Source organism: Gadus macrocephalus, chromosome 4, assembly GCF_031168955.1.
Source record: "Gadus macrocephalus chromosome 4, ASM3116895v1".
NCBI classification, from domain to species: Eukaryota; Metazoa; Chordata; class Actinopteri; order Gadiformes; family Gadidae; genus Gadus; species Gadus macrocephalus.
In genome coordinates, this window is record NC_082385.1 from 12,352,861 (window position 1) to 12,424,033 (window position 71,173).

Below are 71,173 nucleotides of genomic sequence, written 5' to 3' on the forward strand. Positions count from 1 at the left end.
TGTATTACCTGGTCTCTGTGACGCGTTCACCTTGGGATCCCGGATCAGATCAGTGCCAGACCTCTTCTCTGGTGTGTCTCCTGCTCCTCTGTCTCAGCAGCGTTATTAGATCAAGCCTTGAGCAGAGGGCCGCTCACAAGCTACTAAACATCTTATTCTCACTAATAGAATCTTTGATCCATTAGGCAAGTGCTCCTCAAAGGTCAGCATACTCTGTGAAGAAATCTGACCTTTACATCTGGGATAATTGGGATGTCTCGAGGAGATCTTTCACAATGCTCTTTATCTAATAGCCTGAGTGCTGTGTAGAAATAGCACTGTTATTACAGAGATGGGGGTAATAAGCAGAATGATATGTGGGTCTATGTGTGTGTGTGTGTGTGTGTGTGTGTGTGCATGTGTGTGTGTGTGTGTATGCACGTCATTTTGTGTATGCACGTCATTTTGTGTGTGTGTGTATGTACGTGTGTGTGTGTTTATATGTGTGTGTAGGTGTATGTAGGTATATGTACATGTGTGTGTGTGTGTGTGTGTGTGTGTGTGTGTGTGTGTGTGTGTGTGTCTGTGTGTGTATGAACGTGTGTGTGTGTGTGTGTGTACGTGTATCTGTGTGTGTGTAGGTGGGGGGCCCCTGTAAACAGCAGACAGGGTTACATCTTAGAGTAATTACGCCGCATGCATCTCATGATACACCCCTCACTCGTCCAGGCTCTGCTTTTCCAGGCCAGCTTCGCTCTGACTGTGACTGGCTGGACGCCTTCCTCACTGGGAAGCTGTGAGATAACGGCAGATATGAGCTGAGTTACGGCCGCATCCAGCAAACCAAACACAACTCTCTGTGGAGAGGGATCAGCAAATTAGACAAGAGGCAGGATGAGGAGACATTAGAATTTGAGGACTTACAAAATACTTTCACACGAAAAACGGGAACGCTGAAAGGGGAGACGACCAAAGTAAGCAGACTGGCCCACAACGGGAACCTCTCTGATCTAATTGGATTAGATTGGACTTTATGGATCCACGTAGGGAATGTCCACCATGGAAGTGCCAGGATGTGAGCATATAATAAACATAAAGTGACCAGGTTAAAAATATTAAGTAAGAATGGAATACAAATCTGATAGATTGATCTGCAACCTAACTTAAAAATATGCAACATTCAATAAACAGTCAAATGCAGGTTTCCAACTTTCAATTCAGGCTTCCTTCTAAGATATACCTTTTGTAACAGCATTGAGTGTATACAATAAAAGTTTATGCAATAACATAAACATTATATGAGCAAGCCTAGGCCTATTCGCTGTGTGAACATATACTCGAAGACTTGACCACAGAGTTCTTCGGACATAAAGCCATTGGCCAGGTAATGGACTTTTTTCTCGCCAAAGTCATTAAATTGTGAGTATGTCAAACAACGTGCTTTATCCCTGGGCCCTGCAGCGGCACAGCGCTCTCAGCTTTCATCTGCAGCAGACCTCATTAAGAACACGTATCTAAACACATCCCTGTGGTCTGAGTGTCCTGCCAGGACTAAATGAAACATGGACCAGTGAAAAACTACAGCCACTGAGTTCGCCGATGACAGCATGACTGAAACCATGCAGCCAGATATCATGGCACAGATAAGTTCACAAACCCCGACTTTGCCTGGGAATTGCCAGCAGAAACAGAAAAAAAAGTTCCTTCAAGACTTATTCTTCAGGCCAAGGAAAACGAGAATTCCTTTATTTAAAAACTATAACTCTGTTGAATGATCGTCTGTTTCTGGCAAGAGGAAGCTCAAATGATGTATGTTGAGGATAGCAGACTAAACAAACGTATCCAGGCTGTGGCTGGAGCAACACCGCCCCTCAGTGGACGGGACAGGGATTGGCGGCCTGGACGTTGCCTCTTTTTGGCCACTGTTCAGCTAGTAGTCGACCAACCAATTCCCAGTGACACAAATTGTTGCATAAACATGAAATTCTTTATTCATTGTATAGTCAGGCCCCTTAAAAATAAGCCCTTTATGTGTGATGAATGGTTCTGGTCTGGGTGTATTCTAATAGCAAAGGAACACGTATGCATTGATCATAGAAACCCAGTGCCAGTGCATATGGAAGATCTGTGAGTTTAGCAAAGATCTGTCTGGCGAGCAACATGAGGATAGGAGGGTAGGAGGGTAGGGACAGAGAGAGCGATGGTGAGAGCGAGAGACCCCCGTAGGCAAACCAGCCGTCCAAGGTAAGGATAAAAGCATAAAACAAATATTTATAAAAAACTGCCGGAAATTGTTCAGTCTTGGAAATATTGTTTTAGTTGAAACGATTTGACACAGAGAGGCACAGGGTTTAGGAAGGCCTATAATATAATCCAGGTTCACTCATCTTAATGTCTGTCAAGAGCTAATTGGTTCTGTCCTATTTAATGAGAGCTATTATAAGCCCTACAGCAGGCCTATTCAACTAGCGGCCCGTGGGCCAAATGCAGCCCCTATAAAAAAAATTCTGGCCCGCAAGAGGTTGCATGCAAAAAATAAATAAAATAAAGGAGAAACATAGTTGCATGCAAATCAGGTTTCCGTGTGTAGCCAGTGATACTAGCCAGTATCAGTACCCCACAATCAGGAACTGGCATCACTTATTCTGACAATGTTTGGCTCAACCGATACGTGTGAGTCTAGCTTTTCTCATATGAATGCCATCAGAACAAGGGCACGTTGCTCCATGACCTATGAGAAGAGTGTCTCAGGATGAGCCAAACTAGGCAAACAAGGCAGTGCAATCGTTCTCACTGACTCAGTGGCTCAAAATGTCTCATATGTACAGTAGTTCTGTTTTGTGATGATTCAAACAACATTGTTGAATTCTAAATACGTGTCCAAAATATGTGAGAACAAAATCTTTTATAATGATATGATTAAAAGTGAAGAAGGAAGGAATGCGTCTGACAAGTTTATTCCATTTAGTAGTACTATATATATTAAGTTAACACTACTTTAAGTACGATTTATTTGTAGCGATTCATTCATGTAGTTTTACTCTGTGTGGCCCATGAACCCCCAGTGGTTTTTTTTCCTTTTCGGCCCACTTGTTAAGGAGGTTGAATAGCCCTGCCCTACAGTCTGCAGCAAGTTGCTCTAAAAAAAATAACACCGGAGAACAAACGCAGACATAAAATGACGATAGACATCCTTTTCTCTGAGTAATGCTGGTCGTGTAACACACAACGAATAACTGCATCCACAAGCAAGATGCATTTATTCAGATTCAGTCCATCATCTGCTTCAGAGACCTGTTCATTAAATTAACTAAGTGGTAATATCTATAGTGGCAAGACAGGAGTGAGAAAGCTTCATAGAATAGGCCTACCTCAACAGTTATAAATTGATACGCGGCAAACAGGCAGAATAAAAGATGCACGACAGGACCAAAGAAAATCAAACACTGCGGTTCAATTCAAAACGTTTCCCATCGTTATTTATTCAGACCGGTGAGAGCCAGAGAAACAAGGCGGAGAAATAGTGCAGACACAGGAAAAACAACTAACCCTCTTTCTCGAGAACAATGAAAGCCAACGACAACTAGCGAAGATCAGTCGAAATGTACCCAATGTAAATAAGTATGAATCTCGCCAAATACTGTCAGGCCAACACGAGAAAGAAAAGGAGAAGGCAAAAAGAACGGGTGCACGGTGATGTCAGTCAGAACTAACACTAAAGTGATAACTTATAATACCAAGAATAGTTGATGAGAGGGATAGGGCAAGGGAGGGGTGAGGCAGGGCAGGAAAGGCAACATTGTAGTGTGTTGCTCAACTTCTAGAAATGTCACAACAACAACAATCAATACAAGGGAAATATCTTCATTGTTCATTTGTTGAAAAACCATAACATCGAAAAAACACATGCTAAATACACCTCAACGTTTTGTGTTTTAATATATTTATATGTAAATGCTTGCTTATGCTCATACCAAAATATTCTGTAGAAACGCTGTACTCAACTCGTCGGTAGAAATGCAGCCAGAAAATACAACTCGGGTACAATGTTGATCGGTGACGTTACAATAATTTAGGTCGCATCAATTGAACATGACCACTTTGAACACTTTGACCGGTAACACTGTCGGATCAAACAGATGGCATTTCGGTTAGAGGCTTTGAACTCGACAAGCACAGTAACAAAAAAACATAAGACAAAAACAACGTTAGTGTAAAGTGAGACGATCCTTTATGTTTGCATTGGCTGTGCTGTCTCGTTTGACCGCCCGCTGTTGGCTAGACGTGGAGAGGACGTCTTGAGGAGCACTCATGCCTCAGTGAACCCCAACATGCCGGTCTCATGCCGTGCTGTGCTGGTGCAGTGTGTATCTGCGAGCTCCTGCAGTACTGATGTCGGTGCAAAGCCATGTTCATGTAACGTTTGAAGAGGATTTGTGTTGCCTTTGTTGTGGAGGGTCTGTCGGGACTTTACAATGTCAGGAGTGGCCTGAGCAACCCATGGAGACACCCTGTGGACCCTTGGGGTCGGCGTAATGGTGGGCGGACCTCGTTGCCAGGGCAATGTGCAGGGACCGACCAGGACGTGATTGGAGGACGATGGTCAAAGTGAAGAGGATGGGGTGATGGACGATAACGAGGATATGATTGAAGTCACGCTGTAGTTAGGGTGAGAACACGGAGGGGATGGGCTGGGGTGCTGGGTGGGTTCAGCAGGTCTCCCTGGCCGGGTTTGGCACCTTACACATCATCAGGATCTGCTTCAGGGCCTTCTGCACGTCCTCGTCCATCTGGCCCTGCACCGCCACCAACACACGTCAGTGTCAATCAAAACCCACATACACAGTGTATCCAGCACCTCAAACTGCACTCTTCACTTCACTTCAAACACTCTGAACAGACCAATTGATTTAAAAAGAAAAACATGTGTATGTGTGTGTGTGTGCATGCATGCGTGCGTGGGTGCGCGTATGTGGGTGTGTGCATGTGTGTGCACAATTGGGTTTTTGTGTGTGTGTGTGTGTGTGTTTGGCGTGTGTGTGCAGTGTGTGTGAGTGTACTTGTCTGTGTGTACGTGTGTACGTGTGTGCATGCGTGTGTATGTAAATGTGCAGTGTGTGTGTGTACCTGAACTGCATAAAGGAGATGCATCCTGTACACTGACACAATCTCGTTGTGCTGCTTCTTGGACTCCTAGGAAAAGCACAGGGAATAGTTTCATCACGGGTCGTTTATCTCAAACGTCAGAACCGCTGTCAGCAGATCAGCAAATCTTTCGAAAATCGTTGTCCTAATCCAAAAGCTTAAGGCATGAACCGAGTCGTTTGTCCTGACCAACAACTCTGCTCAGGAAGTTCTGCCTACCGCTAGCTGGTACTGGAGCTGTTTTATTTGCTGCTGCAACATCTCCATCTGTTGGTTTTGTTGGTTTTGCTGCAACCTCTTGGAGGCGGGACTAGCGGTGTAGGACAGCTGTGATAGGCTGTTCAAGGCGTCCTTCAACTTCCCTACTTCCCGTGACAGGTCATCAATCTGGAATAAAAAAATAACAATACTATTAGCTATCCATGCAAGCAGATGTGTTCAGTGCTGTATAGACAACACCACTTCAAGTAAAGAAGTTAAACAAACAAACACAACCCTCTGCATATTGAGTCACGCATGACCAAAAAAAACAAGAACAAGATGTGACACGACTGCTATTTATAACGTTATTCCCAGCAGGGCTGAAAGGAGATCTGTCCATCGACGCCACCTTCAGGTCTCACTGAACCAGGGGGTCCGCCGTTACCATGACAACAGTTCCACACAGCCAGGCACCAGAGCAGGGGGCCCGGGTGCGTCCTGCCGCCGGCGGTGCCCCCGCCCGCCCACCCACCCGTTTGTTCTTCTCCCTCTCGGAGCACTGGTGGTTCTCCACCAGCTGCTTCAGCTGGGCCACGCCGTCCTGGGCCTCCGCCAGCCTGGAGCCCAGCCCCTGGTTCTCCTTGTCCCGGGACGCCACCTCCTCCGTCAGCGCCTCCCGCTCTGCCCGGCTCTCCCGCACCTGGGGGGGGGGGGGGGGGGGGTTGGGGGAGTCAGAATCAGAACCTTATTCCATCTTCTTATTGATCAAGTACACTTAGGGTTGGTTTTTCCAAAGTCACATAGCGGCAACAATACAATATAAAGTAAATAAAGATTAAAATATGTACAAATAAGTAGCATCAATAGCTCACAAAAGGTGTAAAGCGTAAGTTTAAAGTGTAAGTGCAAAGTGTTCAAACAGGTTAGGGGAAAGTATGGGAGTGAATGAATGTGAAGTATAGTGCTTATGCTGCACTAGTTTTATATTGACACGACATTGGGATGACATGGAAGTAAGGTATTAAGCTTTATGGTATACGGTATCTGTTCCTTCCTCATGACCTCCGTCTGCCAGCCACGTCTCCTCTCCCCCAACTTCACATCCCAGTCGCTTTCTCTCCATTGAAAACATTCTGTCTCCATTTGGATGAAGATGAACATAATCACAACCCACAACGTGTTGAATAGACCCTCTCTGAGAAAGTCAGGCAGTGTCAGTTGTTAGGCAACAGTGTTTCAAAACATCGGCTGTCATCGGTGGTTTACTGAATAGGAGGATTCTATGAAAAGATCTGAGTCATCCTCCTCATCTCTACCTCTTGCTCTCCCACCACCTCCTCCGGCTTTACCGCTTTATCTTCCACCTCCACCTCCTCCAGCCCCCACCTCCTCCTCCTCCTCTTCCTCCCGCAACCCCTCTACCTGCTCCACCCCGTCTACCTCGTCCTACCTTCGCCTCTTCCTCCTCCACCGCATTATCCTCCTCCTCCTCCGCCTCTTCCTCCTTCACCACCTCCTCCTCCTCCTCCTCCTCCCCCTTACCTCCTGCCAGACGGCGGCAGCCTCCAAGGCCATCTCGTCCTGCTTCCTGAGGGCCCCCTGGAGGAGCTGCGTCAGGCGGCCCACCTCGCCCTCCAGGCCCTGCCTCGTGGCCTCGTGTTGCAGCCGGGGGACCGAGTCCTCGGGGGCGAGCTCCTTCTCTGCGGACAGCCTGGTGGTGGAGGAAGGACAAGGGAAGGATCGGCATGTGACGCGGGCCTATGACGGGTCAGCTGTGTGTCATGCTTCCAGTAAATCTTTAGTCTCTTTTAATCCATGTATGGGGGAGTGTGTGTGTGTGTGTGTGTGTGTGTGTGTGTGTGTGTGTGTGTGTGTGTGTGTGTGTGTGTGTGTGTGTGTGTGTGTGTGTGTGCGTGTGTCTGGTGGGGGAGTCTACTTGTTGCAGGCAAAACGTTTATAGTGTAGATTTACACATTACAAACAATACAACTAAAAATAATAATCACAGAATAACCAAAGCTGTGAGTCTGTCTAAGGAGACGAGCGTTGGCAGATCCTTGTTCTACTGGAACAGCACCAGCTTCTGCCTAAAGCACATTCAACATGATTACTGTGGCGACAGTATAAAGGAACATTCGCCCCATGGGAAAGTATGGTTTCCAACGACACATCCAGCCGTGTAGATGATTAATGTGCACGGATTACGAGGAGCCAAACCTATCGCTGTACGCTACGCACACACACACACACACATGTACATATTGGGCCTAATATCAAACATATTGGGCCAGACCACAGCGGGCCGCCCTGTCAGAACGTATCCACAGGCCGTAATCACGTCTGTGCTTCCACATGTGGACGAGCGCAGAGGGAGAGAGCGAAAGAGAGAGCCAGAGAGCCAGAGAGCCAGAGAGAGAGCGAGAGAGAGAGAAGGGGCCAACAGGGGGACTTGATGGTTGAGCTGTTAATGCACCAGCATCTCTTTCCCCCCGCTCGTACGAACACGTGATTGCCCGACGCGTTACGATTACATAAAGATGTTGGCTCCTGCTAGGAATACAAAAAAAAAGCTCCAATATGTAGCTATGCGGAACATCTTTTGTACATTAAGGCGCTTGTAAGGAAAAAATATCAGTTTTCTGTATGTTTTTTCCTGTACGATCGCTGCTGTGGTAGATAGCATAGCAGTGGTCATAGACAGATGAACAGAGGCCCCTTGTGATGTCTCACAAGGGGCCGAGTGCAGGGAACAGTTTCAGATACTGAAGTGAATAAAAGTGGTTCTCTCTCAACACACCTTTTCTGCAGGGCATCCACCTGCAACTTCTTCTGGGACAGCTCCTCTTTCAGGCCCTCCGATTGGCTCTCCAGCTCCTTGATGGCGCTGCCTAGCGACGAGACCACCCGGGAGTGGTCGTCCAGGGAGACGGACCTCTGGGCCTGGACCTCTGCCTCCTGCGTCAGTGCCGCCGACTCCTCCTGGGCCGCAGACAGCCTCTTCTCCGTCTCCTCCAACGCAGCCTGCAGCTCCTGTACTCTGCTGGTTAACACCTGCAGCTGCTGCTGCTGCTGCTCTAGCTGTAATTGTTGCTGTTGTAGTTGCTGTTGCTGTTGTTGTTGTTGTTGTTGTTGTTGCTGTTGTTGTTGCTGTTGCTGTTCAGATGAAGGGGAGGTCGTGGGGGAGGTGGTGCTCGCGGTGGTGGAGGAGTCCTCCAGCTGTTTCTGGGCGGTGCTGAGCTGGCTTTTGGTGTCGCTGTAGGCGTGCGACAGCTCCAGCAGGCGGCACTGCAGGCCGGCGATCACCTGGCTCATCTCCGCCTTCATCTGCTCAAAGTCCTTGGCGGCCTCCTCCACGGGCACCGTGCCCCGCAGCGCCTCCTGCAGGCAGCGGCCGGGATAGCGGGTTGGAAATGATACGGGGGAAAAAGGAATTTGATTGAAATGTGCACAATATAAAAGGTGTTCAGGTGAGATTTCAGAGCTATTATTTGAGTGCTGTGTAAGAAATGGACAATGGATTAGTGCGTGACATGCTCTGTGAGAATATTTGTTTTGAGTTGTCTGCGCTTGCCATGGTATGAGGGTATTTATACTTAAAAAAAGACCAGTCCTGGCCGGGGCCGTAGCCAGGGTATAAAAAATAGTGAGGTCAACAAGTCTCAACTGAATTTGGCAGTTCTCAACCGCTGATTTTGTGTACAAATTATTTTTTTATCTCTGATAAATAATTACAGAGGTCCGGACTCATAGCTTTCTACGGGCACGCTACTGGCTAACTTTTACGCAATTTTGCGGCGGGAACAGAGTTGATGTTGCTCATCTTACTGTTTTCACAAGAGGCGTATGGAGCAACGCTCCCTGATATTGGAAAATAGTGAAGCGTGACAAATCCCCTTTAGCAGTTTCCTGAAGTCGCTATGTTTGAAGTCATTTTTTCACTTTTCCTAACGGGCCAACATGCATTCTTCTTTTGTGTTTACCTGGAGCATTCTGATCTCCTCCCGCGCCTCCTTGTACAACTCCTCCATGTGCACGCGCCTCCTTTCCTGCTCTTCCCATTTCCCGCTGGCCTGCTCCTCCATGTTGGTCCTCAGCACCTCCTCCAGCTGTCTGACCCGCAGTCCCGCCCTCTCCCGCTCGCTCACCGACTGGGCGAGGTGGGACTTCAGCTGCTGCACTTCCTGTTCCAGTGACATTCTCCGCCTCTGGTCTTCCTGTCTGTCAATCATCATGTCACCTTCTCTCTCTCCTCCTCCTCCTCCTCCTTGCGTTCTCATCTCCTCCATCTCCTCCATGGCGCGGTGGAACCTCTCCTGGGACTCGGTGAGCTTGGCCTGCAGCTCGGCCAGGCTCTCCAGCAGGTCCTCCTCCCGGCTCCTCTCCCTCTCCCGGCTGCGCTCCGACCCCGCCGCCCCGCCCGGCTTCAGCTGGGCCTGCAGCGAGCGGTTCTCCCTGCGCGTCTCCAGCAGCTTGGTCTGAACGCCCTCCAGGGCCTGCCTCAGCAGTCCGATCTCCTCCTCCTGGCCCCCTCCCCCTCCTCCTCCTCCTCCTCCTCCTTCACCCTGTTCCATCGCTGCGACACCGTCCCCCGGTTCGGGGACCCCCGCGTCCCGGCCCTCCAGGACCGGGGGCCGGGCGTACGACGGGTCCGGGGCCTCCGTGTCCATGTCCTGGGGGGAGTGGAAGGGGGCGTTGGAGGTCATGCTCCCCGGGCGGCCGCTCTCGGTCAGGGCCTCCGCTGCTGGGAAGGACGGACGCTTCTAGAAAACCCACGGGAGAGAGAGAAGGGGGTTTGAGTGGGATGGGTCTCTTCAGGCATGCGTGTGCGACACACACACGCGTATGAATGCTCACGTTTGCACATGTACATGTACACGCGCACACACACACACACACACACACACACACACACACACACACACACACACACACACACACACACACACACACACAGGGACTGAAAGAGGTGATTGGGACCCCCTCTCTACCTGCTGAACAACAAAGCGAGTCGTGACAGGTCTAAGAGAAGGCTAAGCATCTGCCAAGAATGCAAATGGTGGCTGAGTTCAATGGCTGTCGAACACCCAGCCGTGTCTTGGGAGGTTTTCTACACAGCCCAGGTGGCTTTGAGCCGCCAAAGCTGAACACAAAGGGCAGGAGGAGAGCCGGTTTGTGTTCTGTCGTTTTTCCTTTTCCTGCAGATTTGATCAGACGCCAACAGAGGCCAGGACAGCCATCTATTTACAGTCTCCTATGTTTGTTTCACCATTAAGAGCAGAATCACATGAATGTATTTCGACTGAAACCTTGTTTTATTTACTGTGTGAGTCTCTCCAGTATCCCTGTGGTTTCTAGCGGTTAATGATTACATCACACACCACAGCTCTCACTGCCACTGATCCCAACCCGTTGTTCCTGCGGGGGTTCCCACCGTGGACCTTGGCCCTCTCTTCCTTTGGCCCGGGGCCAACGGTCATTGTAAAACACACCGTGTGTGACCACGGTGTGATGAACATACCGACACGACCGCCGTGTTTGTTTTGGCTCACCTGCTCGCCCCGCCCGGGGTCGGTCGCCACGGGAACGGCGTGCTCCACCACGTTCTTCAGGTCCTCGATGGTCTCCAGCAGCAGGCTCCTCTCCTCCTGCAGCTTCTCCACCTGCTCCTTCAGAGACGCGTCCTCTTCCTCCTCCTGAGAAGGAGACAGAGAGAGAGAGACAGAGAGACAGAGAACAGAGAGAGAGAGACAGAGAGAGAGCAGGGGTATGTTGGAGTAGGAGGGGAGAGAGGTAGGTGTGGGGAGGGGATATAAGGGGAGGAGAGGGTATGGGAGGGGAGGGGGGAGAGGGGAGGAGAGGGTATGGGAGGGGAGGGGGGAGAGGGGAGGGGATGAGAGTGCGGGACAGGGAGAGAGAGTTATGTGTGGGGGGGGTGAGAGGGGAGGGGAGGTTGTGGGCCGGGGAGGAGGCAAGGAGAGGAGAGGTGTGTTGATAAGGGCAGGAGAGGTGGGAGGGGAGTAGGAGGTGCAGTGTAGGAGATGAAGGGTGACAGGGGTAGCAATGGGAGGACGTGACAGGAGCACAGCAATTAGAGGAGGAGGAGAAAGAGGGATGGACCAGCCGACGGGGGAGAGAAGGGAGGAATGCAGAGGGGTTGAGGTCATCGGGGCCTTGCTGCAACATACACGTCGGACGTGAACCCTGGAACACATGTATGTGCGGGACACGCGGGGCGTATGTGATGCAGTACCCCCCCCCCCCCCCACTGTGGGAAGCCAACTCCCAACAGCGATCGAGAGGGGTTACCTTGTCGGGGCACTGCTGGCCGCCGTCTCCCTGGCTGGGCCCGGGAGATATGGTGAAGGCGGGAGACGAGGGGGCGGAAGTCTCAGAGTTCTTCAGAAATAGAATCAAAGTTACGGAGGGAAGTTCACTTTGGATAGTTAATTGTGTTTGATTACTTAATAAGAACCAAGAGTAAACAATTGGACCACAATACATCTCCAGGGTTAGTTTGAGAGTATCAAAGACAAGTATCGAAGGAAATGAAACATCACGGTAGAGAATGACAGACACACACAGACACACACACACACACACACACACACACACACACACACAGACCCCCTCCCCCCCGCAGACACACACAGACCACCCCCCCCCCACACACACACACACACAGACCTCCCAACCCCCCCAAACACACACATACACAGACCCCCCCCCCCCCCACACACACACACAGATGCACACCTGGCCCGCACACCACCCACACATGCACACAAACAGCTGGTGCAGACACACACCTAGGACAGACAGGGTGCCATGTGTGGTGGGTGAGCGTGTGAACGGGTGAAGCGTTAAGGTTTACCTGCCGTGAGCTAACGGGAGGCGGAGGGGCCTTTCGCTTTTTGGGCGTTGTGATCCGATCATCGCTTAGCTTAGCTACTTGATCATGCTGAGTGGAGGAAGAGGAGGAGGAGGGGACACCAGGGGAAGGGGACGGAGGTCAAGGTAAAGGAGAAGGCAGTGTATTTTAGTAGTGGTTAGTGAAGGAAGGGTATGCTTGAAGTTGGAAAATAATGTGGTTGTGTTTTCAGGCTGATCTGAAGAGATTTCCTGTAGACATTAAATGGTGTAGCCTACTACTATGTTTCCCTTTAATGACACATATTTAGTTGATTACACATGTTTATAAACATATATTGAACTACACATACATAGGATTTGAACGATTGAGTGAGTGTAACTACAACAGACACACTTTAATTTAAATGAAGAAGAGATATGAGAGTTTTGATTGCAGATTTGTGATCCTGCTTGCTAGAATCATCTGGAACATTAGTGGTCACGTTATCCTGAAGAAGAAGGCTTCTTACTTGGGGGCTTTTCGGAGATCTTGTTTCTGTGAATAAAAACAACAATAATAGTTTTGTATAATTCGAAAATGAAAATTTCAATAAGCAATTTCCAACAGTTTGGAAGAGGGTGGCTTTTTATGGCGACGTGATGTGACACATTCACATGCTTGAAAACAAAAATACAGCGAGAGCTTGCATACAGTACATGTCCTGAAGGTGGCAGTGTTGAACCCCTAATAGGTGTAATACCAGCTTGTACCACGAAATTAAGCCACTTCTATCATAGTTATATTACACTATACAGTAACTCAACCATTAACACAGCAAGACAGAAACGGTCAAATTTGATCCCTACTAGAGATACAGTAATACATGCATGCATGGATGCATGCATAGTGTGTGTGTATGTGTGTGTTTGTATATGTATGCATGTGTGTGTGTGTGTGTGTGTGTGTGTGTGTGTGTGTGTGTGTGTGTGTGTGTGTGTGTGTGTGTGTGTGTGTGTGTGTGTGTGTGTGTGTGTGTGTGTGTGTGTGTGTATATATGTATGTATGTGTGTATGTATGTGTGTATGTCTCACCTGGTCCCTGGTGTCTCTGCAGGGCGGCGGTGAGGCAGGCCCTGGTCTCAGGGCTGGGGGCCAGCTGGGCGTAGTGCTGGACGTCGTGGCCCTGGGAGTCCACGGCCCACGGGTCAGCCCCCCTGCTGAGCAGGAGGTCCACCAGCGCCCCCCCGTTGCTCTGGCTGGCTAGCATCAACACCGTCCTGCAGGAGAGACACACACACACACACACACACACATACACACACGCAATACACACGCACAAACATACGCACAATATACACACACACACACACACACGATACACACAATACACACACACAATACACAATACACACAATACATACACAGAAAACACACACAGACACACAAACACGATAATCAGAAAATAGCAAACACTACAGTAACACAAGGGTAGAGAACAAGTGAACTCGCCAACATGTTATTGTCCTTGCTGGTGATCTGCATTGTTCTCTGGCCAATAGCTGCTGCATTGACATTACTATAAAGTGTGTATGAGAAGGGAGAGGGGTAAAAGGATAACGCAGTGGTCGGGGTGTTTGACTCCCAGCCCAGAGGTACCAGGTTCGATCCCAGATGTCTGCAGCCGGGCCTTTGGCCTCCCTGAGCAGAATCTCTACCATTGTGTGCTCCATCATAGTATGGATGTAAAGGACTTGTGAGTGGCTTTGGGAACAGTGGTGCCTGCTAAGTGGCTGGGTAGTCACCGTGTGAATGCTTGTGTGGTGAGGGATCCGGGCCTATAGGTGGTGCCTGCCTGTGGGTGTGGGCGTGTTTGAATTGGCATGGATTGGCTTCATATCATACCTGCCGTTGTTATCCGATGCAGTGATGTCAGCGCTGCAGTCTAGCAGAGCGGCGCAGGCCTCGGTGTGGCCGTGTTGGGCTGATAACAGCAGCGGGCTGAAGCCGTCCTGTGGGGGGGGGGGGGGACGACGACACACTAACACGTCAGGACGTAGGACTGGGATCACACACATTCAGTGTGACAGGGAGTTGGGAAGTCTGTCTTTGGGGGGCGGTTTTTGTCCCACAATAAAACGGAATGAATGCTATGGAAAACAACAGGGTCATCTAATACCAACTGGGTCGGTACACACACACGCACACACACACTTTACCTCACTCATTCAGAATTCAGAAACTCTCCCCCTGACACCCCTCACTTCCTCTTCTCACTCACAAACCCATTTCCAACAACCCCCCCCCCTCACACTAACAAACACGCACACGCACACACACACACACACACACACACACACACACACACACACACACACACACACACACACACACACACACACACTTTGCCTCACTCATTCAGAAACTCACCCCCTGACACTCCTCACTTCCTCTTGTCACTCATAAACCCATTCTCCAACCCTCCCCCCCACACACACACACTAACACACACGCACACTCACACACACAGGAAACAACCCTCTCACACACAGGTCTTGCAGGTCAATGTGACGGACGGACCAATGATGGCTGCAGTAGCAGGGCAATGTCCCTGTGTGGTCATAGAACTCAGACTGCACACACATAAGGAAGCAGGCGTCCACGTCCACAGGACAGACGGGTGCCCAGAAAAACAGGATATGCGTGTCAGTCTCGAGTTGTGTCATTAAGCAACGAGTGGATAATAAACGCTGAGAGACGAATGAAAACAATTACAGCCGTTCGGCTAAATAAATCAAGTTAAGATGTCCCAGGAATGGACCCTACGTCACTTCTCCCAGTGTTTCCCGTGCACGGTTCGTCGTCCTGTACGCCGGCTACTTTTCAACCCAACACCACCGTCGTAAACGTTCAAAGTGGCCCGAGCGCCCCAGTAAAACATGTCAGCGCGGCTTAGGCTTTTATACGACATGGCTGGGCCGGCCGCAGGTCTGGCGGTACAGGGCCATGTTGTGGTCCGGGGGGACCGCTGGTGAAGACTTCAGCAGCCCCGGCCCGCAGAGGGCCGCTCGCTCTCTGCGAGAGGTCGGACCCTGAAAGAGTTTTCTCCTTTTGCTTTCTTCCTGGGTTGTTTGCATAACTAAACCTTGTTGGAACCGAATCCTCTCGCTGAACCTCTCCACAGGGGGAGAGGCTCTGAGAGGGTGATGGATCGCGGTGTGGACGGACGGTCGGACCACTGAAGGGTTTCAGCAGGATTATTGTAGTGGACTAGCATTCAGGATGGGTGTTGGTTGGATTCTGTTGCTTCATATGAATTGTTAAAATACGACCCAGCTGTGTATTCTCACTTAAATCATGGCACAAAAACAGACAATAAAGACACTAAGCTTTGATTAATTACTCTCAGTATCTTGAACAAACTCAACCATAATGACTAAAGGACAGCATGTCCCCACTCGATGGACTGTAGTCTGGGAATAATGCTTAGTTTAAGCGCCACTTTAAAAGGAAAACAACCTCATGAATGCTTTTGATATCCCATTATTGGCCAGATACCATCGAGACACAAATGCTCTCTTCTCTTTGGCTGTCTGTGTTTCCTTAAGTCAAGTACGCTTTACAGACGTGATCGCCTGGTGCTGAGAAGCTGGCCTTTCCTCCTCACCCTCCTGTCTGTAAATGATAGACAATAGATTGCAGACTTTAGACTATAGATAATAGACTATAGACTAAAGAATATAGATAATAGACTATAGACTACAGAATATAGATGATAGACTTTAGACTACAGAATATAGCTACTAGACTTTTGACTACAGAATATAGATACTAGACTTTAGACTACAAAATATAGATGATAGACTATAGACTAAAGACTACAGACCATATACTATAGACTTTAGACCATATACTTCATATTATAGACTATAGACTCCAGACAATTTACTATATACTGTAGACTAAAGACTATACACTATAGGCTATGGACTACAGACTACAGACCATTTACTATAGACGATAGAATACAGACCACAAACCATATACTATATACTATAGAGTCTATAGTATATAGTAAATGGTCTGTAGTCTATAGTATAGACTATAGACTACAGACGACAGCCCATATACTATAGACTACAGAATATAGATAATAGACTATAGTCTATAGACTATAGTGTTCAGACTGCAGACTACAGACTATACAGGCTGGATGTTGGGGAAATGCGTTCCAGATGTTTTCTGCGGTTTTCGATCGACATGTCAACTAACCGCCGGCACTGCAGCCAGCCGAACCCCTGCCCGGGTGTGTACCCAGATATCAGCTTGCACCGTGCTGCATATGAACCCACTCTCGCACCCGCACACACACACACACACACACATATGTATTCCCATTTTGTGTGGAAAAAATGTCATTCTATAGCACAGATGTTATATTCACACATACATGCGCTCACACACGCATGCACAGTCACACGTGCACAACAGATTGTGTGGAGAGAAGTGGTCATTCTATAGCACAGATGTCGCATTCACATGCACACACACACACACCCACAGAGACACACGCAGACACGCACACACACACACATACACACACACACACACACACAAACACAAACACACACGCAGAAGCAGATCTTGGTCAATGGTCAACCCGCAGTCATGGAGTTGAAACATGATTTAAAACATCCGATGTTCCTTCCATGGCTCCCCTAAAGCGTTTCAGTATCACAGCGTGTCTGTGAGTCTGGACTCTACAATCTGGAGCGCAGTGAGGCATTCCTCACCTCCCCTCCTCGTGTTGATAAAATGCAAATACGAGGACAACTGCATTTTCGTTTAATGGAGGAACACGCAACATTCTGCACAACCTCACTTTACACACTGAGGACACTGTGTGTGTGTGTGTGTGTGTGTGTGTGTGTGTGTGTGTGTGTGTGTGTGTGTGTGTGTGTGTGTGTGTGTGTGTGTGTGTGTGTGTGTGTGTGTGTGTGTGTGTGTGTGTGTGTGTGTGTGAGTGTGTGTGCGTGCGTGCGTGGCGGGCGTCTGCGTTTGTTCGTTGTGTGCGTCTGTATCACAATTCAAGTTCAAAATAAATAAATAAAAGAATTTGCTTTCTTTTTTTCAATTTGGTAGAATTTCATTTATTTCCCCCCTTTCCTTTTCTGCCTCACACCCGTTGGGCAGAAACCACAGGCATGGACGGCTCTCGACTGGAAACCACATGTCTGTGGCTGAGCACCGAGTTCCCACAGTACACTGACCCCACACACAAAAGCACACACACACACACTCACGCACATACATACACTCACACCGGCACACACACAAGAATACGCACGCACACATACAGACACATGAACAGACAAACACACACATACAATCACACACACACACACACAAACATACAATCACACACACACACACACACACACACACACACACACACACACACACACACACACACACACACACACACACACACACACACACACACACACACACACACACACACACACACACACGCACATATCTTCTTAAAATGAATAACAGTACATTTGAGTAAGAACATTTGTTCTTGTACTTCTGAGAAGAATATCCGTATCCCTGAATACCGCACCTATTTGGGGATACGGACATGATCGACTTCTCCATGTTTCAGTTTGCAGTCTTTCTGCCTCTGCTTGGGAAGACTCTCTTCACATGTTTAAGGAGGAGGAGACTCCAGGTATAAATCTGTTCGACATGACAGATCGATTGCCCTGGAAGGTCCAAAAGAGAATTCGTAGCAAACAAATAATCATGATAAATAATCAAGCGCCTGCATGTTTTGAAGCTGAACTGAACTTTTCCTTCTGCAGTGAGCTGCTTCAATTGGCCCTTTGGTCCCTACCATGTGAGGGTTCTACTCGGATCCGACCCTGCCTTGAATCTATTGTTTCCAAAATCAATTGCACACACTTTGCAGCGTCCGTGATTTTGACCGTTTCATTCGAAGCTGAATAATATCTCTTCAATGTAATATCTCTTCTGCCAACATCAACAAAAAACTAATGATTTCGACTCATTCTGAGGTATAGTACCATTAAAAAACATCAGAAACACAATGGATTGTGTTTTCAGCCGTCTACCTCAATGCAGTCGGCAAAACAATTACTAATCATATCTAGCGTAGGCTTCGTGGCTAGCTTTAGCACGGTGACTAGCGATCCAATCACTGCTACCTCCATTCATTACGTTAAGCATTCATGGTGAATGTTCTGTTATTCGGTTCATTTCCCCAGCCTCCCAAAGGGTTCACACTGTGGCCGGATGCTCATGGAGATGCTGAATATCCACCAGTAGATGTGATAATCCACCGGCACAGACCCTGTAATGTGTTTACTTTACGCCTGAAAATCCTTCAGGACGCGAGCGGCAGCGTGACGGACAGCGTGGGCGGGTGCTGGAGTACATACCGCATCCCTGAGGTTGACGGGACTCCGGTGTTCGCACAGCAGCTGCGCGGTCTGAGCGCTCCCACTGGCAGCTGAGGAGCAGATCAATACACCGATGCATGCATCGCTTAGCGATGCATCTGACACACACGGCGCAGAGTCAAACAAGACATTTGTGGTGTGGAGAATACAGCAGCCCTGGTCTAGTTCACTGCATCGGCTCGCTTCTGAAGGATAACAAGGAGAAACTGGACGTCTCATGTGTTGTGATGATTTTAATAATGGCGTGGTTGTGAATTCATACCTGCATAGTGCAGCGCGGTCCTCCCAGAACTGTCCACCGCCTCGACTGGACATTTGCTCTGCAGGAGAAACGCAGTGTTATAAAGTAGAGGGAAGACAGAGTAGACACTTGGGAGCACGTTCGCTGGCGGGATTTTCCTCATCACATGGAATTTGCATTCATGAGATATAATCGATCACAACGGGTTCAACAGGTTCTGCTTTTTATAAATCTGATGATATGCTGCGTGATAAAATATCTGTGAAAAGTGTGTGGTGTGTCTGTGTGGTTGGGGTGTGTGTGTGTGTGGTTGGGGTGTGTGTGTGTGTGTGTGTGTGTGTGTGTGTGTGTGTGTGTGTGTGTGTGTGTGTGTGTGTGTGTGTGTGTGTGTGTGTGTGTGTGTGTGTGTGTGTGTGTGTGTGTGTGTGTGTGCGTGCGTGCGTGCGTGCGTGCGTGCGTGCGTGCGTGCGTGCGTGTGTGTGTGTGCGTTTGTGTGTGTACCTGGATTGTTTGGGGATGTGAAACATCTTATAAATCATTTAGAACTCAAGACATCTTCCATTAACGTGACAGAGAGTTCTCTGTTTCCATGAAGCCTCTCTAAACAAACTCCCCAATGAACCAGAAACTTCTCCTGTTCTTCATCTTTACAATAAAACGGCTTTCACAAATAACTTTAACATACCGTTTGTTATGTATTTCTATTAAAGCAAGTCATAATTAACGTTGGATTATGTATTGCTTCCCAGAAATGCAGAATTGTTTGTGGTACCTGGTCCAAGCCTAAATCAGACCCACTGAACATGGTCTTTCTACCGTTGTATTCACAGTCCTATACACTAATGTAGATTAAACATGTAGGAGTTCAAGTGATTCTGGCTTATGTCCCTCCAGCAGCAGGATAACACTACCTGGAGCAGCTTCTTGGCACACTCGGCATGGTTGTTTTTGGCAGCGAGATGTAAAGCAGTGAAGCCTAAGAGAAAACAAAGGAAGTACAATTATTATTTTCTTTCAGAAACGTATTGGGTCTTCCAGAGTGCAGAAGAATCTTGCAAATCTTAAGGGCCCTAATGCATTTCCCATTTAAATCTAGAAAAAAACGATTCTCCCTCAAAAGGGAAAGTAAGCAGCATTCTTCTGTTCTGAAAATCAGTTCTGAAACTGGACTAGGTTTGGAAATTCTAATGTGCAACACTAAAGGATTATTGTTTCTTAACACACGTACACACAATCCGACCCACGCCATATCAGCTGACCATGGTTGTCAAATGGCATACTTTTCAATAAAGCAGAATAAAGTCATTTTTTTATTGCAATTTACATGAAAACCCCTAAATACAGGTGTGAACATTACCAAGGTGGTAGTTCACCACAGACACTCCCTGGATACGCCCAGATACGCCACTTCCCCGGTGATACCGGGTGATGCGAGGCAAACAGGCCTAGACACATGGCGGTTGACTTGAAAGCCTGACGGAAGCTTGTGCAGAGTCTCTGTTGTGTAATACCCAGCAATACTCAGACAGGGCTAACCTGTGTTGTTGAATCACTTTAAGGTGTATGGGCACAATCTAAAAGAGTCAGATGTTCTTAACATTAAAGCTAGGGTAGGCAATCTGTTTTAGAAGCATTTTTTGATGCTAAAATCGAATAATTAAAAAAAAACAAGGAAATAAAAGGAAAAAAAGATAAGTGGCATGCAGGCCTCTATAGATCTCATAAGTCCGCCCCTTCCGGTAGACCACAATGGGACCTCTGCGATCGTAAAATATGAATGGGTTTCAATGGAGAGAAAGTAATTATTTTCTGGTCCCAGTCTTTATTTGCCCTTGATTACACATATGTTGTTTGTGGATTTCAATTATAATTTTTAATGCAAAGAAAACAAAGAAGATTCACGAAGAAGTTTGATGATGTTAGGTTTTGTGTGAGGCCGCTTTGTGAACTACAGCCCCTCGCTGCTCTCGACGCGAATGATATACGTCACCACCACTCTTGTACAGACATGGCGATCTCTCTGCTCCACTTCACCATTCTTTTCCAAGGGGAGGATAACAGCATCGAAAGAGGTGAAAACCATTATAAGTCGGGGCATGTGTAGATTGTCAGTTATGCTGATGGGGAGATTGTCGGTCTTGTCCACGCCAGTCGCAGCGAGCGTGACGTCACATACGAGACATGTAGTCTTTCTCATTGTGTTTTCTCTACAGCCTTTAACTGAACAATTGCACAATAAACGGCCAAACTTTTGTCCAGAAAAATTATCCTTTAAATCCACAAACCCATTCATATTTTACGATCTCAAAGGTCCCATGGGGGTCTAACGGAAGGGGCGGATTTACAAGCTCTATAAGCTCGTCCAATCATTTCATTTGCCACAAATGAAATGATTGAATGGCCTACCGGTCTACCTACCTACCTTTGCACACTCTACAAGCACTCACTGCAAGGTGTCTTCCAGAAGGCTAGGGAGATCGATTACTAAAGCTAGCGAGCTAGTCAGGTTTTGGGGGAGTGTCTTGGAGGGAGGTCTGAAAGGAGGTATGGGATTTTTTCAGTTGGATACTAAATTTAGTTTGCTCTTGCTGGTTGCTCAACATTGCCTGCCCTAACTTTAATAATAATTATAATCCAACTCATGATGATAATGATAATGTTCAGTACATACCTGCTGCATCTGTGATGGACATGTCTGCTCCATGGGCCAGGATCACTGATAGACAGTCGGTCAGTCCTCGCATCGCCGCTACATGGAGACTACACACACACACACACACACACACACACACACACACACACACACACACACACACACACACACAATGAAAGAACGACAAAACATTAACAACAATTATGTGTATAATTTGTCCAAGAAACAGGACGGGGTTGCCCGTAAGCTCAAGGCAAGCCGTTCAGAGAAAATCAGAAGTTGCCGGAGATCAAACCAAAGGGCCTTATGTTGTGAACATGGCCAATTCAGTCACACACACACACACACACACACACACACACACACACACACACACACACACACACACACACACACACACACACACACACACACACACACACACACACACACACACACACACACACACACAAACACACGCGAGCGCCATTCAGTTTAATTGTATCACTGTAGAAAAGCTATACACGCCCCTTTTGTGTTGAGACGAAAAGAGTCGTGGAAGTATCGAGGCTGACCTTCAGCACCCACACATCCATCACTCTTTACAAAGGTGTGTGTGTGTGTGTGTGTGTGTGTGTGTGTGTGTGTGTGTGTGTGTGTGTGTGTGTGTGTGTGTGTGTGCATATGTGTGTGTCTTTGCTACCTAGTCGCACAGCAACAGAGGGTCAAGGATAGGAACAACTTGTGCAAAGAGGGCCTGTGTGTGTGTGTGTGTGTGTGTGTGTGTGTGTGTGTGTGTGTGTGTGTGTGTGTGTGTGTGTGTGTGTGTGTGTGTGTGTGTGTGTGTGTGTGTGTGTGTTGATGTGTGTGTCTGTGTGACTGTGTTTGTGTCTGTGTGTCTGCGTGTGTGTGTGTGCACGAGATGCTACATTTAAGCACACATTTGGGACACATTGAAGTCCCTGGGTCGTGTGACAAGAGTGTAGAGGTCGGCTATTAACAGTGGGTCTGGGTCATCAGCGGTCTGGCCTGTCCCTTTAAACCTTCCCCTCTGACTCCTGTACAACAGTAGTCGCTCTTAGGGAGCTTGTGTTACTCAAACTCATTTGACGATCTTACGGCTGGCCTTTGGTGACCTCAGTGGCCTGGAGAAGGCTCTTTTGAGAGGCCATCATGACAGTCTAGTCATAGAGAACCAGCGTGTCACGCTGGCATCATTGTGGTCCTAATAAGGAGACAGCAGCGCTAGAGAACGGGCATAAAGGGGGATTTTACCCGCTGCCGTGGAAAATGAGTATGTTTTACTGTAGACCGCACTTACAGAGTGGAGTTGCGTAAAGTGGGTTCATAAAATGCACTGGAGTCATGAAAAACAGTCCCCCAAGAATACATGCGTTGCCATAGAATGAACACACATGCTGATTCCAAGGAATCAAACTTAAGATAACTCAAATTTATAATAAGTATCACTAACTAAATGACTGCACCGCGGAACAGAAGGGGGGAGGGGAGGGGGGGGGGGGGGGGGGGAAATGGCTGCTTCTTTTGTCGCGCTGGCAACCTGACCCAGCAGGATGAACCACTTTCAGCAGGGGTCAGCCTGGGCTGGAGTCTCTGCTCACGCATTTATAGTCACCAAGTCATCCCCCCTCAGACACTCTGCCGCTGACTAGTGCTGACTCACCGGCCTGAGGTGGGCTGCACAGGACCGATAAAGGCCTGTTGTTCTGGAAACAAAGAGCTGAATGGTCTGAAGAGCTGAGAAACACAACGTTTTTGCTTCCGAAAAGGGTCCAGAGAAAGAATGTTCTGTTGGTGTTTTTATTGTTTTTAACATCACCTTCAACACCTTTTTATTGGGCTGCAATCAGGTGTTTGAACACGCATGAATGTGCACGCAAGGCTCCCAGACGTACATTCCACCCCTGACGGGATGATCTCAGAGAGTGCGGGAAGAATTTACGTTGTCATTAAAATAATACACCCCGCATTCCTCCGTTGGCTCGGCCTTATAGAGAAGTGAGCGCCATAAAGTGAAAGTAGCAGTAAGAGCTTCCTTCTGCATGTAAGCAATCCTACTTCCATTCTCAAGTCTCCTTCTCCGACTCTTCGTTGTCTTTTCTAAGAATATGTGTTGTTCTAAAGCCCCTCGCTGTTGTTAAAACAATGCTGCTAATTAGGCCGCTTGGTGGGATTGTGGTGGGCTACAGATGGCCTTGGAACAGGGCCGCCCTGTTCCATATTAAAAACATTTTAATGAGGGAGGTAATTAGACAACACACACCCGTTGCCTATGCTACCCCATGGGCTCCTCCTGAGTGACTCAACGGACTGGTACGGGACTATTTAGCAGCCAGTACGTAAAGCCTCCATTCAACAAACAACAACACTTCTTTTTTGTTGTTCTTCACACCCTGCTTAATGAGCCTACTGGCAAATTGCACTGTTGGCTCCAGTGTGCAACTGGACGGGGAATTATAACACAACCGGTAGAGTATGAAGCTATGACAACTTAAATAATATTACATTCAAAGACACAAAGACACAATCCCGATATTGTGTTCCTTAGCCAATCACAACTATAGCAACACTTTTTGTTAAAAACCTGTTAAGACATAAATGAAAGGATTTGCGGAAGATGATCTTTTAACTGAAACGCTTTAGTCAGTCAACAGCCGACTACCAAAGCCCGCTTTTGTACATCTTCCATTGAACGTACAACCTAACCAGCTACTGGACCGACTGGTTAGCGTGTGCGGCCGGACCCAAGGCCCGGACATAACGCCAGCGCCCCGCTGAGTGTCGCTCCATCGCCCGGCGGGGGGGGAGGAGGCGGCGTACGGTTTAACGTGTCCTGGCGCTCCCTCTGGGGACCACACTCGCTCTGAAGCTGTGAAGAGGAATTAAAGCGGCGTGCCATGACACCGACGTCATGCGTCTGTTGAGGCCTGAGCAACAGCCTGGCTCTGGGCTGCTGCCGGACGGACACGCAGCCGTCGGTGCGCGGAGGAAGGAGCACAGAGGAGGGTGGAGGTTTTAACTAATCCTAATGTCATTCATTCATAGGTGTGAGAAATATACTCTAGGCTGTTAAGCAACGATTGCTTTGCAAGTTGGAATAAGCTGGAGATTATTTATTAATCATAGTAATAATTGATTCATTGTTTGTTTCCTTGTTGAGGAATGTGACCTGTGAAGCACTTTGGGACTATATTTGATTCAGGGCTACGAATAACCCGACAAAAGAAATGCATGCCACAGCATGATTTCTATGCAAATACCCATTAGGTGGTGCATCTGATGGTGTAAACAGCCAGTAGTCAACAGAGGACAGACTCAGGGCCGGGTGGTGTATACAGCCAGTAGGCTATAGAGGTCAGGGCTGGGTGGTGCAAACAGCCAGTAGCCTATAGAGGTCAGGGCTGGGTGGTGCAAACAGCCAGTAGCCTACAGAGGTCAGGGCTGGGTGGTGCAAACAGCCAGTAGCCTACAGAGGTCAGGGCTGGGTGGTGCAAACAGCCAGTAGCCTACAGAGGTCAGGGCCCTGATGGTATGGGGGACTTACGCAGACTTGCCCTCGCTGTCCAGTTTGACGGGGCTGGCTCCCTTCTTGGCCAGCAGCGACGCCACCTTCTCCACCTCGCCGTGCTCCACGGACACCAGGAGACGCTCGTCATTCTTGTTCCACTCGTTGACCTGGGGAGGGGGAGAGGGGGGAGGGGGAGAGGGGGGAGGGGGGCGTGAGAGAGGGAGGGAGAGGGAGCGAGAGTAGGATGTTGGATGGTGGAGAGAGAGATGTTGGCGAGGGAGGAGAGAGTGGTGAGTGTGGGGAGGTGAGGAGAGGGAGGTATTTTGGAGAGGGGAGAGGTGAGTTAGGGGGAGAGAGACGGAGACAGAGATGGAGAGAGACAGGAAAAAAGAGTAACAAAGGAAAGATTACAATTAATTTGATCTTGTCCTGTATAAAATGTTGATGATGAAAAAAAACATGCATGAAAAAGCAAACACTGATCTTATCTCAAGCTCAGAACAACAAAAGACTCTGCTCCTTTATGCACCAGGGCACGGCTAATAGATCTATCCTCACCAGTGCGCTACCCCTGTTCTGGAACAGAGCAGGAGCAGACCCATAATAAGTGTTCTGAGCAAGAAGGCCTGTTGTCCTTGTGATAATAATGGGGATCGATGGGACCATGAACATTGTTTCGCTTTACAAGATGACACGTAATGAAACAAGGAGCTTGTGTAGGACATGCATGACTAACTCACCACAATGTGTACACACACCAAAATGTACACACACTTCGACACAAGACACGGTGATAACTAAACGCCAAACAACAATGAATGCATTTATGAATGTGCATATGCAAAACATGTGCCGTGGCGATAAAACAACAATGCCCCACTATAAGGTTACACATTGATGTACAACACATGTAGCATGGAGACGCACGCACACACTTTGCGAAGGCACATTTACAACCGTACGGAAGTGCAAACGCGAGCTTGTAAACCGCTCACACAGGGATAATCTAAATGGGCAAGTGCATGGAGACAGGCAGGGGGTGGAAACAACGAACTAATGAGTCTTGATGTGTACGTTGACAGCCAGCTCAGCTAGAGATAGCCCAGCTGTTAGGCTTACACGACAGCAAAGCCTGACCGATCTGCAGTCTTAGAGCTGCAACACAACCACAGTACAGTTTTTAATGCAGTGTCCAGCCTTGTCCACCTTACCAGCACATTGAAAACTCATCAGTGTTGGGAAAAAAACGAATCGCGCTACCACAGACCGTAAATCGCTGCGGCCAAACCATGAACAGCAAAAACCGTGACTATAAAACAAACCTTATGGAAACCATCTTGGCTAGAACGGTTTATTATGTCTCTAAACCAGACATGCAAGCGCTTTTATGGCGTTTTATCCATTTTGTTGCTGCTGCGAACCCAACACTGGAAAACAAGATGGCGTCGAGATACCCAATCGAATGAGAGGAGTCTGTTTGTGCACAGATCATCGATGCAATAAGCCTACTTGTCTTATAATGTTCACCCGAGAGAGAAACACAGACATCGGTATTGCTTGATTAATCTCATCCGGCTGACATTCAGAAGCCTCACATTTCATTCTCCCATGTAACGCCATCGGTATGAGCGGGGGGGGGGGGGGGGGGGGGGGGGGGATCTGAACCCATGCAGGGCAGTAAACTGTCACCTTCTCACACACTCATCCTGCAGGAAGGGGAAACCCAGACAAAGCTCTCTGTGGACATATTAGGCCAAGCGATGTGAGATCTGACCCGTTGGCCTACTGACCTGCCCGTGACGCAGGGCTCCACTCCCCAGCTCCCTGGAATAGCGGCCTTGGCGTACTGTAAGTTATGTTAGGGCGGTTTGGAGCCAGCCCGGAGATGCAAATAGCCTCAGTGGCATGATATATGCTACCGCTATCGCTGTGATTTGTTTTCGCACGGCTGGTGGAAAAATAACGCCGGGCTATTGAAGAAAGAAAAAGGAAAGAAGAAAAGCCAATCTCCCTCCCATTAGAAGCTAGGGAGGGGTGTTGCCCTGCAGGGGTCAAAGGTCATAGTAACAAGATAGAAAGGTGAGGAAGGAGTCAACGAATGAACCTCATGACCCGACACCAGTAGAAAACTGCGATTCAGTTGTCTACTGGCAATGCAGTGCGGAATCAGTTGTCTACTGTCAATGCAGTGCGATAGAGAATTAAACAATGCAGTGCGATACAGAATTAATGCAGGATGGTTTGGCATACCTCTTGCAAAGAAACTATGAGTAATTACCTCTAGTGTAAGAGGATAATCATCGCAGAAGCCACGCTAGGAAGCGTATCTACTCAATATAGAAGCAGCAACATCGGCGAATAGGACACCCATCGGGAGATGGAAAAAAGCGTGAGCCAAGACACCGTGATCATGTTAAGATCAGCCAGAGCATAAAAAAGGTCAGCATCAGATGAAAATCATTTTGTGTGTGTCTTGTCTTTGTGTGTGTGTGTGTGTGTGTGTGCATGAGTGTGTTTGTGTGGTTGTGCATGAGCGTGTGTGTGTGTTTGTGCATGAGTGTGTGTGTGTGTGTGTGTGTGTGTGCACATGCTTGTGTGTGTGTGTGTGTGTGTGCACATGCTTGTGTGTGTGTGTGTGTGTGTGTGTGTGTGTGTGTGTGTGTGTGTGTGTGTGTGTGTGTGTGTGTGTGTGTGTGTGTGTGTGTGTGTGTGTGCCCATGCTTGTGTGTGTTTTTGTGTGTGCGCGTGTGTGTATGACTGGGTTTGCGTGTGCGTTTCCTGCCCAAACGCAGCACATGCAGCGGTAGCACAGCAGAGATCGTGAGGCCGGTACAGAGTCTATCACTATGATTAGAACGTGGTGAAACATGAGGAGAAGGCTGAGGTGGCAGCCCGGCCAAGGCCAGCACACCATCCCAGAATAGGTGCATCCTAGAAGGCCGTACACTCAGCAACGCGGGCTCCCTCCACTTCTCCCTTCATTTATGTTCTCACAATAGGATTCAACATGACATTAGCAAAAAAAGTGGCTCAAGACGCTAGCCCTAATTGCTTGTTCAGACACATAACATCTCACTCTGAAGCCAAATTAAATTCCCACTATTGCTTCGAAGCTCGCTGGACATTTCTACCACTACTGCACCAAGACTCCAGCCTAGAGGCGCGCGTCATGGTTATGGACCTTATTCCAACAGACAGGTTTAAGTAGAGCAGAAACCAGCCCTGCTCCTGTTCCCCCGAACAACCCCTTCACAGCTGGTAACATCGCCGTGGACAATGATGATGAGGAGCCTGGTGACAGCCAGTTCAACCGCAGCGTGAAGCGACAACACAACGCTTGTGAGCTTTTTCATTCTGTGTTCTCTCACACACATATCATTATAGGGGCTGTTCTTTAAAACAATATTAAGCACTACTTCAACCCCTTTAATACCGAGCGAAACACCCATTTCATTCAAGCTATTCAAACTCATCTATTATCCAAACCTTCATAGAACATATTATGTCAGCCCTGTGTTTCAATAATAGTATTGCATGTTATTATCAGGAATGGTTATGACCTCTATGCCTCATAAGTCCCAAGCTTTTTCTTCCGGTGAAAAGCCCCGCATTTAATATTAAGTAATATTTTCTTTAAGCAAATGCATGACTAATCCATGTGTGACACAACTCCTGAACTCTGGCTTCATCAAGGCTTAGTGGATGTCTCGAGATAAGTCGATTTTTGCATAACTTTTTCAAACATTTTTCTCATGCACGGGGGTCATTCAGGGCCACGGGGGCCTGGCTGGCCCCAAGGTGAGGGTCGCACTAATCCCGTTGTACGTTTAGAGCCACCTTCAAACCCAAAAGGCTGCAGCCTCTCTCCGCCTCTGATCTGAGATAACGACGTCTACGATAAGGGTGTTTACAGTGGGCTCAGGGTGGGGCCGCTCGGGATTGGTCGGTTCCCGTGCTCGTCACCGGCAGGACACTCATCGAGACACATCGAGAGCTGGCTGATAAGGACCTTCAAGTGTTTCCTGTTCAGCAGTGCCCACAAGAACACAATGGAAGCCAGGAGGAGCGAAACAGAGTGAAGAGGTGTGTGAATTAGGGGGTTTTTGTTGGAAATAATGGCTACGAGTCTACAACAATGTTGCAACAATACAAAAACATATTCCTGGCAGGAGAGAGTGAAAAACAGAAAGAGACTGAAATTGGGAGGAACAAAAATATTTCCAAGTTGGTCTTCAGGAACAATTTCCTGTAATTTGTGAAATAGATGGTATCACCATGTCATTAAAGTGCTATGCAATATAAACATGTATTTTGGTGTCCATTTCGCCATACTTCTGTAAATAGAGTTTTCTTTGTTCCCTTTTATATAATTCTCCCGAAATTCCTGAGTCAGAAGAAATTCAAAAGGACTGCACATTTATGTGTCATCCCATTACGCAAGAAGCAGACTTCGTTATTTTCTCTATGCAAAGACTTTTTCCTTATTTGCGACGGCGTTCCAGAGGCTGTTCTTCCAGGGCCCTTCCCAAGAACAACAGTCCTGGGAGCGGGACACAGCAAGCCCTCCATCAGCAGGCGGCGTGTTTGTAGACTTAGAGTACTCAGGGAGATCTATATCGATAGAAAAACATTTGTGTTCCAGACTCCACTGTTTTCCCTTTCTAAATGAGACCGAATCAATCTGTGTTATGTGAGGCGCCGCTAGTCGCTATTTGATTGCCTCCTGGATAGGCTGAAGCAGCAAGAGCCAAATGAATACATAACTTCTACAAAGTAGATATATTTGTATTGATTTAGTGCCAAATCAATGTGTATTAAAATAAAGTACTAATATATCTTGATTGATGTCTTGTTGTTGATTGAAATCGTATCGAGATACATTGAGAAAAAACTATGGGTAAGCCCTACATTTTAACTAGTTTTAACCCAAGTCATTAAAAAGCTATTTAATCTCATTAACCGTTGTAGTCCTCGATGCTCCAGAACTCCTTGTGTATATTTTCCACTGAATTAATAACAACTCTGATCAAACCTCACTCGCCTGTTCTGCGAAACCTGAGTCACACGGCCTGCAATAAAAAAACATTCATAAATAACAGATTAAACCAGTGCCACAACACTGGTGTTCCCATGCAGAACACACAGCTTCTCACTCCACAGTGAGTCAAGAGCTGTTGTGTGCAAACGGATGCATGCAAGGGCCTGAATACCACAGCTATTTACATAAACCGGCTCGCACTTAACAAAGGAATGTTCCTGAAGAGAACACCAGGGTTCTCCAACGGGCTCCTTCAATGAAGGTACCACAGCCGTTCAGAAGGAGAGACAAGAGATGAAAGTACCAGAGATGGAGAGACCAGAGATGAAGGTACCATAGATGGAGAGACCAGAGACGAAGGTACCACAGCCTTTCAGACAGCGACAAGAGATTAAGGTATCACAGCCGTTTAGAAGGAAAGACAAGAGATGAAGGTACCACAGACGGTGAAACCAGAGATGAAGGTACCACAGCCTTTCAGACGGAGAGACAAGAGATGTAGGTACCACTGATGGAGAGACCAGATATTAAGGTACTACAGCCTTTATGATGGAGACCAGAGACGTAGGTACCACTGATGGAGAGACCAGAGATGAAGGTACCACAGCCTTTCAGACGGAGAGACAAGAGATGTAGGTACCACTGATGGAGAGACCAGATATGAAGGTACTACAGCCTTTATGATGGAGAGACCAGAGACGTAGGTACCACTGATGGAGAGACCAGAGATGAAGGTGCCACAGCCTTTATGATGGAGAGAGAGATGTAGGTACCACTGATGGAGAGACCAGATATGAAGGTACCACAGCCTTTATGATGGAGAGACCAGAGACGTTGGTGGTACCACTGATGGAGAGACCAGAGATTAAGGTACCACAGCCTTTATGATGGAGAGAGATGTAGGTACCACTGATGAAGAGACCAGATATGAAGGTACCACAGCACAGCCTTTATGATGGAGAGACCAGAGATGAAAGTACCACAATCGTTCAGACAGAGAGACCAGAGATGAAGGTACCACAGCCTTTATGATGGAGAGAGAGATGTAGGTAGGTACCACTGATGGAGAGACCAGATATGAATGTACCACAGCCTTTATGATGAAGAGACCAGAGATGAAAGTACCACAATCGTTCAGACAGAGAGACCAGAGATGAAGGTACCACAGCCTTTATGACGGAGAGACAAGAGCAACAGCTTCTCGAGTGCAAGACTCATGGAGCTGTACACAACATATGAGGGTACATGGAGGACCAACAGTTCTTCATCGAGCTTCAACGGTGACAAATGTGATGTTGCTTTGCCAGAGAAAGAGAAACATCTGTGGACCGAATCGTAAGTTTCTATCCTTGCTTCTTGGGATTTCATTCATTAATAAGTATTTATGAGGAATGTTACAATGTTACACCAGTTCAATAAAGACCAACATTAAAAATGAGGTTTTGTGGGCAAATAAAACAAATACCCCAAGTAGGCCAAAGGAAAACATTCACTAAACCAAGTCATGAACAGTCGTGTTCCTGGTCTCAATATTGAGTTCACATGCACATTATATCTCTTTCATACACAAGGGGGATTGTGTGTTTATGTATCCGTCCTCTGTTCAGACGGTGTGTTAGCAGCGCAGAACGAAGGACGAATCAGCATAAGCGGAGGAGAGCGATGAATGGCCGGGCGAGATGAAAGGACAGCGAGCCGCCACTGAATGCTAAAAAGTAAACGTTGTGGTTAGAAAGGAGTGGGAGGAAAAAGAACAAAACGAGGGAACACAACAAAGAAAGTAGACAGTCACAGGACACACAGAGAGAGAGAGAGAGAGAGAGAGAGAGAGAGAGAGAGAGAGAGAGAGAGAGAGAGAGAGAGAGAGAGAGAGAGAGAGAGAGAGAGAGAGAGAGAGAGAGAGAGAGAGAGAGAGAGAGAGAGAGAGAGAGAGAGAGAGAGAGATATACAGTGAGGGTCTTTTGATCAGCAACAGTTGGTGACTTCAATGCCGCTTATCTGCAACAAAGCAGATGCTCGAATATCCCCAAACAATGGTTCCCTTTTGCTAGAATCCGAACTGGAGCTGGTTACTGCCCCCTCCAGCCACTCACACACAAAATTCTGCGCGCTCACACACACACACACACACACACACACACACACACACACACACACACACACACACACACACACACACACACACACACACACACACACACACACACACACACACACACACACACACACACACACACACACACACCCTAGTTCACAGGCCCGGAAACTGTGAAAGAGAGAGCAGAATTGTTCACAATTCTGCCCTCAATTCCCCCAATTTCCATGTCTAACAAAGAGCAGACTTTTGTCCCCTAGAGGAAGGATGCTGTGTTTTAAACTACAAAGTGCAGAGTGAAGGCCAAACGAAGAGAACAGTAGTGCACATCCAGGTCATCTCTTACCAGCTACTATCGCAACCCAACTCTCACCACACCACCATTAGCTACATCCTCTTTGTGTTCTGCTAGACCGAAACAAGATCCCTCTCATTTGAGATGTATTGCAGAACTATTTCCTGTGAGGGTATTTTGGGGGGAACGGGGATGCTGTCTCATCAGACGGCCACTTCATTGCAGATATATATCGTATAGTGTAGTGGCTGTTTCCTTGGTGCGGTTGAGGGTGTGAACTAGGTATCTGAGATGAGTTGTACCGTAGTGCAGTACATTGTGTAGCTGACCGATATGGTCTCCAGTGTCCGGGTCCCCTGTGGTCCGCGGTCTATTGTTAGAACACTGAATATGCTTATTGGTTAAAAATGCATGCATTGAAAAATGCAATCTTTCAGAATGGAGTCAGCGAAGCACTGCTTCGAGCCGTAACGTCCCCGGTGTGACTCCAGGATAGGCCGTTTGCTGAAGGGCTCAGGAAGAAAATAGACTTGGCAAGGCTTCCTGCTGACACAAATAGCCTTCCTGCTCCTATTAATAGCCAGGGCTCGGCTTGAGGTGCAATACTCCTTTACTAGATCTGGTGGTTCTTCTGGAACAATGGGCCGAGGCATTTCGTGCACGTTAACATTTCAGCAGTTCACACACACACACACACACACACACACACACACACACACACACACACACACACACACACACACACACACACACACACACACACACACACACACACACACACACACACACACACACACACACTTCACTTTGTTTTGCAGATCTGCAAAGATGAAGTGAAAGTTTGCAAGGATGCTCCTTTGAGTTATTTGTGAATACAATAGGATGCACTCTTGGGAGGAAATGTTTCCTGAAATCAAGACCATCGAAAGACCATTTTCAGAAGAACTTGATCTTTGCATAATATAGCGGACTTCTTCTCTCTTCTATGTTTTCCCCGGTCCTTCGGCAGTCAAAGTGTTTTATGGTACATCTGGTTATGTGACGCTCCAAAAACAAACACACAAATATGTTAGAAACATTAGAAGGAAAACATCCTCCCACGGCCAGAGCACTATTTCATAACGTCCAATATTTGTAAACCATAACAACGACGATTAGACAAAAACATGTAGCCATCCTGACGACAAAGTGTCTAGTTTCCACGGCAACGTCTGCGGCTAGACCTCTCCATCACGCTCCTCCTCGGCATGCCTGTTGCTGCGGCTCCTCTGCAGCCAAACACCAGCAGGAGACAGGGGGGGGGCGGCAGCCAACTGCCTCCCTCTAGCTCAGTCCCAGGCTCTCACTGTCCTCTCCTCCCAAGTCTTCCCTTCTCTCGCCTGGCTTCCTCCTCATCCTACCCCTTATCTCCCTTCACTTCTCCCACTCCCCCTTCCGCCTCCCTCCTTTGCTTAGCTGCCATCACCCCCCCCCCCCCCCCGCCCTTCCCTTCCATTCCTCCATCCCTCCCTCTTCCTCTCTAAACCGATGCCCTTGTTTTGCGATCAGTGATCCGAACGTATAAATGGCATAACTTCATCAAGGTGTGGTGGTTATGCCCTGTGAAGCAATGTGTACCTACCCAGGCAGCCATGTTGCCACACACACCCGCACGCACGCATGCACGCACGCACGCACACGCACACACACACACACACACACACACACACACACACACACACACACACACACACACACACACTAAGAGAAGTCTCCCTATTGGCTGACGGTGTGTTTCCCTTCTTGCATGCGCCTCATGTAAACAGGAGATAGGGAGTGAAGAGGCGGCCTGGGCTGTTCCTGCTTTAATTGGATCCATTTCTAAACAAGCCCAGGGCCACTTCCCTTTGTCTTGTGCACGGAGCGGCTGGTTAGTGCTGTCTTTGTTCCCATCAGCCTCCTGTTTAGAGAGAGCCTGACCGAGTTCAACCACCAGCGATCAGCCAGAATCATTTAAGAGCCAAACAACTTCAATCCATGCCATTATAACGTCCAACATGGCTTTCATCTGTCCAGAGCGATACTCAGATACTCAGACCCTACCCCACCCACCCAGCCAATTAAAGACACACATAAATACAGACACACACACACACAACTACATGCACACACACAGAGCTCTTAACCCCTTCTGCTAAGATATATAAACATGTATCCACACAGACACACACACACACACACACACACACACACACACACACACACACACACACACACACACACACACACACACACACACACACACACACACACACACACACACACACACACACACACACGGGGGGAAAAATGTGCTGTCTCTCCTCCAGACTGCCAGATTAGAGCTGTCCTACTCCAGAAGGTTTACGGTCCCTCTCAGCATTAATATCCCTTTTAATACATCAAGCTAGACCATAGTCCTGTAACATACTGACACAGAGACCAACGGAATGCACTTCAGCAACCCACTTCATTCATAATAAAATGAATGAAGAGGTCCTCTTTTGAATATTCTAGCATGTTAAAGCCTTTGTAAATTTATTTTATCTTGTACCCACACATCTAAGAAATTGAATGGAAATCCCATAATAGCACGGGTTGAAAGCCAATTGGGACTTTGTTGGATTGCGTCTCATGCTGTTATCGGTATGCGTTGGGCTCTACAGCATAGTCCTCCCAGTGCTGTTGTAGGGAATGGAAAAATAACCCCAACACAGGCTGAGATAACATATTCAGGCTGAGAATAGAAACACTTTCTTTATGTAATCATTCTTTGATAAAAATAGGGCACATTTAACAACGTGTGGCCACATAAAGGAATTCCTTCTGGCAATATGAGCTGACCAATCAGGTTGAATGTAACATTCCTGTGAAAAGCTTTCAATGAGTCAGAAAACACACGCAGAAGGCTCGGTCTGATAGGTGTTTTCTGTGTCGGGATGTAACCCAGATCATGTAAACCCTGGAAACAGCTGTCGAGGACAGACAGGACACGGACCATAATCCACACATTAATTAGACACAGACAATTTTATACGGAGTGGGGGGATGTGTGTGTGTTTCTGTTTGTGTGGGTTGGTGTGTGTGTGTGTGTGTGTGTGTGTGTGTGTGTGTGTGTGTGTGTGTGTGTGTGTGTGTGTGTGGCTGCACTCCAAGTATAATAATGTGCATGTGGCAATATACATATTTTCTCGTGTGTTTATGTTTGTGTGAGTGAGTGTGTGTGTGTGTGTGTCTGTGTGTCTGCATGCCTGTATATGAGGGCCTGCGTGTGTGTGTGTGTGTGTGTGTGTGTGTGTGTGTGTGTGTGTGTGTGCGTGTGCGTGTGCTCGTGCGTGTGTGTGTGTGTGTGTGTGTGTGTGGGTGCCTGCATGCCTATATGTGTGTTTTGCGTGTGTGGCGTGTGTGCGCGTGTTGGTATACAAGCGGAGGTAATCCTGCTTAGCCCAGCAGCCGGGGAAACTGGGTAAAGTAGGGTACCCTGGGGGTGGGGGGGTAACACTGGTAGAGGCTACAATGGAGCACACAGAAGTCATACCACTGGATGAAAGTATGTCAGAGTGCAGATCTGTATGTGTGCTGGAGTGAGAGAGACAGAGAGAGAGACATACAGAAAGAAGGAGAGTGAGAGAGTGAGAGAGACAGAGATAGATAAATAGAGAGAGAGAGGGAGAGTGACAGAGATGGAGAGTGACAGAGATAGAGATATTGAGGGAGAGGAGAGGCGTGTGTGTGTGTGTGTGTGTGTGTGTGTGTGTGTGTGTGTGTGTGTGTGTGTGTGTGTGTGTGTGTGTGTGTGTGTGTGTGTGTGTGTGTGTGTGTGTGTGTGTGTGTGTGTGTGTGTCAACCACAGCAGAACACAGACCCTCTCCAAAGGTCTCCAGAATCACGACTCCTGACTGACCAAGGACTGACACGCATCGCACAGCTCAATTGTGTTAGCCTAAACATTATATTGTCTAACTAAAAACCAAGTCTTACAACCCTTCCTCGGGCACCAAAACAGCTCAGGAAATGTCATTATATCTCAGGGTATCATTATACAACTGTTTCTGGTTGACCTGAGTGAACTATCCTCATGTGACTTTATGCCGAAGTCGTGTCAATCAGTATCACTTCTCTGGAACGGAGAGAACCACCTCTCAGACCAGGGGTCCTGCAGAGGGCCGGCATGGAGCCCCTGGCTCTATGGGATGGCTTGCATCTCCTGGATCTGCACAAAGTGCTTGATAGCAACGACAGATGATAAACTAAAATGATGCCTTTCAGCTCCACAGTTGCCTATTTGGGATAAGCCGAGAGAGGCCGCAATTCATCGTTTATATTTTATGAATCAATCAAGATCCATCTTCTGCAAAACAGTATATTTCCTCATGAACGCAAAATTTTTGTAAAGCAACACAGGCTAGCATACTTTATGATTGGCGGAAAATTAATACTAAAAAAATGAATTGTTACGCAGTCAAAGGTCTGTGTTCATTGTGTAGACAATCAGAGTCAAGTATCTGTTTTGTACAAGCTGCAATGTGTTACTTTAAAACATACACCTAGAGAAAAAACCAAAACCTTCTAATACAAGGACAATACCTTACAATTGTTAATGGATTGGCTTTATCTTCCATTTGTCGATGTTTTGGTTTTGATCATGTGACCAGATGAAAATGGGCATGACCTCACCAGACTGCATAAATAGGTGAAATTCCACCACACAAGTGAACTGGAAATGAATTCTTTCATTGTTTGTCATTGTTGCTGCTGCTGCGTGTGTCCAGGCACTGAAACACCTCCATGGCAGGAGGTCTGTGCCGCTCTGAGTGCCAAAACAAATGTTTTTAATTGTTCTTTGTGATAATCCTCAGGAACAAGATGTGGGTTGTGGTGAACGTCGCTTTTTGAAATATAAACGATACCGTTCAGTTTCTGTGTTCAGGTAGAACGCGACGAGGTGAAAAAATAAATAAAATCACTGCATTTCCATTAGGTTTCCCCTCCATGCACTCCCAAGAGTTTTTAAACCTTGTATCACTAAGTAACCAAAGTAACAAGCAGAGAAAAGCCCATGACTTCCATTAAAGTGATCCAAAGATGACCCAGGGATGGGGGTAGTTAAACAACATAGTGCTCTGAAACCATTCAAACTGTTACAGCTCGGTACGGAACAAAAGTGTTTTAGACTGAAACAGAAAACACAGCCAGACCTGTGGGGGGATCGCGTTACAGAACTGGGTCCAGAAACACAACTGATTGGCAGGGGAGAGGTTGCCGGCCGTATCTACAATCTAACAAGAGCCTGGAAGTCTCTCCGCTGCAGCCATGGCCAAGCACATTCCCAGAGACCCAGCATACCTATTCTGAACATTTTGTGAACATTGCTCCCCTAAAGTAGCCCCCAAACCCCCCCCCCCCCCCTACCACACACACACATTTATATGAATGGGTGGAAGAACCTGCATGCTTAAACCTAAGTAATCCATAAAGTATAGCCCTCCCTGACAAGCAATGGATTCCACGTCCAGCCAGACACAGGCTGAGACGCTGCTGTCTAGAGACAGCAGAACGATACACACGTGCACAGACGCACAGACACATACACACTCTGATTCACCATGACCTGGTATGACAGCACACCTGCTCACAGTGTCTTGATTAAACATGGGCAGGGTCTTCGGCAGCACTTATCATCTCACTGAGAGCTCTAACCTCTGTGCAGACGCATAGAAGATGTAGTCAGGTTTCGAGATAAACATTTTATATTTGGGATGCTCATGACACTCTAATGTGAGGTACATTTACCAAACGTAAAGTAGTACGTTCTTTCAAAATGTTATTTTTTCTTTGCTTACCCAATGATAAGAATAGGAGAATCCAAAAAGTTATTTCACTCTACTTTTATAAAACTTTTTATCTTCAAGTATATTTCAGTACTGGGTATTATCATGATCAGGTCACGTTCCATGAATTCCAGGTTTTCCAGCACCTCGGCATTAAACCTTGCTTAAGCGCACGTTAGTCATTCTAGTCAATCATAGTATTGCCTAAACAACTTCTGTATTAATCATTAATTATGTAGGTTCTTTCATAAAGGACACCCCTAGTTTGAATGCTTTGAATGGTCAAAATAAGAGTGTGTCCAGAGTGGGCCAGGCCTTAAACCCGGACATCGTCAGCCTCAGTTTTGTGGGACCAAAATACCAACCTTTCATTCCCCTGGTAATGGGAAAGCCTTCTTTGCTCCGGGCTCATGTTTAAAACATGGAGTAGAAGTTAGCAAGGCCTGAGGTGAGTTGTGTAGTGCAGAGCCCTCAGGGTATTGTGTGTAGTTCACTGGAGTTTGGGGAACATCCAGAAAACACTGATTTTGTGCAGTGCTCTGGGTTGGAGGAACATCAAGACAACAAGTCAGATTGGGAAGAGATAAGACACCACTTAATGCCCCTGAACCTTGGCTAGAACATGACAGGAGGCTGTTGCAACTGCATGACTTCACAAAAAGGCTATTTATAAGGAGGTTTGCTTCTCCTCCAGTGATTGTGAAGAATTAATGTCTGGATGTTTGGATGGCTTGGTTTTTTATAACGGAGAGCTTGGAGGGGGGGGAGGGGCATTCCTCTGCAATCCATCACTGAGACTCATAACTCAAAAATAGAAACCAGGGAATATTTTCTCACAATTTTTCTTGATTTAGAATAAATGCAATAAAAACGATTGTATAAAAACATGTTACACTGTGAGAGAAACAAGCCACAGCTATAGGCATATTTGTTGTGATTTGCTTATGATATTTCTGCTTATGCATGGCTGTGTAACCACAGAAACTCATAAAATATTGGAAAGGGAAAGGTGGATAATTGAAATTCAAATGCTCACAGGCATTGTATAGCGAACAATGTGCTGTTGCACAGCACGCTAGTGCAATACACTGGTCATGGATCAGTCCATAATCATTACCCTCCCCATGGCCCAAGAGGGCCATATGCCCTTGAGGAATTAGAACACAGCATTGACCCGTCAGGAATACTATACAACATTCATGTTTAACAGGATTGGCATGTAATCCACTTCTCTGTCATTGATTGGAGGTTAGCTACTACAAGCTAGTAATCAACTGCAAAACCCTTTTTCAGACTGATTACACTAGGCATATCAAAACCAACTGCATTTCTGAAAATGCAAGACAAAAATGATAATGTTTCCAAAGTGTTTCAGAGTTGTGTGTCAGATACGTGTCTGCGATACAGTCGTGATCAGTCTAGTTTCTAAGCAACAATCACATCCAGATATCACATCTTTGTGCCTCATCCACAACACCCCCGCGCTACACCAACGCACAACGGAGGCTCTCCTGTCCCAACAGCATCCGTTCAGCGCATTTGTTCTCTGCCTCCACTCCAAGGTCCTCCATGTGAACTGCATGGCTATAAGACCCCCACCCACTCCCCCTCCCACCCCCGGGGTTATAAACCCATATGCAGGTCGGTCAATACCACATAGATACAAAGCAAGGCCATTTATTCAAATACTTTCATCGCCTAGCAACGCAATCATCCGCATGTCATTTTTCTCTGATATGGGCGTAATATCCGAGGTCCATATTGTGTTTACTTTCCCACGGAGCGAGGCTGTGATCCCGGCTTCAGGCCACCGTGTGTAGGAGAGTGTAGGAGGGTAGGCTAAGGGCTGTGGAGGCATAATGAATGTAATCAGCTCCCTGGCCCAGAAACACGCTGGATTGGGCTGGGTTGTGTGAAACAGGTTTGTTTCCTATAAACATCATTATTTCATGTTTAAAACCGGCTCAAAGGTTGATTTGTGGTTGCATTATTTTAATTGCAGAGTAAAGTCAGTCTTTGCACTCTACTTCTCTGGCATAGCGTCAAGCGCCATTAGAGCACCGTGGTCTTGTATTGTGTCAAATGTATTATGATGTTGGGATCCACTTTACTTTAACAGTAGTCATTAAGATGCATGCAGTCCATTGCAGTTAAAGATGCCAAACGTCATATAGTCTTTGTGTAAAAGTCATACGACTCATTCCAGGTTTCACCCAAATGTTGCAACATGCGTTATCTTTGTCCTTCTGTTAATATCCTCTGCCTTCAACATTACAAACTGTCCTATTTGGAAGATGCCCCACCAGGCTTTTCCTACAAATTGCCTCTGGTGTCATGGTCACCGTGACAACAGATGAGTCATACACCCGGTAGACGCCTCACTTCCTGTGAGGGAACCTCGCAGGGAATGAATGGATGACTTCAACATGGAAAAAACTCAAACCAAATCTCATGATTCATAGTCGAGAACATCCAACGCATGTCTGGAACAGCTTAGAGGCATGTTTCGCTGGAGAAAGGGTTGCTAGTTACACGCTACTTCACTCAACTTTCTGTCTGTCTAGAGTCTAGACGACTACTCAACAGCAAGACGCATGACCAGTTCACCGGAAGCAGTGTGTATGTATCTGACTGTCTTTATTACGCCAATGTCTTTGTCATTGTCTTTCAAGTAAGGAAAGGTGCTGAGGAAATATATGATCAGCATAAAAAATTGTTATAAAGGAATTATACTACACACTTAAACACACTTATATATCTGCTTCAAAAAAACTGTTAACATTGGTTCCCTTTTCTGTTGAGGTTGCCGGCAAAAAGAGAGAACAACAAGACAAAATTAGACTCAGCTGTCATTACAGCAGAGATCAACATAGAAACGTTACAGACAGTAAATAACATAGAAACACAAACAGAAAGTAAACAACTTACATCATTTTTCCTAAACTTGGCTTTGAGGCTCTTCATGTTCCAACTGGTCCATGCAGGGAGAGGCTGGGAACAAAAGGGCAAGACTGATAGTTAATTGACTTCCTACCGCACCAGATCACCACAGAAACAGAGCGAGGGTCAGCTCACAGATGCGCCGACGTTAGTCCAAATAAACTACAGCATTGTTATAGGCTTCTAGGAACCCATATACAGGGTTCCTAGAAGCACTTAGATTCAGTGCTTCTAACCCTCTCTTTATGAAAACTGAAATAAAAATCGATTTTTGGGCAACAATGGGTTTGCCATGTCTGAATGCAAAAGCAGTGATTTGCCTTGTATGGTGTTGCGAGAAAGGAGAATGCAGTGTGCAGTGTCATAACATAGTTGCAATACGTTCGATGAGTTAGGTAGGTAGCCGAGCCCATATAAATGATAATTAAAGGCTTTTCCTTGGTGCATACCCGAACAGACATACCGTAAGTTATCTCTACCATCCTGGAGAATGAAAGTGCATGTTGCCTAATCGTCTGTGCATATTTGCATGACTTCCCAAAAATCGGATTCAGCTAATTCACGTACTTTTGTGTTCACCTCTTTTGGTTTGAAACAATAAACATGTGTTCCCTCAGACCTTTCGTATAAAACATTAACTGGAACACACACACACACACACACACACACACACACACACACACACACACACACACACACACACACACACACACACACACACACACACACACACACACACACACACACACACACACACACACACGCACACACACACACACGGGATCATCAAGGTGGACTATCTGAACACACACACTGGAACCTCGTAGTGAACTGTATTAACAAACACAGGACAATCACAGTGGACTGTCCGAACACAAACACTGGATCATTGAAGTGAACTGTATTAACACAAACATCACAGTACCAGTGTACCACAACACACCGAAATAAAAGGTGTTGTTTGTTGACGTTAAAAAACAACAAACTTATCAGGCAGCGGGTTCACTCAAACAAGCATAGAATTACTACTGGTCATCAACCACTTCGAGCTTTCAGCTTAGGAACACTCACCTTTCAAAGTTGGAAGTCGTAGAAACAGCCCAAAAAAGAGGCGCTGGTTTAGCGAAAAAAAGATTTGTAAGCCTGAGGTACAACGAGCTGAAGTAGTGGTCTGGTGTGAGGGCTATAACCCACAGGACTGAGAGAGGAAGTGGGAGAACACCACTGAGCGCCCTCTACACCGACGTCCCGACCGGGCTGAAGAATTAAAAGTTGAGCTATTCGGGAATCCTGCCTCCCGCTCTGCACTCGCGAGCTCGATACCCGGTTTAGGAGGGTGACGTCACATGTCAAAACGCTCCCGTGATCGAGCCCCGGGCTCCGCGGTCTTCTTCTGTCCCATTCGCTTGTTGTTTAAAGCGGTGTTTACAGACATTTTCTTAAACCTAACATTACAATTTATCATAGTAGAATGGATTACAATACAGCACAAATTAATTTAAGTTAATGGACTTATTTAAGTGTAATTACATTTGTATTATAATTAATACACATATTTACGGGTTTCTGATACGACCCCTGTCAATATATTTAACCTAAAAATAGCCAAACCTATCCAATCAGTTCTCTCTGAATATCATCTTCTTTTGGGACATTAGGGTGGACTTGCCTAATTTCTCGACAGTGACATCTAGTGGAGAGGTTCTATTTTCACCGCTGATCCGTCAATGTCCTTTAAAGGTAGGCCTATGATACAACATCTCTCAACCTTTTCAACTAAAACAAGATTCGCAAGATCGTAGAAAACAGACATACGGTTCTAGACCTAGACTAGTGATAGTGTTTTATTTATTTACAGTGTTTATTTTTATGAAAGTCTTTTAAGGAGAATAAGCGTACTCAATAGTGTTGTCCCAAGATGTTTATAAGAAAAGTTGCATCAAGTTAAAAAAAATACATCTAGAAGGATAAACATAAGTAGCACATGCAAGTTTTAGAACTATTTATATGATCTTATATTAATATATATGGGTGACTATATGAGATGAGTGGGAAGGCCACCAAACAAATCAAAGATAAAGGTTGGATGAAGAAGGGAGATCTGCAGGTCATCTCCCCCCTCCACCCATTACCTGTCAGCACCTGTTTGGACTCAGTGACTTTGCGGCCTCCTGCTGGTTATTTGGTTGTTGTCCACCATGTGTTTATTTTGACTGTCCAGTCCATGTGTCTGTGTCCATCCACATTGTGTGTTAACTATTAACTCAGCCTATTTATACCCTGTTCTGTTAGTGCCACCTTGACAGATTGTTCTTGTGTTTGTTCTTGGTTCACCATAGTTAGTTCACACAGCCCTGTATTATCCATGCCTGTTTGGTTCCTGCCTGTTTTGGCTTTTTGCTGTTCTGAACTTTGCCTGCCCCTGGAATACGACGGTGAACTGGCTTTTCTTCTTTTGCTTGGTTTTTTACCCTGTTTAAGTCAATGGTGGTCTCTTGCCCTTTATTTGTGTTTTGGGATTCTTCCTGTGAGGCGAGAGTTCATTTTGTTATTGATAGAGCTGAAGCCTCGCTCTGCCTCAAATAAATCAGTTGGACATTATCTGCTGGGTTTGTATTTCTTACACCTGTGACCTTACCTGGAGAGCAGTACCCCAGAGTGTGGTGTTGAGGTTTGTAGAAAGGCTGACTAACCCTCACATTATGGCTGACCCGAACTTCAATATTCCATTTGTTTTGCACCCGGATGAGTCAAATGAAGGTCTGGGAGCAGTATCATAAAAACACCAGTGCAACAAACTGCGTGTCCTCTGGAACGGGTCCAGGACTTTAACACCTGCTTAGAGAAATGATCACCTAAATTCCAGTAAACTTGAGTTCCTAACAGGGTGGGCCAGAATGGGAGCTGTACTCAGCATTTATACAAACCACACACTCACACACTCTGGTGTTCTGACCTATATTCTGAGTACTGCAAGAATGGATGGGACACAGGTGGGTGGGGGAGTTGGCAGACTTCCTCTTGGACAACAAGCCGGGAAAGAAGAAAACGGATGTCGATATTTTTTTCCACATACCCAGGAAACCTTCAACATCAAATGGACGCACACACCAGGACGATAGTTCCAGAGGAGGTGTCTGCAGTGTTGCAAGGAAGCAACAATCGAGGACATGGATGTTCCCTGGGGGGGTGCACTGCTACTCATCTGTGAGGTTAAAGATGCTGTGTTGACAGATAGGGTTTCTTGTCATACCAGAAAACATCAGAACTGTGCAACATGAAGATCCAGCGATCAAAGAAGTTGTGACCAAGGAACTCAAAATCAACGACCCCCAATGAGAGAGGAAAGAACTATGGGGAGACAGACGAGACGATTACTGTACGAGTGGAATAAACTGGAGGTGAATGTTGGAGTACTCTAAACCGTAAGACTGGGCAACAGACAACTAGTCCTCCCTGACAAGCTAAAACCTGCAGTGTTGAAGAGTTTGCATGATGACATGGGGCATGTGACAAAGAGCTGTTTTTGCATTAAAACAAACGTCCCAATGTCCCACAGAGGGATCCTATGGGATCCATCATGACCAATGTGCCATTCAAGTTAATCTTTGTCAGAGAAACCTTGTGGGATAATAATCTCAATCTTGTTAGATTTAAAACTGTGATACTAATAAAAAATATAAATGGGTGTCTATTTTTATCATTTAACTTATTATTTAAACAATGAACTGTGATAGTCCCAATAACTTTTGAAAATCTCTTTATGCCATTCGCTAACTCAGTGAGGCAATAAGAAATCAACCATTCCACTGTGCGGAAAATCATTTACAAGTGGAAGACGTTTAAGACAATTGTCAACATGCCCATGTCAGGCCATCCTAGCAAGGTCAGCCCAAGATCAGACTGTAAGATACTTAAAGAAGTCCCAGATGCATGTACTTTGATGGCAAAGTACATGCATATACTATTAGAAATAGACTGCACAAGTGTGATTTGCATGGGAGGTTTGCAAGGAAGAAACACTTGCTTTTCAAAAAGGGTTAGACTTTAGTTTGCCATAGAACACCTAGAGAAAAAAAAACGACTTTGGGAACAGTGTGATTTGGACAGATGTACGGTATACAAAATATAATTATTTGGGTACAGTAACAGGAGGCATGTTTAGCGCAAACCAAACACAGCATTTGAGCACAAGAACCTCATACCAACTGTGAGGCATGGGGCTGGAAATGTCATGGTCTGGGGCTGTTTTGCTGCAGCAGGGCCTGGCCAGCTCAACATCACAGAATCCACCATGAATTATTTATTGTACCAGAGGGTGCTTGAGGAAGATTTGAGACCATCTGTCAAAAAAATTGAAGCTGAAGGGGATGTGGACCATGCAACATGACAATGACCCAAATATTACAGTAAATGCACCAGGGAATGGATCAAAAGAGAGAAGTGCAGAGTTCTGGAATTGCCAAGTCAAAGCCAGGATCTTAATCCTATTGAGAGAATGTGGGGTGATTTGAAACGGGTCGTGCATGCAGGACCCCCCTCCAACATCACATAGCAGAAAGAATTCTACATGGAGGAGTGGAATAAACTTTCTCCTGACTGATGTCAGAGACTGGTAGACAGTTACATGAAACGTCTAATTGAGGTAATTTCAGCCAAAGGGGGCAAAACCAGCAATTAGGGCACTGGGTGTCCTAACTTTTTTCTATTGGCATTTTTGTTAATTTTTTGTTAAATAAATTGTAACAAAGTAACACCCTCATTGACTTTTGTTCCATTACATCACCGTTATCTATATTATTCTTTGAAAGAAGATCAAATATTGATAGGTCCATATTTCCTAAAATAGAACTGCATATTTCATGGGGTGTCCTAATTTTTTCACATGACATGGGCATTGTTTTTAACCCTTTACACTCAATGCATATTTATGTCTGGTAGACAGAATTCTTACCCTACACCCTCCCCTGGTTTTAAGAATGCCTCCAGACACATACTATCTTGCTATGTCTATGTCTGAATGTATTGACTGTAGCAATTGGCTTTGGTCTGCTTGTGCACGCAAACCACTGGGGAAGAACTAGCTGACACTGATTTCCTGGCCTGTCCTCTGTCAAGACGATCTTTTACTATTTCCTTTACCTCATTATACAGGAGTTTGGGAATGGAGTTGTTCGTTTTCTGAACAGGCCTGTGATCGGTTGTGTGGATATTCAGCTTTGGGTCGGCAATGTAGCCAACGTCCCCCTAATCTTGAGTAAACACGTCAGATTCTTCGTGGAGCATTTGCAGTATAACCTCCTACACACACTCAAGAAGATGGTCTAAGTTAACTGGTGGATGTCAATTTTCCTTTGGAATGGATACTGGCTTAATTATCTTCAGCCCTGTTCTAATGAGCTCAGTCTCTGAACCTTTTGCTAGCTCTTCATCAATTTGCTTACATGAGATTGCTATAACTCAAATCTGAATAGAAATTCAGCAATTTGACCAGCATGAATCTTAAATTCTCTACGAGGCTGTGACGCCGCTACGCCTGCTAACCTAACCAAACCTGATACCTGATCAGCAACCACTGAGGTTGGGGCTGTGGGAAAACGTAATACTGGTTTAGTCTCAGACAAAGACTTTGAGTTCTCTTCATCAGATGCTTGCTGCTGTGCAACATCTGTCCGTGGCGTCTGCAGTTCATCAATGAGCTCACAGAAGACGAGCAGGCGAACCGTTGCTCGGTCCCCACGGCACTTCAGTTGTGCACTTCTCAAAAAGTCAACAATGAAGTCAAAGAGTTTCTTATCAGTCGAAACCTAGCCTCGCAAATCTTTTTGCCCCACGTCTGGATTGATACTGCAATCTTATAGAGCAGTTCTGTGTTGGCAGAGCTGGTCAGCTGATGAACCTGTTGCTGGATGTCCCCTTGTAGTTTTCATGGAGCAGCCATCTCTGGAAACCTGAAGTCTTTCACTCAATGCAATGGCTCAGGAAACAGGAAATCAGGATCCCACAGTTTTTGGTTGATGAGCACCCGTCACCATGAGGCACTTATCCCGGACAAACCCCCACAACATGGCCTGGTAGGTGGCTGGTTTCCTCAAAATAGTAAACACATAACAAATAACCTCTCAAGGTAATCAACAAAGTTCAGTATTTAAAGTGTAGGAGATTTCACAATATCTTCAGAAAATACTTTTAATAATGGGTAATATGTACATTGAAAACTGTTTCCTTGTTCTTCAGTTCCACTCAATAGACCACCTTACCGTGAGTAACTTACTGGTAAATGTACCCCTCACACTATTTACACACATACAGGAAAATGGTTTGCAACAAACCGTTTTCAATGTAGCAGTTCTACTGTACCTTACTCATAAGCTAACCATCCAAATGTTAGCACCTAACTACAAAACAACTAAACTCTACACATTGCACGTTATCAATGATTATCTTACCATGCGAAACATTACCATGCGCTCAGCTTGACTGCTGTACTTATTCTGCAGCAGGACCACTAACTGCCTCTAAAGGGCTTTAGGTTCCTTAAGCACTAGGCCCCATCTAGTGACCTGTTTTGATACCACACTAACAAAAAAAATATATAGGTGTCCAACATTTAACTTATTGTTTAAAAAATGAACTGTGATATAGTCCCAATGAATACCGTATGTCTTGTTATGCCATTTTGACTGTATATACAAATAAAACACACACATAGGCACACATACACACACAACACTGTGTTGCTGATTAAACATTTTTTTTAGGCAAAACTGTTCAGTGTGTGTCTTTGTATGAGTGTGTTGATGTAAGCATAAAATAAATATATATATAAGTATAACTGTGTGTGTGTGTTGTGGTGACCCGGTGCTCGGTTGGGCCGGGTTCCACAGACAAAACACGCTTGGCATTGGGGTTTTAGCCATTGCAGGCATTTATTGAGTACAATCCACTTAAATCAAACCATGAAGGAGACGCGGTCTCTAGGGCCTCCGTGGGCCTCTAGGCTCTCTCGCTGCCACGAGCACTTCCTTCTTCCTCCCGTGCCGTGCTGTGCTGTGCCGTGCTGCTGTCTTAGACCTCCTTTTAAAATGGCTCCCCTGCCACCGGCCAGGTGTCCACCATTCACCCTGATTGGGGCGGCAACAGGGATGCTCTCCGTCGCCGGCTGGTGGGTGGGGGTGGTATATCCCGTCCCTCACGGTCCCTCGGGCCGTCCAGGCCGAGGTTTACGTGGCGGGATGCCACAGTGTGTGTGTGTGTGTGTGTGTGTGTGTGTGTGTGTGTGTGTGTGTGTGTGTGTGTGTGTGTGTGTGTGTGTGAGTGTATGTGTGTGTGTGTGTGTGTGTGTGGGGGGGGGGGGGGTGTGTGTGTGTGGTGTTGCTGCCTCACAAAAAACTGCAACTAAGATGATCTGTTTCTATATACATTAAATTACAGATACATTAAGTGTTGGTAGGCTATGGTGAATGAGTGAGTGAGAGACAGAAAGGTGGAGATCCTGCTCAGGCTTCTTCAATGTTCTGCAATGATATAAAGAATTCATTGAATACGCATTTAACCCATGTCAATTCTCAAAACTGTAGATAAATAAAGAATGCATATAGGTAAGAATAAGTAATACCATAGCTAACAATAAGTCTTACCTCTTATGTAAACAAGTGACAATTCTTCTTTGGCCAGATGCAGCCCATCTCTGGAGGACCCTCATGGGATGCAGAGGAAATCTTCTTCGCACATTTATTAGAGCAAGGCCAGAAAGCTTCTCACCCGCCATAATGGATCTTAATCATGTTTTTAGGCGGCATAGAGACGAAAAATACCTCTCACACGAGCATGTGGTCACTGGCAATGTGAGGTAAATGCAAAGGATGCATTTAATATAGGGATAAAATTGCCTCTATGTTGCTGCTTCACGGTAATCCACTTCTTTTTTGGGGTAACAAAAATGGTGTTGGCAGTCTCCAATGCTTGTTTATACATGGCAGTCACTTCAGCCACTTTCCTTCCTTCATCATAAGCACAAATGATATCCACATCTGGAGACTAACGTAGTATTGTCAATAGCAGTATGCCACCTCGTGGCGGACCAGCGGATTTACACGTTTTAATTACCCTATGAGCCGCTATTGCTGAAACGAAATTTAAAGAAAAATAATACCGAGGTCATGTCCTCAATAGAGTGGTGAAGTCACGCCCCTTCCGGTAGAGCCCATGGGACCTATGAGATCGAAAAATATGAATGGGTTTCAATGGAGAGAAAGTAATTATTTTCTGGTCCCAGTCTTTATATGCCCCGGATTACACATATGTTGTTTGTGAATTTAAATGATAATCCTTTCTTGTCAAGAGTTTGACCGTGTATTGAGCAATTGTTCAGTTAAAGTCTGTAGAGAACATCCAATGAGAAAGACTACATGTCTCGTATGTGATGTCACGCTCCCTGCAACTGGCGTGAACAAAACCGACAATCTTCCCATCGGTATATCTGAAACTCTCCACATGCTTCGATAAATAATGGTTTTCACCTCTTTCGATGCTTTTATCCTCCCCTTGGAAAAGTGGAGCGGAGAGATCGACACGAGTTCCCGCGCCGCTGCGCTGATCGGCACATACCTCCCTCGGACAACCTGTCCGCGGAGAGGGCACTGCCCCCGGTGCTGGCGTGGTTTGACCCCCCCCCAGTTGGATCGGGGTTGCCACACACCCCCACCCTCAGCTGCAAGTCGGGGACCCCCCGGGATAGACCTAGGCAGGCGTCCCTTCGGGACAGTGCGTCTGCGTTGGCGTGTGCGCCTCTGGGCCGATGGACCACCTGGAAGTGGTAGTCCTGCAGCACCAGGAACCAGCGCGTCACCCGGGCGTTGGTATCTTTGGCCGTGGCCATCCATTTCAGGGGGGCGTGGTCCGTGACTAGGGTGAAGGTGCGTGTAGGTCCGAGGAGGCAGTAGCGGAGCATCTCCAGGGTCAACTTTATCGCCAGCGCCTCCTCCTCTACGGTAGAGGAGGTTTTCTCGCTGGCCAGGAGTTTCCGGCTGATATAGGTCACCGGGTGCTCCTCGCCTGTCCGGACCTGTGACAAGACCGCTCCCAGCCCCACCTCGGATGCGTCGGTGTGGACGACGAAGGGGAGGTTGTAGTCCGGGGGGATAAGGAGTGGCTCGGTGCAGAGGGCCCGTCGGAGGCATGAGAACGCCTCCTCGACCTTCTCCGTCCACTCCACTCGGTCGGGTAGTGCCCTCCGCGTCAACTTGTGGAGGGGGCTGGTCAGTGTCGCGAACGCAGGGATGAACCGTTGGTAGTATCCAACGATACCCAGGAACGACTTCACCTGTTTCTTCGTTCTCAGCCGGGGCCAGGTCCGGATGGTCTGTACCTTCTTGTCCTGCGGCGTCACGCTGCCCCTCCCAACCCGATAGCCTAGATAGGATGCCTCTTCGACGTCCAGGTGGCACTTCTTGTGGTTGGCCGTATTCCCTGTTGGTCCATAGGACCCGGTCCATCATCCGTTGGAAGGTCGCGGGTGCCCCATGCACCCCGAACGGGAGGACCGTGTACTGGTACAGCTCGTCAGGGCTGGCGAACGCCGTCTTCTCTTGGGCCCGCTGGGTGCGGGGGACCTGCCAGTAACCCTTCGTTAGGTCCAGGGTAATAATGAACCGGGCCGGCCCCAGTCGCTCTATCAACTCGTCTATGCGGGGCATGGAGTAGGCGTCGAAGGCCGACACTTCATTCAGCTTCCGGAAGTCGTTGCAGAAGCGGTACGTTCCGTCCGGTTTGGGGACCAGGACCACATGGCTGGACCAAGCGCTGTGGGACTCCTCGATGACCCCCTCCACCAACCCGTCGGTCTGGGGGTGGTAGACGGAGGTCCAGAGGTGGCGGATCTGCAACACACTAATGAGGTCCTTTAAATCCCGGGACATAAAACATGATCCTTTATCCGTCAGGATCTCTGACTATCCCCACCCTGCTAAATAAAATCATTAGTTCCCTCGCCACCGCCTTGGCTGTGGCGGCACGGAGAGGAACTGCCTCTGGGTAGCTGGTGGCGTAATCCACCGTAACTAATATGTAGCGGTGGCCTCGATTAGTCCTGGGGAAGGGCCCTACGATGTCTAGCCCAAGCCGGTCGATTGGGACTTCTATTAGCGGCATAGGTATGAGTGGATTCCGTACCGAGGGTCTCGGGGTGGTGCGTTGGCACTCGGGGCACGGCCGGCAGTAACCCTCTACGCTCTTTTTCACCCCCGGCCAGTAAAACCGGTTCAGGATTCTATCCCTCGTCTTGTCCATCCCCAGATGGGCCCCCAGAAGGTGGGTGTGGGCCATATAGAGGGCTTTGCTCACGTATGGTTTCGGAAAGACCAACTGTTCCGCCTCCTCACCCCCCCTCTGTACCACCCTGTATAGCAACCCCTCCCTAGTGCTAAAGTGTGGGTACTGCCGGCCACTCACCGAGTCCCGCGATAGACCCTCATGGACCTGGACGTGTCCCCAGGCGTTTCTGAGAGCGTCGTCCTCCAGCTGGGCGGTGGCGAACTGACCTCCCCTGCCGGTGCCTCCCCCGTCGGCCAGGGGGAAGTCGGAGGAGTCGATGAGGGGTGGAGTCTCCCTCCCGTCTGGCGGAGGTGTCTGCTCGGAGGCGGTCATCGTGTCCGGGGTCCCCGGGGGAAGGGAGACCGTGGACGAGGCGTGTGTCTGCCGCGCCACCTCTCTCGGGAGCCTGTCGGGGGACTCGTCAGAGTCGGACCGGGATGGCGCCGGGTGGACGGCCATATAGGCGGCAACCGGCGTGGCCTGGTCCGAGGTTGTCGGCGTTGGGGTGCCTGAAGCTCGGCCCCTAATAGTTTGGCGAAGAACGGGCAGTCCCGTCCTATCAAAAGGGGCATAGGGAGGTTCGGGACCAGCCTGGCCCGAACCGTGAAGGTCCCCTTCAGGGTTTGAACGGGATCCTCCTTGTGGTGTAGGACTCGGTTTGCCCGTGGATGCAGCCTACGTCGATCCTCTACCCGGAGGTTCCGTCTGCCAGACTGGGTCGGATCAACGTGACCACGCTCCCTGAGTCGAGTAGGGCGTGGGTGTCGTGCTGCCCCACGCGTACCGGTAGGCTTGGGGATTCGGTCCGCTCGTGGGACCAGCAGGTGGTGCGGAGACAGACCCCTCCTCTCCGGTTGGACGGACTGGCATGGACACGTCCCCTGCTCCGGGACAATGGCGGGCAAGGTGGCCCTTCTGGCCGCAGGTGTAGCACCTCCACTCCTCTCTCGGGGTCTGAGGGGTGGGGTCTGAGGGGCGGGCCCTCGGCGGTCCGCGATGATCTGGTTCGGGTAGGCAGGCGTGCGGGCGGGCGGTGCCTGGGTGCACTGGTTCTCCGGCATACGTCCGCGCCGCTCGGTCCGCGTCTCGTCCCCTCCGGGGGCCGGGGTCGCCGCGCTGCACAGCCGCTGGGTGACTTGGTAGTTCTCCAAAAGTTCAACGAGGTCGTTCACCGACCTGGGTTGGTTCCCGGAGGCCCAGCGCCACCGCTCCGCCATGCGGACGAGTTGTGAAATCAGGCTTCTCACCGACCCCAGGGGGTCGTAAACCCAGTCGTGGTACCGTTGCGCCTGGGCTGGGAGGCTGTGTCCGTAATGGGCGAGGATGGCCCGCTTGAGCATGGGGTAATGTGCGGCCTGGGCCGGGTTGAGATCCCGGTAGGCGCGTTGGGCGTCCCCGGTCAGGAAGGGCGCTAGGATGTAGCCCCACTGGTCTGCTGGCCACCTTTCACGACCCGCGGTACGCTCAAAGATCTCGAGGTATGCCTAAAACAAAAGACAACATAAGTTCTTCCTCTTATGGGTTAAAAAGGGCCGTCTCTAGTGATGGCAGTGTGACACTGAAGCTTCGATGCGTGCTTCAAACCCTGATCTACAACTCCCAAGAAGCACTGCTTCGAAGCTTGCTTCAGAGCAAAAAAAATCACGTGACATGTGACGTACGAAGCAGCAACTGGTTCGTTGCCTGAATGAATCCGACTGGTCCGCGGCTCGGTGGAGAAGCTTTGAGCAAAAAAATTAAACCGACTCAATCCATAAGGCAGCCTACCTCAATACAAATCTTTGAGTGTCTAACCCCATCCCACATAATCACCCCCTAGAGTTACTCAAGCACACCCAACCAACCTTGCCCGAAGCCAGCTGGTCACCGCCTAATTATTTAATGAAAAAAAAAAACACAATCGATGCTACAATCGTTTACGGGAGTTGTGCATAGTATACTATGTAATAGAACACCGTAAGGTAGCGATTAGAGCAGGCTAGGGGATAACACACTGACTGTGGAGTGGAGGACCCGGGTTCGAATCCCATTCCTGGGGGGAAAGTTTTTATATGCTGTTTCAATTATATCCTAGCCTACATCAGTTTGCCTATCTGGACAGAAGGCTAGGCATATCCCTTTAAGAACAATTTAGACATCTGTATTTAGATCAATCTTTATTCGTGAAAAGATCATGCTATTAAGTATTTGGGTTTGTGTGTTTGTGCGTCAAATAGTTTTCAAAGCAGGGATACGTTGAATCCACTGCAGCCTCGAACTTCGCCAGCAGAGGTCACTGTCACTGAAGCTTCGAGTAATGAACCCATTTTCGAAACATTGGCTCAACTGGTTCAATGCTTTATAAAAGCTTCATTTGCCCATCACTAGCCGTCTCCCGGTGTGGTCCGGCTGCGAGGTCGGCGTCTCTATCGCTCCCGTCTTCTCCCACTCAGTCCTGGGGGAAGCGTATTAGCGTTAGTATGGGTTTGTGCGATCTCCCACTACCGCGTCTCTCCAACTCGGCTGTCCTCCTCGTCTGGTGCGTGCTCGGTCCTTAAAGGCACCCAGTGCAACTTTCGAGGCTTAAAAATAAACATTCAATTTCTAGTCTTTTTTTTACACGTAGTAAGTTTCAATAACTCCATACCATTACATACCGACATTTAAGCAGCAAAGATGAGACGTCGTTGTGTGGTGAGAACTGATACAAAATCGATAACAACAACAATGCCGCCATTTTCTTTATTTTTTGTAACCTACAATAAATAAAGCAGGCTTCCAGTCAATGGAAAAATGGCTTCTCCCCACCGGCGATTGTTGTTGTTTACGATTTTCTATCAGTTCTCACCACACAACGACGTCTCATCTTTGCTCCTTGAATGTCGATATGTAATGGTATGGAGTTATTGAAACTTACTACGTGTAAAAAAGACTAGAAATTGAATGTTTATTTTTCATTGAATGTTTACATAAAGTTGCACTGGGTGCCTTTAAGAGCCCTCTGCTGTCTCCCTCCCTCAGGTGATCCCAATGTCGGTGATTGCCCGGGTGCGCTGAACGGCACATACCTCCCTCGGAATACCTGTCCGCGGAGAGGGCGCTGCCCCCGGTGCTGGTGTGGTTCGACCCCTCCAATTGGATCGGGGTTGCCACAATTTGTAAATATTATGTACAAATGTAAATACGTTGTGTTTAACAGTATGTCTGTCAGACACGATTCAACCCTTTAGTTACAGCACACATTTATAATTTGAGTTTTTACAATTAACGTTCAGGGAATCATCATGTGTAAAATAAAGCCATACTTGGCGTTGGGCATATACAGCACATATTAGCTATAGCAAATCAATCGAAAAATATTTAAATGATTTAAAATCAATCTGCAGCTGAACAATCCTATCAACGTCGAGGCCCCGTTTAACCCCGCCCACTCTAGGAGCGGCCATGCGGCAACGGTCCTGCATGACGTCAACCGGAAAAGAGTGGGCGGGGCTAGATGATGAGGCGGTGCCTGCTGTCAGTGCAGCAAAACAAAAAGCCTCGATACTTTACATCAGCAAGGCTGCTGCTGCTGCTACTGCTAAGCGAGCTAGCCCTAATCTCTCGGTGTCACACTTACTTTATCGACAAAATGCTGAGGTCTTGCTGTGCCTACAGCCTGGGCTTGTTCTCTATTCTTATCCTGATTGCAGGGATCTCTCTGGTTTTGTCCAGTGTGTTTCCAAACGTCCTCAACTCGAGGGTGAAGAAGGTAAACAATCCTCTGATATGAGGCTGATGTCATATATTATTTGTATAAAAATACTGAGTTGGTGGACTCGGTTAACGATCGTGTCTTCATAATTGATGGTAGCTTTATAAGTCTTGTTTCACAATGTAAAACAACAAGCGATTTTGTGTAGTTTGTGAAGACTTAAGGCAGGCTTTGTTTGTGATTTATTTGCGCACGTCACAACGATATCAAATGATCAGTTAAGAATGATACAAAGTATGCGATCAACGTTATATTTACGTCATCACAATAACGACCAATACTTTCATCTCCAGCAGTATGTCTTGTTGATGGTTCATGAGTAATCTATAAGGATAATCTCTCCCCACAGGAAGTGGTGTTGAAGAATGGAACTGACTCATTTGAAGCCTGGAAGAATCCACCGCCTCCTGTTTACATGCAGTTCTATTTCTTTAATCTGACAAATCCCCTCGAAGTTTTGGATGGGGACAGGCCAGCTGTTATTGAGAGGGGGCCATACACATACAGGTAACGTAATTATATACATTTATACAGGTATAGATAAACAATAGCACAGACCATACACTTGGACAGACAATACATACAGGTACAGATATTAAACAAACAGACCATACACATACAGGTATAGATATACATATATTTATACAGACCACAAGCATACAATTACAGATATACATACATATTATATACACATATACACATTTACACAAAGAAAAATAAGGATTTTGTGTCTGTTTGAATTACTGGTCTGCATATAATCCACATTGTTATTTCATAAATGCTTCATGTCATTATGGATGTGGGTATATATGACTGTGATGCCAATATACCAAGTCACAATATGGTTTGTGATGGAGAGAAAAGCACTTTTAGTCAGCTAGAATCGTTGCGTCATCCCACATAAATGCCTCCATTTTAAGTGTTATTTGAATTTAATGATTCTTCTTCAAAGTATAAAATTGTATTATATTTACAGAAGTTTGGTTTCCAGTAATGTTTAACTGTAATTGTTCAACTAAAAATAAGCAGTCGCAGTTATGTTGGAGGTGTTTGGAAATACAATGTAAAATCGTCCTATATATCAATATTTGTTTAGGTTTATACAACAAATATGATGCTGAGTTCCGCCCAGACATTGCCATGTGATTTATCTGCTGGTTGTGTCTTTTTAGAGTGTGTGAAACAGTCGTTAACATCATTTAGCAATGTCAGTCATGTGCTCACTGATCATACTTCCTCGGTCGGTCAGTTTCACTCGTATCACTTGATCACTTCTCCAACTATGTAAAACCCTACAAACAGTACGCCTGCCGCCGTAGTACTCAGCATTAAGGTTATCCCGACTGCTATGGATAACATCACATTTTGCACTCTTACATCAGGCCCACTTCACACCTATTGTTTAGCAGTGGTTCCTATTACTCATTAACTTCCCCTACCGTGCAGGGACCTCTGGTAACTAGTGTGTTATAATTCCACTGCCTGAACTTTCATTTGCGTTCTGGGGCAACAAACCCGCAATCAGGAGGATAATCAGGGTCTCACTGGATTGTGTGTGTAGACCTTTTGAACGTAGACTATTCAGGGGTTATGTGGTTAATATTTGACAACTGCAGAGAACAATAATAAAAGCTGCTTAATGTCAGTAGTAAATCATCTCTTTTCACACAGAGAGTACCGGCCCATGGAGGAAGTGGATTTCTTAGAGAACGGCACCAAGGTGTCCGCGGTCAACCCCAAGACCTACATCTTCCAGGCGAACATGTCCATAGGCCCGGAGAGCGACCTCATCCGGACGGTGAACATACCGGCCGTGGTACGACGGGAGAACCACGACCCAACGTCCAGACATGTGTGTTCATAGTCTCCTGAGTGTCTTCATCTCCTGTTCGCTCTCTCTCCTCCCGCCCACACACAGACGGTAATGGAGAAGTTCAAGGGCAGCCTATTGGCGAACCTGATCTCGGCATTCATGGTCTCGAGCGGCGAGGGCCTCTTCACCACGCGCACGGTGGGGGAGCTTCTGTGGGGCTACGAGGACGCCTTCCTCAAGGCCGCCAAGACCATCATACCCGAGTTGGACGACATGTTCGGCCTCTTCTACAAGGTAGAGAACCAGATCATGGATTATAGTCATGTGTGATGATGTTTTATCATGAGTTATAGTGATGTGTTATGTTATTTCATCATGAGTTATAGTCATGTGTAATGTTGTTTTGTCATGATTTGTATTCATAGAGGATATTATTTGAACATGAAATATATTCATGTAAATATTATTTTATCATGAAATATATTAATCTACACATTTTTGTTGGATCCACTGATCTGGATGAAGGAGGAGTCTTTTGTCTCCTCCTTCATATTCATATTCTTTTGATATGAACTCCTAATATGCCTGGACAGAATAATGGAGTGGTAAGAGTGTTTGACCCTTAGCTGAAAGGTTCGTCCCTTATTAATAACAGAAACGATCACTATGATTTAAATGTAGCAAGGGAACATTCTGAGAGTTTTATATATATATTTTTTAGATACGTTTTTGCAGTAAATTACTCAACCGTCTTTTTTGTTTTAAAGTGTGCAATTCTGTTCCCACAGGCCAATGCTACTGATGATGGACAATATGTTTTCTTCACTGGTGAAACAAACTACACTGACTTTGCTAGAGTCGATGCGTGGAAGAATAAAAGGTACATTTAATACAATTATTTTCCTTTAAGAATTGGTGATAAGAGAGAGGATTTTTTAATTTAATCAGTGATGCTGATTGAGTTGTTGATGTTATGGAAACCTTTAAGATAATGATGGAAACCTAGGGATGGAAGGAGATTAGGTCTTGATATCATCACTGTTTCAGAGTAGAAGTTGATGAAGCCTGATTGGTTACCTCATTCAGAATCAAATCCCTTGTTTTCCCATCCATAATCATGGGCAAGAGCTAGCGTGGACATTACTCTAAGTCTATTTGGTTTTCTGGATGTCATTAAAGTGCAGCTGGTGTGTGCACATCTTGTTCAAGTCGTCGTAAAACAGTTTGATAATCAAATGAAAAATATGTTATTTGTCCCTCATTTGTCCATTTAAGATGGCCGGTTTAAGATAATACAAACTGAAGACCTCATACAGATCATTCATACGCACAGGTCTATAGACACTAACACAACATAAAGTATCAGTAATACACACAGGCCTATAGACCCTATCACAACATACATGTCAATCATTCACACAGGCCTATAGACAATATTAGAACATTCGGTATCAATGATGTACAGACCTATAAACAATATGACATATAAATCATACACACAGACCTATAAACAATATAGAACATACACAATCAATCATACACACAGGCCTATAATAATAATAATAATAATAATAATAAATGAAATTTATATAGCGCTTAATATGGTACTCTAAGACGCTTGATAATATATAGATAATAACCGAAGACATTTGGGATCAGGCCCAGTACATTTCAACTGGGAGTCTTACCCCCTGAACCACTGGACTACTGTTTCCCCTTATCAGACCAATTGTATTATGTTTGCAAGTGAAGCCCATAATGAGTGTGGGCCTGCTTCCTGCTCCGCCCGCAGGCAGCTGGACTGGTGGACGTCGCCCCAGTGCAACATGATCAACGGCACCAACGGGGCCTTCTTCCACCCCTTGGTCACCAAGGACGAGACGCTCTACATGTTCTCCTCCGATCTCTGCAGGTGGGCCGGGGACCGATTAGACGTAGCTTCAGCGCTAGCTGCTAGTGCTGGAGCTAACGCTGCTCCCCACGTGAGGGTCTCGGATGACTGAATGCAATACACAGACACATGGGCTGATGCTTAGCATCTGCATCCGAACGGGTTGATATGGTGCTTGTCAAAGGGGTTTGATTGATTGTTTGTTTGGGACGGACATTATTTTTGCCTTTTTCTCACTTTGCTTTATCCTCACAAGATTCTCACAAGATTGAATGACTAGGTTTCACTGATTCTTGCCCTTTTATGCGGCCGCTGTAAGCATAGCTTTGTTCGGCTACTCCCACCTCTCCCATAGTCATCTTAAGAATGTCCAAAGTCTGAATAAGCCTTTTCTTCAGCATGGTTGAGGTCTGGACGTCAGGATTAGGGACCCAGATTTAGCCCCGCTGCTCGTTGTGCCGGCCAGTGTTGCCCTGAATCCCTTCAGTCAGCTGGCCTCTGCTTGCCTCTCTCTTGTACAAAGCAAATGTTGGCTCTTAGCTCACACCCGATCTATTCACCTTTAACCTAAAAACCTGCTCAACGCCAAGATCAGGTGAGGGTGAAATGAAATGATAATACCAACAAAATAATTACTGCCAAGACTTTTAATAGTAATGCATTTCAATCTAATAAGATTGAAATCATTTTTAAGTCTTGTGACTTCTCGCTTGGTTTTAGTCTGTAGGATTTTCTATCAACACCAGACATTGTGGCCCCATTGCTCCATTCAGTTCCACTCTCCTACCAGGAGGAGGCAGTGTTGGGAAGGACATGGAGCAATCAGTTCAAATCAGTCTAAGTGTTGACTTGCATTTGCAATCCTTCAATCATATTTCCCATTAAAAATACAACCACGACCAATTAAGCCTCAGTCTGTGTAAGCATCACAAATATAATCACACCACAACATAGCTGTGTTTATACCAAAAATCCCGTTGTCCTCCCCAGGTCTATGTATGCCACGTACGTTGAGGACGTAACTGTGAAGGAGCTCCCCGGGTACCGCTTCTCGCCGCCCAGCAGTGTGTTCGCTAACCTGACGGTGAACCCGGACAACGCAGGGTTCTGTGTCCCTGAGGGGAACTGCCTGGGATCCGGGGTGCTCAACGTCAGCGCGTGTAAACAAGGTGAGTGTGGACCTCCGGTTCTGTACCGGTGTTGTGTCGAGATCTGTTTCCCCGTCGAGATGTGTTTCCCCTAGTCCCAGATAATGACTGTCAGGATGCGTTCCCCCTGTTCTAAATGGTCAAATTGAATGATATCAGCCTGAAAATCACAGCACTTATCTGTTGTGGGGAAATAAGTCAGCAGTATGAATTTGAAAGATGTGTGAGCCTCCTTTCCTATGGAACAGAGGGGGAACAGTATCTGACAGTAATATTCCAAGCTGTCAGGATGCGTTCCCCCTGTTCTAAATGGTCAAATTGAATGATATCAGCCTGAAAATCACAGCACTTATCTCTTGTGGGGAAATAAGTCAGCAGTATGAATTTGAAAGATGTGTGAGCCTCCTTTCCTATGGAACAGAGGGCCTTTTCGGGTAATTTCGGACGGGGGCGGGGACTAGGGGAAACACATCTCGACGGGGAAACAGATCTCGACACAACACCGGGTTCAGGGTCCGGGTACCGGGCCCGGAGCCGAGAGGCGGCTAAACGGTGCGTTGCCCCCTCAGCTAAAACATTACGCCCCCTTAGTTTTCTTTTCCATATTTCCTGTCACACAATCTGCCCCATCCGTCATTCCCACCCGATGGTTGAGTCTGAGTGCCTCATTCACACAACTCTATGCAAGCATGATAACTCAAAGTTACACATTTTTTGGGCTGATTTACTTGGACGGGTCATTCAAAGTTATGTAAACCACAAAGGTTTCACTGAGCAGCTAATTCGGATATCTGAATCGCAACTCTTATGAATTGGGGTAAGAAGAATCAGCCTTGGGCTTGTATTATTTGAAGCTTTCTGGATATGTGTGGGAAATGTCAGTTATCCACGTAGACATTATTTCCTCGTTGGCATCGCTGCCCAGAAGGGGACCTGTTGTTTCATATGGTAGGATAGTTGCTTGCTCTGCATTACGTAGATGAGGGCGGGCACACCTTGACCAATCCTCTGTTGTTGTCATTCCCAGCGTATTCCGGCCCTCTTGTGGCAGGACAGCTTGGTAGTGGATTGACCGCGTTCTTAGAGCGGTGCAGTAGCCTATATTCTGGAATGCAACGCGTGTCCTCTTACTGCAGATGACGATGCCCCCTGTGTTATCAGGGAGTGAGAGAGAGCTGTGCCCCCACAGCGCTCGGGTCTGTGGGGTTGGTGACTCATGTTTATGAGGTTGCCACGGTGATGTCTGGGGTTGTTAAGACTTCCCTTTATGGCAATAAGCTTCAATGAACAACAACTTGCCCGATATTAACCTATTCATAGGACTGTGTGTGTATCGTAGAAGATAGGTTAAAGCAGGAAGTACTACAGAAGGCAAAGTATGACGAATGCGGTCATGTTGTCTCTTTGTCTCCGCAGGTGCTCCCATCGTCATGTCCTCGCCACACTTCTACCAGGCGGATGAGAAGTACGTGAATGACGTGTTCGGGATGAAACCGGACAAAGAGCAGCACCAGACCACGATCGACATCAACCCGGTATGACCCGGCTTCTTCCCTCCTCCCCCTGTGTCCAGTGATCCTGTGTGATGGGATGGCACCCCTGTATTCAGACCGTTAACACCATTGCTCGTGTCTGCTGCCAAGTGGTTGGACGTGAAAGGCCTGGTGCTAAAACTAAGATCACAAACTGTCTGAAATAACAGTGAACGGCGTTATGGTCCGTTATCACCATGTTTAAATACCCGACCGGGTAAATAAATACCATGAATACACTCTGAAACCACATCGCGGCACGATTGGTCTCATCACAAATCTTTGATTCGACCTGGACTTCAGACGTCCAGGGGTATGAGGTCAAAGGTCGGTCTAACCTTCCCACTGAGAATGTTATGACGATCATGTCAAAGTCCGGTAATGAAGTTGTTATTGTGCACGAAAAGCAGGAAAATGTGTGTTTTCTCGCTCAATTCCACGACTCAAACACTACAGGGGATTATAAGTTAGTTAGGTGTAATGTTTATATTCATTATATCGAATATGTTCTGAATTTTGTATTTCAGTTTACTGGGATTGTCATGCGGGCGGCTAAGAGGCTACAGATCAACGTGATGGTGGAGAAGCTCTCTGCCTTCAGGTAAACCACCTCTACTTTAAATGCAAATACTACACTACCTTCAGGTCAACTACATCTAAACATACTTTAATATTTATGTACCTCACTACCTACAGCTTGACCTTAATTAAATATAGTTAGGATTTATATACTACAGGATACCAATCCAATCCATACCAGTATTCAACAGATTGTATTTCTGGCTGAATTAATGTTCTAGGTCTGCCCCTTAGAATAACAAACTAGGTCACTAGGTCTGACCTCTAGAATAACTAACTAGATCACTAGGTGTGACCTCTAGAATAACTAACTAGGTCACTAGATCTATCATTAGAAGGAAGGATGAAACATGTTCATCCAGTCATTTGTCAGGGATTGTCACCTACAGAGTACTGTTGTCTCATCAGCGTTGCGTCTGGAACTTTGGACAGCACGCCCTGACCCCATGAGTTTTATAGTTGTATAAATGTCCTGCTAATCTCAGGATAAATTGATGACGTACTTCCTAGCCATTTCTGCTGCCACGTATCTGACAGTATCCTGTATCTGTCTTTCACTTCCAGGCAAACGGGAAATGTAAGGACAGTGATTATTCCAGTCGCGTATCTAAATGAGGTACGCATCACACACAGACACGCACACACACATACACACACATACACACACATATGACACACACACACACACACACACACACACACACACACACACACACACACACACACACACACACACACACACACACACACACACACACACACACACAGAGAGACAAACATACACACACCCTTTAAATCACTTGAATAATGCTTTGATTCCACATTGTGTGCCTGGTTCCTTTTCCAGAGCGTTGTCATTGACGATGAGTCTGCCAAAAAACTCCAGGCTGTCATCGCCTTGAGGAACGTGGTGGTGAACATTCCGTTCATGCTCATTGGTCTGGGCATCCTTATAGGCTTGGTCTTCATGGGTGTCATCTGTCGGCAGAAGGGCATAGAGGTGAGACCTGGAGGAAGACGCTGGAATTCCTATCTCTGCACGTGTTTTAGATGCAGGTTTTCAGGTTGTTGGAAAGCAGATAGATATCTCACTGGCCAGAGCAAACTTCCCCTGGTTCAGCTCTGGTAGTTGAGTGTAACGTTGATAAATGACACATGCTAAGAATGCTACAGATGCTAAGAATCGTGGCATTCGTAAATACTCCATTGCATCCATTTCTCCCAGTTAGATTGTCCAAAAAGTCATTTCAAAGTCGAATTTCAAAAGTCAAATTTGGATCAAAGCGTCTGCTGCTAAAAGGCAACATGCTGAGATGAGATCAGAGTGCGTCGGAGGGCTGGGCGGACAGCGTTGATCAGATTCGGCACTGGGTTTGATTTGGTAATAACAGTCTGACCTACTACTTGTGGTGTGTTCAGAGCTCGGCGGCAGAGCGACGGCCCCTGCTGAACTCGTAGGCCCGCCCTGGAGCCCACGCAGCGGGAGAGGAGAGCACGGCGGCGCCGAGAAGCGTCCCGACCACACCCAGCATCACAGCCACCCGGATCCCCTGAAGGTTGCATCGTCCCCATAGCTCACCCTTTTAATATGACTTTTAACACACTGTTTTAGTGGAAGTGGAAATGGCATCTTCTCTTTTATCGTGTGTCTTTAACCACTCGGTCGATTTGAAATGGCAGTTTAATATATTTTCTCTTCTCTTATTTTTTTTTTATAGTTGGAAACATACTTGCATTATTCAACTTTTTTACTTGACAAAATTGAAGTTATTATATCGCCACTTTATTAAAGTCCAATCGAATAGAAATCCCATTATATTAATGTGTTGAGTCTATAAGCCGAAACAGGAACAGCAGTGAGTTGCTTAAACAGGGAGGTCCGACTCTCTGAGATGGTACATGTTTTGTTGTCGTTTTTGAGAAATAATTCATGAATGTTACATGAGAAAGATGCTGGTGGCACTAACTTCTGGAACTGGTTTAATTCAAGACAAAACTATAATGTTGCATGTTTTAAAATGTACTGTTTAAAGTTGTGCAATATGTTCTGATTACCAAGTATGTGGTATCCAAGCCACTCCTTTCTCCAAACTACACATTCAAATGTCCATATACCTTTACAGGAGAAGTGGTGGTTGACGGTAGTCATGCAAGACAAGCTTTTACTGATTAAGTAGTTTACAGTTCCACTGAGGAAGCCATTTTCCCGCCCTTTTGGGTATTGTTACATGAGCCTTCAAAGCTGGCTAGGTCATGATAAAAAAAAAAAGTTGGAGAATGCAGCAGTTAATTTTTCCTAATACCTAACTGATTATATAGCAGGAACATATAGCATCTGTTAACCTTAACATTGTGCATGCATCCACACCAACCACACTAACTAATATAATTATGGACTTCAAAATCAAATGTGTCTCCATGCCATTCTTAAGCTTTTTGCACTACTAATACAGATATTATGGGATTGCTGTGTGCTTTATATTTTTAGTATCAATATCAAGTGTCAATGCGTTTTCCTTGTTTTGTGTTTTGTCCTTATTTTATATCATAAAGAAGTGGAGCACCACTTTAAAAAAAAACATATGTATTCTATAGCTGAACACAAGATAGCATTCAACAAAATATTCCAAAATGTCATATTACAATGTCTCATACTGAGCTGTGCACTACTGTTGTCAATAATAAAAAAAATTATGATATAAACTACATTGTATATTTGTTTTGACTGCATTAAAGATTAAGGGACCAATAGATACTAGATTAGTCAGAAAATAACATTTCATAGTGATGAACAGGTCATGGAATTAATTAAAATATTGCAACAACAACTGAAAGATGACATGTTAAGGGAGCTCATGCATATAATAACTAACACTTTAGAAAGTTGGACAGATATACAAATGAATCATGAGCTAACATTCATGTCATCCATGTATTCATTCTACTTTAGTATTATGAGCTGTAGCAAGCCAAGTGAAGATGTGGATCTGTCCTCATTTCAAAGGCTAAAGTTTTCACAGACTCAACCTTTGACCTCACTGCCAGGTATTATCAAACTGATAAACAGAAGGAAGAGTTTTTTTTTTAACGGTTTGAAAACACTTCCCACTAATTATTAGGTGTAAAATGTTATTGGAGGCACTTTGACGATGGCGGTGACTGCTCCGCCCCTAATCCCTGATTGTAATGTTCCTTATAACGGACAGGCTGAAAACAACAAGTCAGACTTACTTTGAGTCAGGCATTCAGTGTTTTCAGAATGCAGGCCCTGGTGTTCAAGATCACAGTTGTTTTTCTTTTGCTGTCTGTGGTGCCGGACTTCCAGGTAAGATATCTCTGGTCGGAGGTGGTGGTTGTGTAGGCCTATGTGTGTGGTTTTAATTGTGGTTTGCTAAATTGTGGTTTGAAGAGCAATCCTTAATGTTGAAAGAAGAAGCATTGGGTTTGCTAGTGATATCACAATTAAGCATACAACTTTTAGGGCTTTGGCATTTATGTGATTCTAAAATTCCAACATGGTGTGAGTTCAACTAAGCAGGGTATGGTCCACATGTGTACTGACGGTTTCATGTTAGCATATTCAAGTATGGAATTTTTAGCAGAGCATATTGAACCGTATTGAACACCAGAACCGTGAGTTTTCAACATAACTCTAACCAGGCATGCATCCCTCTTTGCTCTGCAGGTCCAGGGACTGCCGCTGCCCACTGAGCTCGATGGTCTGCTCCAGAGGACCAGACGCTCCCTGCTGTGGCGCTGGAACACACTCAAACCAGTAGGGGGCAGCTGTCGGGCTCACACAGAGTGTGGCACCAACTACTGCAGCAGGTGCCTATCCTTACCTTGTTTGCAGATGTAGTCCACATAGATTATCTTTTCTTGGGCTGAATCACAGAGAGATGGTACGACCAATAGGGCTGTACCAGAGAACAGAATCAATCAATGGAATCAATGGAATAGCATGTTTGAATATGCAATTTATACAATTTGATGACTTATTTTTTTATTTTTGGTGAAAGGCTGAGGGTATGAAGAGTTGCACATGTCATCATCCTTCTTGTCAAAGTTAACCATTTATTCTTGGAAGAAGTTTTTCAATGTGGCATCTGACCACATTGCAAAGATAGAATGTCAACGATCACTGTTTACTTTTTTGCTAATCCCAAAGTATAAAATGAAATACTTAAAATTTGTGAACATTTATCAAAAAAAATTCTGTTATGATATTGAACTATGATTCTTATCTTTGCAGAAACAACATCTGTACCTTCTGGTTCAACTCTCCCTGAACATTTTGGTTCCACTCTCCAGAACATTCTGGTTTCAATCCACCAGAACATACTGGTTTGACTTTAACAGAATATACTAATTCCACTCAACCAGAACATTGTGGTTCCACTCTATCAGAACATTCCTGTTCCACTCAGAACATTCCTGAACAACATCAATGTTGACCACAATGAGACACATAATAATTTGAAACCAATTCAGTGTAATTCATAAGCACTAAAATATGGAGGATACAGATTTATTTTACAATGTCTCATAACCTTGCTTGACTCAGAGACATTTCAATTGATTTTCTGACTCTGCTGACCCCTGAGTAAATATATAACTCATCAATCTTATGATAAGTTTTATGATTTGGCATTAAGCAAAACAAAGCTGTAAATATGAAGTTATGGAGAGGTTCACATGCTGGTCATGACCTCTGAAAACCATTTCAATAGTTTTAACAGCAGCAATGTTAAAAATCTTTAAATGTGTTGTATTGTTTCCTAACAAAGAACAATTATGAAGGAAAATATTGGAAGCTGAAGGAAATACAAATGTTCATCATGTTAAGTCTTATGAGTATATTTTTTTATTATAAGCGGTAATGGATGTTCATGTGATGAATATGTGACCGAACCATGTTCCCTTGTATATAATGTTTATTATATTTCTGTATTTTTACAAAATGTAAATATTTAAATATACAATTTTCTATAAGTGCTACTGCACACCTTTTGTCCCTGTTTTCATCAACTTAAACTTAAACAACAGAAAAACTAAGACTGAGAGCATATTATTGCTGCTCAATAATAAAACATTATTAGTTTGTCCTTTGCCTGTTTGTGATTAGCAACACAAAAAAGGCAAATACCAACACAATTAAGTAGTTTGAAACATTAAAATATATAAAGAAGCATAAAGAATTATGGATAGCATTGGACATCAGCAGTAGATGTTGTTTACAGACATAAAAGTAATTGGAAATGATTGTCAAGGTTTTCCATACATGTAATAGCGAGTACGAAAAACGTCTAAATATCTGTCTGCAATACCGCATCAGCAGTTCATACACTGCTAATGGACTGCATTGCTGATTTCATTACACTCTTAAAATTCTCTCTGTTACATCTTTTAGTGTTCTTTTTTAACATGGCCTCTTTAATGGAACCAGAAACTGGCTTAGAAATGTCAGCCTAAATTAGGATGTGGAGCTAATTTATTCTGTTTATTTTCAAATATATGCAGGCAGTATTAACACATATATAAGAAACCTATTAAAAACATGGCAGCAAATAATAATATATATATAATAATATAAATAATATGTTTTATATCCCAACTATATGTCCATGGTTTTAATTAATTCCATTGAAGAATTTCTCAATTTACTTTATCTAAACCTAAAGTACATAAAGAAATACGAAGTAAAGGAATAGCCTACACTTAATTAGCATAATTAATAATGAATAGGCTACTCATTTAATAATTAAAGACAGAATTTGAGGCATCATAAAAAAACAAGATGACAACGCATCATTGGAGTGTGTCTATGATAAAGGGATGTCTCTGCTTATCTCAGTAGCCCATTCTGACTACAGGAGTCCGGAGTCCATTCAGTTCTTAAGTGGGTTTAAACTATTACTATAACTATAACTAATAATTAATAATTCATTAATCAATTCCATTGCCTAATTTGAAGAACATTAATATTGTTTTGAAGAACATGGTGTTAAAGAACATGGTTTCTTCATTAACCAAAATCAGGAATCTTCTTAATAAAGCAAATGCCGTTTTCTGAAACAACTCGATTAAGTGTGTAATAGCATGTGTATGTGTGTGCGTGTGTGTGCGTGCGTACGTGTGCGCGCGTGCGTGCGTGTGTGCGTGCGTTCGTGCGTGTGTGTGTGTGTGTGTGTGTGTGTGTGTGTGTGTGTGTGTGTGTGTGTGTGTGTGTGTGTGTGTGTGTGTGTGTGTGTGTGTGTGTGTGTGTGAAAACACACACACACACACACACACACACACACGCACACACACACACACACACACACACACACACACACACACACACACACACACACACACACACATAACGGAATCTCCACATACCGTGGCTGTCTAGTTACTTAGTCACGTGAATATATCTTGGAATGACCAATAGTTGAATCCTGCTGTCCCAAACTGACACACAGTTGCTATAAATGAAGCCCTATCATTGGTCTAAGCGTTCGTGACGCATTAACTCCAGCCGACCACTCGAGGCATCCCGGTGCTGTGAGCGGCGCGTGCAGCACCGCTGTCACGGTGCGCCTCCGAGCCCGAACCCACCACTGGTGCCTAGTAGAGGCACTCAGTTCACAGCGCCGCAATGCCTTGCTCTAAAGTCAGGGGCTTTCATAGGACGGATTTAACCCTCCTCTATTGACTCGCGCATTCTGCAATGTGAATTCAGGGATCCGCACTTTACAGAAATCTTGCATTTGTAAGGATGTGTCTTCTAAAGCAAGTCTCACGGAGGGATGTAGAGATGCTGCTGAACGACCGCTCTTCTTAAGTAAGTTGTTATATGCTGCTCGGTGCGTTTTTTTACATGTGCGGCTTCATTGTGCTATTTTGATATGCTAATTATCCGTTACTATGGCTGTCCCGTGCTCTTGTTTTTCTGGACATGCTGTTTGTTCTTAACGTTTTTAACGTTTGCCCCTTCCCTCCCAAAATGCATTGCTTGTGCATAAATGTGAAGGTGTTCTCATTCGGCCATACACTTATGAAAGTCATCTTAACCTTGTTCTCCCATCTACCAATGTTCTCCAGTAACATTCATGTTTTACAATAACATCTTCATATTCTCCTGTAACATCTTCATGTTCTCCAGTAACATCTGCATGTTCTCCAGTAACGTCTTCATGTTCTCCAGTAACATCTTCATGGTCCCCAGTAACATCTATCATGTTCTCCAGTCGAGTAACATCGACCATGTTCTCCAGTCACATCTTCATGTTCTCCAGTAACATGTTCTCCAGCCCAGTAGCAACCATCATGTTCTCCAGGCCATTAACATCTATCGTGATTTCTAGTAACAACATCACATGTTTTTAAGCAGCTGAACATTGCTGGGAGGGATCCACCACTCTGCGTCCCTTCTCAAGATTTCTTCCTTTTTACTAATTAAGGGAGTTTTTTCTTTCCCTCTCGGGGGCTAGGGTCAGGGGATTGTCATAAATGTATGGCCTGTTCAGCTCCTTTGAGACTGTACCTGTGATTAAGGGCTATACAAATCAAATGTACTATAATTGAATTGAAAAGGAAGTAGAGGCAACTTCTAAATGTAAGATGTTTATATGCATCAATACTAAAAGGGTTTTGCTTACAAGGATGAGGCTCTGAATGTCTCATGCTTACAATCCATCTTCCCTTCGTACTCGAGTCAAGTAGCCTGAGAAGAAGACTAACTTGCTCGGGGACACTGATTTGACGTGGCAGAAAGGCCCAATAGTTTGGACCAATCACGTCCATTCTGTCTCAGCCTATGCACTCTCGTTTCCTCTGCATCCGTTCTACATAGCTGCGTGTTCAGCCCGTCTGTCTTCAGCCGCTCAGTAGGTCTGAAACCCAATTACATAATACCAGCAACACTCCTTATCTTCGCCTGTAGAATTGTTAGCATTGTTGTTTGTCCTTTGCCGTTAGCAACACAATAAAGGCAAATACCAACACAATGCAATAGTTTGAAACATTAAAAGATGTAAAAGAAGTATAAAGAATCATGGATGGCATTGGACACCAGCAGCAGATGTTGTTTAAAGACATAGAAGTCTTTGGAAATGATGTTAAGGTTTTCCATACTGTATGTATGTAAAAGTGTATGAGTATGCATGAAAAGCATATATTTCTATCTGTCTGCAATACTGCATCAGCAGTTCATACACTGCTTATGTACTGCATTGCTGATTTCATAACACACATAAAATTCCCTCTAATGCATCTTTTAGTGTTCTTTTTTTTCAGTGGCCTGTTTAATGGAACCAGAAACTGGCTTAGAAATGTCAGCTTAATTTAAGATTTGAAACTAATTAATTCTAGTAATTTTTAAACCTATGCCGGCAGAATTAACATAAACATTTATAAGAGGCTGCAGTATAAGAAGTCATGTTTAAAACGTGGTAGCAAATACATGGATGCTGCAACACATTTTCTCTCTGAGTGTCTTTGCAGTGGGGTTGCCCTAGTTGCAGTGCAGACAGTTGAATAACGTTGTGCGTTTGTGTGTGTCTGTGTGTGTCTGTGTGAATGTGTGCTTGTGTGTGTGTGTGTGTGTATGTCTGTCTGTGTGAGTGTGCGTATGTGTGTGTGTGCTCATGTGTTGCTGTGTCTGAGTGTATGTGAGTGTGAGTGTGTGTGTGTGTGTGTGTGTGTGTGTGTGTGTGTGTGTGTGTGTGTGTGTGTGTGTGTGTGTGTGTGTGTGTGTGTGTGTGCGTGTGTGCGTGCGTGCGTGCGTGCGTGCGTGCGTGCGTGCGTGCGTGCGTGCGTGCGTGCGTGCGTGCGTGCGTGCGTGCGTGTGTGTGTGAGTGTGTGTTGGGCCTAGGTAGAGAGAGGGGGAAGGTTCACTGAATCAT

At 45.9% G+C, this 71,173-nt stretch overlaps 4 protein-coding genes across 7 annotated transcripts in view; 3 read left to right on the top strand and 1 right to left on the bottom strand.

Annotated features, from left to right (window-relative positions):
- Window positions 1-3,431: 3,431 nt before the first annotated feature.
- rai14 (retinoic acid induced 14) lies at window positions 3,432-42,597 on the bottom strand. Of its 3 annotated transcripts, XM_060050279.1 has the most exons (21): window positions 42,347-42,597; window positions 41,855-41,913; window positions 41,264-41,326; window positions 25,095-25,225; window positions 21,569-21,657; window positions 19,809-19,873; window positions 18,919-18,976; window positions 18,636-18,706; window positions 14,077-14,183; window positions 13,267-13,451; window positions 12,705-12,730; window positions 12,197-12,283; window positions 11,632-11,721; window positions 10,875-11,018; window positions 9,306-10,085; window positions 8,123-8,703; window positions 6,868-7,036; window positions 5,858-6,025; window positions 5,344-5,511; window positions 5,107-5,172; window positions 3,432-4,775 (listed from the first exon to the last, which is right to left on the bottom strand). In XM_060050279.1, exons 3-21 carry the CDS (start codon window positions 41,297-41,299, stop codon window positions 4,689-4,691), a joined length of 3,108 nt encoding a protein of 1,035 aa, XP_059906262.1. In that variant the 5' UTR covers window positions 41,300-41,326; window positions 41,855-41,913; window positions 42,347-42,597; the 3' UTR covers window positions 3,432-4,688. The 3 variants fall into 3 exon arrangements, with proteins under 3 accessions (XP_059906262.1, XP_059906261.1, XP_059906263.1); XM_060050278.1 differs by lacking the exon at window positions 41,855-41,913 and having other exon boundaries at window positions 42,347-42,596; XM_060050280.1 differs by lacking the exons at window positions 12,197-12,283; window positions 41,855-41,913 and having other exon boundaries at window positions 42,347-42,596.
- A 12,477-nt stretch (window positions 42,598-55,074) lies between these two features.
- On the top strand, window positions 55,075-64,935 carry scarb2c (scavenger receptor class B, member 2c). Of its 2 annotated transcripts, XM_060050283.1 has the most exons (12): window positions 55,082-55,319; window positions 55,672-55,829; window positions 56,994-57,138; window positions 57,241-57,429; window positions 57,924-58,015; window positions 58,928-59,047; window positions 60,017-60,195; window positions 61,591-61,709; window positions 62,234-62,307; window positions 62,850-62,901; window positions 63,133-63,285; window positions 63,705-64,935. In XM_060050283.1, exons 1-12 carry the CDS (start codon window positions 55,200-55,202, stop codon window positions 63,741-63,743), a joined length of 1,440 nt encoding a protein of 479 aa, XP_059906266.1. In that variant the 5' UTR covers window positions 55,082-55,199; the 3' UTR covers window positions 63,744-64,935. The 2 variants fall into 2 exon arrangements, with proteins under 2 accessions (XP_059906267.1, XP_059906266.1); XM_060050284.1 differs by lacking the exons at window positions 61,591-61,709; window positions 62,234-62,307; window positions 62,850-62,901; window positions 63,133-63,285; window positions 63,705-64,935 and adding an exon at window positions 60,687-61,550 and having other exon boundaries at window positions 55,075-55,319; window positions 60,017-60,230.
- Window positions 64,936-65,379: 444 nt separating this feature from the next.
- Window positions 65,380-67,126, top strand: LOC132456096 (liver-expressed antimicrobial peptide 2). The gene is made up of 3 exons (XM_060050286.1): window positions 65,380-65,610; window positions 65,971-66,113; window positions 66,538-67,126. Exons 1-3 carry the CDS (start codon window positions 65,545-65,547, stop codon window positions 66,572-66,574), a joined length of 246 nt encoding a protein of 81 aa, XP_059906269.1. The 5' UTR covers window positions 65,380-65,544; the 3' UTR covers window positions 66,575-67,126.
- Window positions 67,127-68,416: 1,290 nt separating this feature from the next.
- LOC132456093 (AP-4 complex accessory subunit RUSC2) overlaps window positions 68,417-71,173 on the top strand; it is an 11,595-nt gene continuing 8,838 nt past the window's right edge. The window contains exon 1 of the mRNA XM_060050282.1: window positions 68,417-69,111. The gene's annotated coding sequence lies outside the window, so the exon portion shown is untranslated. The remainder of the gene's footprint in view (window positions 69,112-71,173) is intronic.

What these genes read in the sequence shown, in the direction of transcription:
- rai14 (XM_060050279.1), bottom strand. Translation starts at nt 41,299, where the DNA reads ATGAAGAGCCTCAAAGCCAAGTTTAGGAAAAATGAT. An exon ending in GACCGCGCTGCACTATGCAG is followed by an intron (nt 18,707 to 18,918) that starts GTATGAATTCAC and finishes TCTGCTCCTCAG; the next exon opens with CTGCCAGTGGGAGCGCTCAG. An exon ending in GTGGATGCCCTGCAGAAAAG is followed by an intron (nt 7,037 to 8,122) that starts GTGTGTTGAGAG and finishes CTCCACCACCAG; the next exon opens with GCTGTCCGCAGAGAAGGAGC.
- scarb2c (XM_060050283.1), top strand. Translation starts at nt 55,200, where the DNA reads ATGCTGAGGTCTTGCTGTGCCTACAGCCTGGGCTTGTTCTCTATTCTT. An exon ending in TCAACTCGAGGGTGAAGAAG is followed by an intron (nt 55,320 to 55,671) that starts GTAAACAATCCT and finishes CTCTCCCCACAG; the next exon opens with GAAGTGGTGTTGAAGAATGG. An exon ending in TGTTCGGCCTCTTCTACAAG is followed by an intron (nt 57,430 to 57,923) that starts GTAGAGAACCAG and finishes CTGTTCCCACAG; the next exon opens with GCCAATGCTACTGATGATGG.
- LOC132456096 (XM_060050286.1), top strand. Translation starts at nt 65,545, where the DNA reads ATGCAGGCCCTGGTGTTCAAGATCACAGTTGTTTTTCTTTTGCTGTCT. An exon ending in CTGTGGTGCCGGACTTCCAG is followed by an intron (nt 65,611 to 65,970) that starts GTAAGATATCTC and finishes TTTGCTCTGCAG; the next exon opens with GTCCAGGGACTGCCGCTGCC. An exon ending in GGCACCAACTACTGCAGCAG is followed by an intron (nt 66,114 to 66,537) that starts GTGCCTATCCTT and finishes TTATCTTTGCAG; the next exon opens with AAACAACATCTGTACCTTCT.